We start from the raw sequence: 72089 nt of genomic DNA, 5'->3' as shown, positions 1-72089 counted from the left end.
TGAATATGAGTAGGAATGATTTGGTGAAGCCATGTTGCAGGCATTGCACATAGACAGTTCCAGGATATTGAAGGCAAAGTGGAGCTCACACTGACCGGACTGAGGACGTTGGAAGCAGCTCCAAGAACAGCCTGAATTAAAATGCTCCAAAAACCAAGCTTAGTGTCAAACACAATGATAACAGTTTCTGATGCAGGAGATGCTGTGTCAATGGCATTGTGAACTTGTTTTTCGTTTTACAACTTTCTCTTTCACAGTTCTTGGTGGACGCTTAAAGATGCGATGATGCTAAGAGCTCATGAAATGCACTTTTAGCACATTCTCTTCCTCACTCATCTCATTAGGGCCCCTTTTCACGGGATAACAATTTCCCTGCAATTGGAGGTGGTACCTTTCTCATGGTGAAGTCGGTAGCTTTCCCTGAAATCGGCCAGGAGGGCCGGGGTGGGGAGGGGGAAAGAATTGTGCACATAAAATAGAGGAAATGCTGGCTATTCTCAGCTGGTCTGCTGAGTGAGAAACAGAGTTAACGGGCTGAATTTTCAGGTCCCGCCAGGACAGGAATGGAGGCAGCGGGGATAGGTGGCGGGGGTATGAAAATACCACCACAGGGCATCGTGCCTGCTTCCTGAAGCCATTTCCAACACCGGAGAGATTCATCCAGGTGGGGGCAGGACAGCCACGAGATCCTGCCTGATCCTTGAAGGAGGCCAATTAACATTGTTAAAGTGCTTGTTGAGAGCTCGTTAAGGGGTAGGTTGTGATTTTCATGGGGAAGCACAGACTGCACGAGCTGTCTGGGGCAGACAGGCTGAATGGAGGTGGACACACAGTACAGAGCCAGTCATGACTGCCCCAGGAAATTAGATGGGCCGCACAAAAAGACAAACGACGCAGAGGGGGGACTCAGCCATTGGGAAAAAGTGCTCTCGGCACAGGGCAGGTGACAGGGAGAGTGCTGTACGCACTTGGGCAGTGCAGGGGTCTTCATCCTCCTGACATTTCGGAGGAACTGGAGGAGGGGGTAAGGCAGCTGAACATAATTGGGTGGCCACCTGAGCACAAGGAAGGCTGCAGCTGGTAAAGCGGGCACGATTCTCAGATTTTGGGCCCAATGGTGATGAAGAGCAACACCCACCACAGAAAAGGCAGAGCACTGGGCATCAGGAGGGCAGAGGATAGGGATGAGGGGCTGGAAGGATACGGCGGCCATACCCTCAGCATAGGATCTACCAATGAAGATGGAGCTACCTGGAGACAAAGAAGAACCAGTGCCGCATGATATCTGTACCCTCCTCGGGGAAGATTTCACACCTCGCAGAAGTGGTCACCATGCCCTGCCAGTAGCTCTTAAGCTCAGTGTGGTCTTGAACTACTCCAATGCTGGCTCCTTCCAAAGGTCAGCTGCAGACCTTGGTGACATTTTGCAAACTTGTGGGACAAACCAGAACTAGAGGATACAATTCAAAACTAAGGGGTCGTCCATTTAAAACAGAGATGAGGAGAAATTTTTTTCTCTCAGAGGGTTGTGAGTCTGTGAGGAATTCTCTAATCCGGAGAATGGTGGAGGTAGGGTCATTGAATACTTTTAAGGCAGAGGTAGATAGATTCTTGACAAACAAAGGAGTCAAAGAGTATCATAGGTGGAAAAGTGGAGTTCAGGCCACAATCAGATCAGCCATATTATTATATGGTGGAGCAAGTACTAAGGGGCTGAATGGCCTACCCATGCTCCGAATTCATATGTTTGAATGGTCATATGTTTGTAAACGGCTGCACACCACTGCATTTCGCAGGTCAGTGCTGGATAGTACATTCAATTTTAACCAGACATGGTCTCACAGGCTCAGGGGCATTGAGTTTCACTGGCATTTCTGGATTTGCCCAGGTGCAGGGCATCACCGATTGGCTGCAAAGAACTGACTGACCGCCCAGTGAGATTCATCAATAGGAAGGGATTCACTCCCTCAACATTCAGCTGCTCTGCGACCACAACAGCAGCTGACTCCTGGATCACTGGGTCTGTTTCTGCCGAAGGTGGGACCTGTCCAAATCGGACGGGTTGCACGGGTTGGAACGGAACCAACATCCTTGCTGGGAGGTTTGCTAGTGTTGTTGAGCGAGATGGATACAGAATGGAGGTACAGTAGGGGGTGATGCACAGCCAAATACAGAAGAGAAACAAAGTCAGTCTGGAGGCAGAGCAAATATAAGCCTGTTAAGGCAGAAGCGAATAATGCAAGTCTGGATTGCATCTATTTTAACGCAAGGAGTCTTACAAGTAAGGCAGATGAATTGAGGGCGTTGATTAACACATAGCCATACTATCATATTCCCATCACAGAGACATGGTTGAGGGAAGGGCAGGACTAGCAGCTCAATATTCCAGGGTATAGAATCTTCAGACGTGACAGTGGGGTGGGGGTGTAAAACAGCAGGTGGCAATGCCAAAGGTGACATGAGGAAAAATCTTTTCATGCAACATATAGTTAGAATTTTCAACGCACTGCCTGAAAGGGCCATGGAAATAGATTCAATAATAGATTGCAAAGGGAAATTGATGGGTACTTGAAGGGAAAAAAAATGCAGGGATATGGGAAAGAGCAGGGAAGTGGGGCAAACTGCATTACTCTATATAAGGACCACACAGTCTTGACTGGTTGAATAATCTTCTTCTGCACTGTACTGTTCTATGTTCCTATGATTTTTACAGCACATTACGTGTTCTTAGGATGTCTCAAAACATTTACAAACAATGGAGTAATTTTGAATGTAGTCACTATTGTATCGTAGGGAGGTTTGAGCACAGCAAGATCCCACAAACAACAATCCATAGAATGGTGCAGCAGAGAAGGAGGCCATTTAGCTCATGCCAGCTCTTTGAAAATGCTGTCAAAATAATCCTCTGCTCCTGTCCTTTCATCACAGCCATGCAAAGTTTTGCAATTCAAGCATTTATCCAATTCCCTTTTGAAAATTATTATAGAATTTCTTTTATCATAGAATCTGCTTCCTCCACACATTAAGGCAGTGCATTTCAGAGCACAACAATGGATCCTGCTGCCACTGTAAATAATTTCTCCTTATTGACTGTTTCAGAACGCATCATTATTTCAAACACATCTGGACAGGTACTTGAATGAGCAAGGCATAGAGGGATATGGAATTAATGCAGGCAGGTAGGATTAGTACAGATAGGCATTATGGTCGGCATGGACCGAAGGGCCTGTTTCTATGCTGTACGATTCTATGACTCTCTATGACCTCTATCAAATCTCTTAACCTTCTCTGCTCTAAGGAGAACAAGCCAAGCTTCTCCATTCTATTCACTTAATTGAAATCCCACATACCTGGCACCATTCTAGTAAATCTCTGAAACCTCTCTAAGGCCTTGACTTCTGCCCTTAAGTGTTGCGACCAGCATTGAACGCAATATTCCTGTTGGAGCTTAATCAGTGTTTTATAAAAGTTTAGCATAACTTCCTTGCTTTTGTACTTGATGCCTCTGTTTCGAAAGCCTAAATCCCCATGTACTTTCTAACAGCTTTCTAAACTTGTCCTGCCACCTTCAAAGATATGTGTACTTTCCCCCCACGTCGCTCTCTGTTCCTGCACTCCTTTTGAAATTGTACAATTGAATTCATTATTGCTTCTCCTCATTTTTCCTATCAAAATGTATCACTTTAGACTTTGTGTGTTAAATTTAATCTGCCATGTACCTGCCCATTTCACTAGTCTGTCTGCATCCTCCTGAATTCTGTTACTATCCTCCTCACAGTTTGCTACAAATTTTGAAATTATGCCCTGTATAGTTAAGTCCAGTTCTCTACTGAATTATTCGTGTGACATTTAACTTAAGCTGCAAGCAAAATACTGCGGCTGTTGTAAATCAGAAATCAAAACAGAAAATTGTGGAAATACTCAGGAGGTCAGGCAACATCTGCAGAGAGAGAAACTGAGTTAATGTTTCAGGTCGATTATCCTTCATCAGAACGGGAAGTCATGAGTTACGGATTAGTTTTGATGTAAGTACAGAGATAGGGGAAGAGGGAGGGGAGGGAAGAACAAAAGGGAAGGTATATGATAGGGTGGAAGGCAGGAGAAATTAAATGACAAAAGGGATGGTAATGAGACAAATAGAGAGCAATGGTTCTCAAAGTGTGGTCCGCGAGGCTCCTCCACGTGGTCCGCGAGCTGGTCCAAAATGCAAAACGCACAATACCACAGCCAAGGGCATACGAGAGAACAGGCCAGAACCCTCATCCCCACCATTCGTGTCACGTCTCACAACCAGGCCAGACCCCGTGTGAGTGGCATGAGTTGTCAGAAGCATGAGCAACAACAATGTAGTTTTATAAGTAAGATTTCTGTTACTGTTACAACCTACAACTGTGAGATCGAACATTCAACACTTGTGGGGCTGAAAACAGAGAGGAACTGGCTGAGTGTGGAGCCCGCCATGAGACTGAAGCTCTCCAGTTTGCAAGCAGACATCATCTCATTTGGTGTCTCATCAAAAGCAGCACCATTCTTCCCATTCATTCTGATGAGCTTTTCTGCAGTGGCAGTAAAGCGGGTGGGGTGGGACCGGCAGGTGGACACAGGGTCTCTTCCCCTGCCTGAGTGGTCTGCCGATGTAAGAGTTTGAGAACCACTGGCCTAGAGGAGGTGTGATTGACAGCAACAGAGTTCGTACCAGCACCTGCTGCTACTAACATAGAAGCAGTGGTTATGATCCAAAATTGTTGAACTCAATGTGGAGTCCAGAGTGTTGTGAAGTGTCAAATCAAAAAATGAGGTGTTCCCTGAGCTTACTTTGAGCTTCATTGGAACAGTGCAGGAGGACGAAGACAGAGAGGTCAGATAGGAGTGGGATGCAGAGTTAAAATGACAAGTGACTGGAAGCTCGGGGTCACAGTTGCAGACCGAATGGAGGGATTCAGCAAAGCGATCGCCTAATCTTTGGTCTCCCCAGTGTAGAGAAGACTGCATCGTGAGCAGCGAACACGGTATACTAAATTGAAAGAACAACAAGTAAACTGCAGTTTTACCTGCATATAGGAGGGAAGCCAGTGAATGCATGAAATGCAGGAGATGCGGTGTGTGTCTAAACTTTCTGGGGTACAATGCAAGCCAGGATGGAGTGCACCAATAAGGTGTAGCTCAAGCATGGGATATAATGCTTGCATGAAGCACAGTGCTGGCATGGGATACGATGTTTGCACAGGACACATAATGTACATGAGCTGCACTGTTTTTGCCAGGGGTGCAGCATGTATGTGGGACATCGTGCTTGTATGGTACACAATGCATGCAGGGGGCATCAGTGGGCACATGGAGAATCAGTGCATGCACAGCAGGTTAGTGTCTGCCTTGCTAACTGCTGGTGTACAAATAGGAGGTTCGTAAATTGACACCATGCACCTCCACTGTGGCTGTGAAAGCAATGACTCGAGTGTCTAACGGCACATGTCACCTCACTTCAGCACAGCCCTTAACTGATGTTAGAGGTATTTCACAACTAGGCTTGTATGTGGTTAGGTGTCAGTAAAAGCTGCACGTTTATTTCGTGGGGGGATGAATATGAGTAGGAATGATTTGGTGAAGCCATGTTGCAGGCATTGCACATAGACAGTTCCAGGATATTGAAGGCAAAGTGGAGCTCACACTGACCGGACTGAGGACGTTGGAAGCAGCTCCAAGAACAGCCTGAATTAAAATGCTCCAAAAACCAAGCTTAGTGTCAAACACAATGATAACAGTTTCTGATGCAGGAGATGCTGTGTCAATGGCATTGTGAACTTGTTTTTCGTTTTACAACTTTCTCTTTCACAGTTCTTGGTGGACGCTTAAAGATGCGATGATGCTAAGAGCTCATGAAATGCACTTTTAGCACATTCTCTTCCTCACTCATCTCATTAGGGCCCCTTTTCACGGGATAACAATTTCCCTGCAATTGGAGGTGGTACCTTTCTCATGGTGAAGTCGGTAGCTTTCCCTGAAATCGGCCAGGAGGGCCGGGGTGGGGAGGGGGAAAGAATTGTGCACATAAAATAGAGGAAATGCTGGCTATTCTCAGCTGGTCTGCTGAGTGAGAAACAGAGTTAACGGGCTGAATTTTCAGGTCCCGCCAGGACAGGAATGGAGGCAGCGGGGATAGGTGGCGGGGGTATGAAAATACCACCACAGGGCATCGTGCCTGCTTCCTGAAGCCATTTCCAACACCGGAGAGATTCATCCAGGTGGGGGCAGGACAGCCACGAGATCCTGCCTGATCCTTGAAGGAGGCCAATTAACATTGTTAAAGTGCTTGTTGAGAGCTCGTTAAGGGGTAGGTTGTGATTTTCATGGGGAAGCACAGACTGCACGAGCTGTCTGGGGCAGACAGGCTGAATGGAGGTGGACACACAGTACAGAGCCAGTCATGACTGCCCCAGGAAATTAGATGGGCCGCACAAAAAGACAAACGACGCAGAGGGGGGACTCGGCCATTGGGAAAAAGTGCTCTCGGCACAGGGCAGGTGACAGGGAGAGTGCTGTACGCACTTGGGCAGTGCAGGGGTCTTCATCCTCCTGACATTTCGGAGGAACTGGAGGAGGGGGTAAGGCAGCTGAACATAATTGGGTGGCCACCTGAGCACAAGGAAGGCTGCAGCTGGTAAAGCGGGCACGATTCTCAGATTTTGGGCCCAATGGTGATGAAGAGCAACACCCACCACAGAAAAGGCAGAGCACTGGGCATCAGGAGGGCAGAGGATAGGGATGAGGGGCTGGAAGGATACGGCGGCCATACCCTCAGCATAGGATCTACCAATGAAGATGGAGCTACCTGGAGACAAAGAAGAACCAGTGCCGCATGATATCTGTACCCTCCTCGGGGAAGATTTCACACCTCGCAGAACTGGTCACCATGCCCTGCCAGTAGCTCTTAAGCTCAGTGTGGTCTTGAACTACTCCAATGCTGGCTCCTTCCAAAGGTCAGCTGCAGACCTTGGTGACATTTTGCAAACTTGTGGGACAAACCAGAACTAGAGGATACAATTCAAAACTAAGGGGTCGTCCATTTAAAACAGAGATGAGGAGAAATTTTTTTCTCTCAGAGGGTTGTGAGTCTGTGAGGAATTCTCTAATCCGGAGAATGGTGGAGGTAGGGTCATTGAATACTTTTAAGGCAGAGGTAGATAGATTCTTGACAAACAAAGGAGTCAAAGAGTATCATGGATAGGTGGAAAAGTGGAGTTCAGGCCACAATCAGATCAGCCATATTATTATATGGTGGAGCAAGTACTAAGGGGCTGAATGGCCTACCCATGCTCCGAATTCATATGTTTGAATGGTCATATGTTTGTAAACGGCTGCACACCACTGCATTTCGCAGGTCAGTGCTGGATAGTACATTCAATTTTAACCAGACATGGTCTCACAGGCTCAGGGGCATTGAGTTTCACTGGCATTTCTGGATTTGCCCAGGTGCAGGGCATCACCGATTGGCTGCAAAGAACTGACTGACCGCCCAGTGAGATTCATCAATAGGAAGGGATTCTCTCCCTCAACATTCAGCTGCTCTGCGACCACAACAGCAGCTGACTCCTGGATCACTGGGTCTGTTTCTGCCGAAGGTGGGACCTGTCCAAATCGGACGGGTTGCACGGGTTGGAACGGAACCAACATCCTTGCTGGGAGGTTTGCTAGTGTTGTTGAGCGAGATGGATACAGAATGGAGGTACAGTAGGGGGTGATGCACAGCCAAATACAGAAGAGAAACAAAGTCAGTCTGGAGGCAGAGCAAATATAAGCCTGTTAAGGCAGAAGCGAATAATGCAAGTCTGGATTGCATCTATTTTAACGCAAGGAGTCTTACAAGTAAGGCAGATGAATTGAGGGCGTTGATTAACACATAGCCATAATATCATATTCCCATCACAGAGACATGGTTGAGGGAAGGGCAGGACTGGCAGCTCAATATTCCAGGGTATAGAATCTTCAGACGTGACAGTGGGGTGGGGGTGTAAAACAGCAGGTGGCAATGCCAAAGGTGACATGAGGAAAAATCTTTTCATGCAACATATAGTTAGAATTTTCAACGCACTGCCTGAAAGGGCCATGGAAATAGATTCAATAATAGATTGCAAAGGGAAATTGATGGGTACTTGAAGGGGAAAAAAATGCAGGGATATGGGAAAGAGCAGGGAAGTGGGGCAAACTGCATTACTCTATATAAGGACCACACAGTCTTGACTGGTTGAATAATCTTCTTCTGCACTGTACTGTTCTATGTTCCTATGATTTTTACAGCACATTACGTGTTCTTAGGATGTCTCAAAACATTTACAAACAATGGAGTAATTTTGAATGTAGTCACTATTGTATCGTAGGGAGGTTTGAGCACAGCAAGATCCCACAAACAACAATCCATAGCATGGTGCAGCAGAGAAGGAGGCCATTTAGCTCATGCCAGCTCTTTGAAAATGCTGTCAAAATAATCCTCTGCTCCTGTCCTTTCATCACAGCCATGCAAAGTTTTGCAATTCAAGCATTTATCCAATTCCCTTTTGAAAATTATTATAGAATTTCTTTTATCATAGAATCTGCTTCCTCCACACATTAAGGCAGTGCATTTCAGAGCACAACAATGGATCCTGCTGCCACTGTAAATAATTTCTCCTTATTGACTGTTTCAGAACGCATCATTATTTCAAACACATCTGGACAGGTACTTGAATGAGCAAGGCATAGAGGGATATGGAATTAATGCAGGCAGGTAGGATTAGTACAGATAGGCATTATGGTCGGCATGGACCGAAGGGCCTGTTTCTATGCTGTACGATTCCATGACTCTCTATGACCTCTATCAAATCTCTTAACCTTCTCTGCTCTAAGGAGAACAAGCCAAGCTTCTCCATTCTATTCACTTAATTGAAATCCCACATACCTGGCACCATTCTAGTAAATCTCTGAAACCTCTCTAAGGCCTTGACTTCTGCCCTTAAGTGTTGCGTCCAGCATTGAACGCAATATTCCTGTTGGAGCTTAATCAGTGTTTTATAAAAGTTTAGCATAACTTCCTTGCTTTTGTACTTGATGCCTCTGTTTCGAAAGCCTAAATCCCCATGTACTTTCTAACAGCTTTCTAAACTTGTCCTGCCACCTTCAAAGATATGTGTACTTTCCCCCCCACGTCGCTCTCTGTTCCTGCACTCCTTTTGAAATTGTACAATTGAATTCATTATTGCTTCTCCTCATTTTTCCTATCAAAATGTATCACTTTAGACTTTGTGTGTTAAATTTAATCTGCCATGTACCTGCCCATTTCACTAGTCTGTCTGCATCCTCCTGAATTCTGTTACTATCCTCCTCACAGTTTGCTACAAATTTTGAAATTATGCCCTGTATAGTCAAGTCCAGTTCTCTACTGAATTATTCGTGTGACATTTAACTTAAGCTGCAAGCAAAATACTGCGGCTGTTGTAAATCAGAAATCAAAACATAAAATTGTGGAAATACTCAGGAGGTCAGGCAACATCTGTAGAGAGAGAAACTGAGTTAATGTTTCAGGTCGATTATCCTTCATCAGAACGGGAAGTCATTAGTTACGGATTAGTTTTGATGTAAGTACAGAGATAGGGGAAGAGGGAGGGGAGGGAAGAACAAAAGGGAAGGTATATGATAGGGTGGAAGGCAGGAGAAATTAAATGACAAAAGGGATGGTAATGAGACAAATAGAGAGCAATGGTTCTCAAAGTGTGGTCCGCGAGGCTCCTCCACGTGGTCCGCGAGCTGGTCCAAAATGCAAAACGCACAATACCACAGCCAAGGGCATACGAGAGAACAGGCCAGAACCCTCATCCCCACCATTCGTGTCACGTCTCACAACCAGGCCAGACCCCGTGTGAGTGGCATGAGTTGTCAGAAGCATGAGCAACAGCAATGTAGTTTTATAAGTAAGATTTCTGTTACTGTTACAACCTACAACTGTGAGATCGAACATTCAACACTTGTGAGGCTGCAAACAGAGAGGAACTGGCTGAGTGTGGAGCCCGCCATGAGACTGAAGCTCTCCAGTTTGCAAGCAGACATCATCTCATTTGGTGTCTCATCAAAAGCAGCACCATTCTTCCCATTCATTCTGATGAGCTTTTCTGCAGTGGCAGTAAAGCGGGTGGGGTGGGACCGGCAGGTGGACACAGGGTCTCTTCCCCTGCCTGAGTGGTCTGCGGATGTAAGAGTTTGAGAACCACTGGCCTAGAGGAGGTGTGATTGACAGCAACAGAGTTCGTACCAGCACCTGCTGCTACTAACATAGAAGCAGTGGTTATGATCCAAAATTGTTGAACTCAATGTGGAGTCCAGAGTGTTGTGAAGTGTCAAATCAAAAAATGAGGTGTTCCCTGAGCTTACTTTGAGCTTCATTGGAACAGTGCAGGAGGACGAAGACAGAGAGGTCAGATAGGAGTGGGATGCAGAGTTAAAATGACAAGTGACTGGAAGCTCGGGGTCACAGTTGCAGACCGAATGGAGGGATTCAGCAAAGCGATCGCCTAATCTTTGGTCTCCCCAGTGTAGAGAAGACTGCATCGTGAGCAGCGAACACGGTATACTAAATTGAAAGAACAACAAGTAAACTGCAGTTTTACCTGCATATAGGAGGGAAGCCAGTGAATGAATGAAATGCAGGAGATGCGGTGTGTGTCTAAACTTTCTGGGGTACAATGCAAGCCGGGATGTAGTGCACCAATAAGGTGTAGCGCAAGCATGGGATATAATGCTTGCATGAAGCACAGTGCTGGCATGGGATACGATGTTTGCACAGGACACATAATGTACATGAGCTGCACTGTTTTTGCCAGGGGTGCAGCATGTATGTGGGACATCGTGCTTGTATGGTACACAATGCATGCAGGGGGCATCAGTGGGCACATGGAGAATCAGTGCATGCACAGCAGGTTAGTGTCTGCCTTGCTAACTGCTGGTGTACAAATAGGAGGTTCGTAAATTCACACCATGCACCTCCACTGTGGCTGTGAAAGCAATGACTCGAGTGTCTAACGGCACATGTCACCTCACTTCAGCACAGCCCTTAACTGATGTTAGAGGTATTTCACAACTAGGCTTGTATGTGGTTAGGTGTCAGTAAAAGCTGCACGTTTATTTCGTGGGGGGATGAATATGAGTAGGAATGATTTGGTGAAGCCATGTTGCAGGCATTGCACATAGACAGTTCCAGGATATTGAAGGCAAAGTGGAGCTCACGCTGACCGGACTGAGGACGTTGGAAGCAGCTCCAAGAACAGCCTGAATTAAAATGCTCCAAAAACCAAGCTTAGTGTCAAACACAATGATAACAGTTTCTGATGCAGGAGATGCTGTGTCAATGGCATTGTGAACTTGTTTTTCGTTTTACAACTTTCTCTTTCACAGTTCTTGGTGGACGCTTAAAGATGCGATGATGCTAAGAGCTCATGAAATGCACTTTTAGCACATTCTCTTCCTCACTCATCTCATTAGGGCCCCTTTTCACGGGATAACAATTTCCCTGTGATTGGAGGCGGTACTTTCCTCATGGTGAAGTCGGTAGCTTTCCCTGAAATCGGCCAGGAGGGCCGGGGTGGGGAGGGGGAAAGAATTGTGCACATAAAATAGAGGAAATGCTGGATATTCTCAGCTGGTCTGCTGAGTGAGAAACAGAGTTAACGGGCTGAATTTTCAGGTCCCGCCAGGACAGGAATGGAGGCAGCGGGGATAGGTGGCGGGGGTATGAAAATACCACCACAGGTCATCGTGCCTGCTTCCTGAAGCCATTTCCGACACCGGAGAGATTCATCCAGGTGGGGGCAGGACAGCCACGAGATCCTGCCTGATCCTTGAAGGAGGCCAATAAACATTGTTAAAGTGCTTGTTGAGAGCTCGTTAAGGGGTAGGTTGTGATTTTCATGGGGAAGCACAGACTGCACGAGCTGTCTGGGGCAGACAGGCTGAATGGAGGTGGACACACAGTACAGAGCCAGTCATGACTGCCCCAGGAAATTAGATGGGCCGCACAAAAAGACAAACGACGCAGAGGGGGGACTCGGCCATTGGGAAAAAGTGCTCTCGGCACAGGGCAGGTGACAGGGAGAGTGCTGTACGCACTTGGGCAGTGCAGGGGTCTTCACCCTCCTGACATTTCGGAGGAACTGGAGGAGGGGGTAAGGCAGCTGAACATAATTGGGCGGCCACCTGAGCACAAGGATGGCTGCAGCAGGTAAAGCGGGCACGATTCTCAGATTTTGGGCCCTGTGGTGATGAAGAGCAACACCCACCACAGAAAAGGCAGAGCACTGGGCATCAGGAGGGCAGCAGAGAGGGATGAGGGGCTGGAAGGATACGGTGGCCATACCCTCAGCATAGGATCTACCAATGAAGATGGAGCTACCTGGAGACAAAGGAGAACCAGTGCCGCATGAGATCTGTCCCCTCCTCGGGGAAGATTTCACACCTCGCAGAACTGGTCACCATGCCCTGCCAGTAGCTCTTAAGCTCAGTGTGGTCTTGAACTACTCCAATACTGGCTCCTTCCAAAGGTCAGCTGCAGACCTTGGTGACATTTTGCAAACTTGTGGTACAAACCAGAACTAGGGGATACAATTCAAAACTAAGGGGTCGTCCATGTAAAACAGAGATGAGGAGAAATTTTTTTCTCTCAGAGGGTTGAGTCTGTGAGGAATTCTCTACTCCGGAGAATGGTGGAGGTAGGGTCATTGAATACTTTTAAGGCAGAGGTAGATAGATTCTTGACAAGCAAAGGAGTCAAAGAGTATCATAGGTGGAAAAGTGGAGTTCGGGCCACAATCAGATCAGCCATATTATTATATGGTGGAGCAAGTACTAAGGGGCTGAATGGCCTACCCATGCTCCGAATTCATATGTTTGAATGGTCATATGTTTGAAACGGCTGCACACCACTGCATCTCGCAGGTCACTGCTGGACAGTACATTCAATTTTAACCAGACATGGTCTCACAGGCTCAGGGGCATTGAGTTTCACTGGCATTTCTGGATTTGCCCAGGTGCAGGGCATCACCGATTGGCTGCAAAGAACTGACTGACCGCCCAGTGAGATTCATCAATAGGAAGGGATTCACTCCCTCAACATTCAGCTGCTCTGCAACCACAACAGGAGCTGACTCCTGGATCACTGGGTCTGTTTCTGCCGAAGGTGGGACCTGTCCAAATCGGACAGGTTGCACGGGTTGGAACGGAACCAACATCCTTGCTGGGAGGTTTGCTAGTGTTGTTGAGCGAGCAGGATACAGAGTGGAGGTACAGTAGGGGGTGATGCACAGCCAAATACAGAAGAGAAACAAAGTCAGTCTGGAGTCAGAGCAAATATAAGCCTGTTAAGGCAGAAGCGAATAATGCAATTCTGGATTGCATCTATTTTAACGCAAGGAGTCTTACAAGTAAGGCAGATGAATTGAGGGCGTTGATTAACACATAGCCATAATATCATATTCCCATCACAGAGACATGGTTGAGGGAAGGGCAGGACTGGCAGCTCAATATTCCAGGGTATAGAATCTTCAGACGTGACAGTGGGGTGGGGGTGTAAAACAGCAGGTGGCATTGCACTATTCATCAAGGAGTCAATTACAGCAGTAAGGAGAGATGATATCTTAGAAGGTTCCTCAAATGAGGCCATATGGGTAGAACTTAAAAACAAAAAGGGGCCAATCACTTTACTGGGAGTGTACTACAGCCCTCCAAACAGTCAGGGAGAGATAGAGGAGCAGATATGTTGGCAAATCTCAGAGAGGTGTAAAAATAATAGGGTAATAATAGGGGATTTCAACTTCCCCAATATTAACTGTGATAGTCTTAGTACAAAAGGCTTAAACGGGGCAGAATTCATAAAGTGCATCCAGGAGAGCTTTTTGAGGCAGCACGTAGAAAGTCCTACAAGAGAAGGGGCAGCACTGGACCTAATCTTAGTGATTAAAGCCAGATAAGTGGTAGAAGTGTCAGTGAGGGAGCATTTCGGGGATAGTGACCATAACTTTCTAACATTTAAGGTAGTTATGGAAAAGGACAAAGATGGACTGGAAATAAATTGGTGGAAGGCTGCTTTCAATATGATAATGCAGGATCTGGCCAAAGTGGACTGGGAGCAGCTACTTGTAGGAAAGTCTACATTAGATCAGTGGGAGTCATTCAAAAAGGAAATAGTGAGTGTTCAGGGCCAACATGTTCCCATAAAGGTGAAGGGTAGGACCAACATGTCCAGGGAACCCTGGATGTCAAGGGATACAGAGGATTGGATAAGGGAAAAAAAGGAGGCTTATGGCAGATTCAGAAGGCTGAAAACAGTAGAGGCCCTACAGGAGTATAGAAAGTGTAGGAGTTACTTAAAAAAGTAATTAGGAGAGCGAAGAGAGGGCATGAAAAAACACTGGTGGGCAAGATGAAGGAAAATCCCAAGGCATTTTATAAGTATATTAAGGGCAAGAGGATAACCAGGGAAAGAGCAGGGCCCATTATGGACCAAATCTGTGTGTGCAGCTGGAGGACGTAGGTGAGGTATTAAATGATTTTCATCTGTGTTCACTATGGAGAAGGACAATGTAGGTGTAGAGATCAGGGAGGGGGATTATGATATACTTGAACAAATTAGCATTGAAAGGGAGGCGGTGTTAGCGGTTTTAGTGGGCTTAAAAGTGGATAAATCCCCAGGCCCAGATGAGATGTATCCCAGGCTCCTATGTGAGGCAAGTGAGGAGATTGCAGGGGCTCTGACACAAATTTTCAAATCCTCTCTGGCCACAGGAGAGGTGCCAGAGAACTGGAGGACAGCAAATGAGGTACCATTATTCAAGAAGGGTAGTAGGGATAAACCAGGTAATTACAGGCCAGTGAGTCTAACAGTGGTAGGGAAACTATTAGAAAAGATTCTGAGGGACAGGATTCATCTCCACTTGGAGAGGCAGGGATTAATCAAGGATAGTCAGCATGGCTTTGTCAGGGGGAGATCATGTCCAACAAATCTGAATTTTTCAAGGAAATGACTAGGTGTGTAGATGAGGGTAAAGCAGTTGAAGTAGTCTGCATGGACTTCAGTCAGGCTGTTGATAAGGTCGCGCATGGGACATTAGTCAAGAATGTAAGAGCCCATGGGATCCAGGGCAATTTGGCAAATTGGATCCAAAATTGACTTAGTGGCAGGAGGCAGACAGTGATAGTCGACGGTTGTTTTTGTGATTGGAAGCCTGTGACCAGTGGTGTACCGCAGGGATCGGTGCTGGGACCCTGACTGTTTGTAGTGTACATTAATGATTTATACATGAATATAGGAGGTATGATCAGTAAGTTCTCAGATGACACAAAAATTGGTGGTATTGTAAATAGTGAGGAGGCAAGCCCTAGATTACAGGATGATATAGCTGGGCTGGTAAGATTGGCAGAGCAGTGACAAATGGAATTTAATGCTGAGAAATGTGAGGTGATGCATTTTGGGAGGCAAGGCAAGGGAACATGCAATGGATGGTAGGACCCTCGGAAGTACAGAGGGTCAGAAGGAACTTGGTGTACTTGTCCATAGATCACTGAAGGCAGCAGCACAGGTAGATAAGGAAGGCATATGGGATACTTGCCTTTATTAGCCAAGGCATAGAATATAAGAGCAGGGAGGTTATGATGGAGCTGTAAAAAATGCTAGTTAGGCCACAGCTGGAGTACTATGTACAGTTCTGGTCACTACACTATAGGAAGGATGTGATTGCACTGGAGAGGGTGCAGAGGAGATTCACCAGGGTGTTGCCTTGGGCTGGAGCATTTCAGCTATGAAGAGAGACTGGATAGACTAGGGTTGTTTTCCTTAGAGCAGAGAAGGCTGAGGGGGGGACCTGATTGAGGTATACAAAATTATGAGGGGCATAGGTAGGGCAGATAGGAATAAACTTTTTCCCTTAGCGGAGGTGTCAATAACCAGGGAGCATAGATTTAAGGTGAGGGGCAGGAGGTTTAGAGGGGATTTGAGGAAACAAATTTCACTGCCTGAAGGGGTGGTAGAGGCAGGTACCCTCACAACATTTAAGAAGAATTTAGAGGAGCACATGAAATGCCATAGCATACAAAGCTATGGGCCAAGTGCTGAAAAGTGGAATTAGAATAGATAGGTGCTTGATGGCCGACACTGACACGATGGGCCAAAGGGCCTGTTTCTGTGCTATATAACTCTATGACTCCATGTCTGTACTCACTTTCCTGACAGCTGCCATGACTCCTTCATCCTCCCCCAGTTCAGGCTGCCGCAGCTCTTCATTCCATGCACACAGCTCACACAAGGAATGGTGGGTATCTGGAATGAGCTGCCTGAAGAGGTGGTGGAGGCAGGAACAGTAGCGACATTTAAGAGGCATCTGGACAGGTACTTGAATGAGCAAGGCATAGAGGGATATGGAATTAATGCAGGCAAAGGTGGGTTTAGCATAGATAGGCCTTATGGTCAGCATGGACGCGGTGGGCCGAAGGGCCTGTTTCTATGCTGTAAAAAAAAACTCTGTGGATGGACTGTATGGGGAAAGGGATATATCATGAAGAGATGGCTACTTACCCCTCTACGAGCGCTAGGAACAGAGGCACAGAGTAAATGCAACTGGAGCCACATGCTCACTGGGACCACCATTGACCAGGCCGTCAGGCTTCTGAAAATGCAGTTCCAATGCCTGGACCAGTCAGTTGGTGCCCTGCAATATACCCCTGCAAGGGTCACACTCATTGTGGTAGTCTGTTGCATACTCCATAACATGGCCCTCCAGAGCGATGTGGATCTTGAGGATGGTGAGGCCCTGGAAGGAGACAGCTCATCGGATAAAGAGGACAGGACATAGAAGAGGAGGAGGAAGAGGAGGTGCAGGGGGAAAATGCAGAACACCGAGGACCCCCCGGCTGCGCAGGAAGTTGGCCAGGCCCGCCACAGGCCTCATTAGGATACCCTCAAAATCAGGGATCATATGATTCAGACTCGTTTCAACTGAGCCCCTCTAACCCAGGATGAAAGGCCTGGTATGGAACTCACTCTAAGCTGCCTGTGCTAACACTTCCATTGAAGTCGCAGCGCCTGTAACATGTAAAACCCTTATCGCCAATGAAGTATATACATCTGACTGGAGGCTTCATCATCACTGTGCTGAATCTTTGCTCTCCCTCACCACATCATGCCGCTTTTCTTGTCCCACCATTAATAAAAGGAGGCTCACACATCTGGCTTCATGTGTCATTATTTACATAAATAAAAATAAAATACTGCGGATGCTGGAAATATGAAATAAAAACAGAAATACTCAACAGGTCTGGCAGCATCTGTGGAGAGAGAAACAGAGTTAACGTTTCAGGTTTGTGACCTTCCTAATGATGACTGCACCTGGCAGTCATTTTCATTGTGGGGGTATCTCTGGAGGCTGCTGCATGTGAACCACTGCAGGGGCAGCCTCCGTAACTGGGCTGCACAGATGCTCCCTCTGTCAGAGTGGCCAAGGAGGACAAAGATGGTGATGGCACCCCGTGAGGGGTGGCATCCTCACCCTCCTCGGTGACAGCCTCAGCACTCGGCTGGTGCTCTGGATGGCTGGATCCCTGACAGACATCCCTGTGCCATCAGTGCCACTGACAGGTCCATGCCAGATGTTGTGCAATGCATCCCGTGTATGTCAGTGCGCAGTTCCTGCAGGCAATCCAAGTGCTGCCACATGTGGCTCGCCATGAGATTAGCCACTCTCTCAATGGAGCAGCTCATGTGTTCAAAGCCCTGAGCCATTGTGGCACACATGAGCTGGATGGACTCCTCAATTCTCTGCCCATGATCCCGCACTACCTCTGGGAACTCCAACATGTGGGAGCACATCTACTGCTACTGCTGGTTCAAGTTGCAGTGAATCTTGAGGCCCTGCATCTGTGCCGAGCTGAGCAGGGCTGTGTCGGTCCTCCACCCTCTGAGATGAACTGCCCACAGCTTCCTCTGCCTCGGGCACCTCCTCCTGTACACTTGTGCTGTGTTCCTCACCCAGTACCACCCTATCTAACCGCATACGAGAGACCACCGAGATGACTGTATCTGTACTGGGGGACGGTGCACTTGTAAGATGTGACAGTGCTTTTTCAGAATCCTACTGCTGCTCTTAACCTGGGGATGGTGAGGGAGAAAGTCTCCTTGCCTTGATGTCTGGACCTGTAGGAGATACAAGAAGAGATCATGAGAGCTAGTCTTGGACAGCTGAAGCCTCTGTCGTGCTGAGTTCTTAATGCAACTTAGTGTTTGATCAAGCTGTCAGACGGGGTGGAGTGCAAGGCTCCCTCTTAATGAGCGCAATGCCCTCTCTAACCACCATCTCCACCATCAATGCCCATCTCGTCATGGCCAACTTCCTCATGGTCCCCGATCCTGCTTATTTCCAAGGCTCCCTCCTCCATAGCTGTGATCACTTGAAGGTAGGTCACCCCTCCATCAGTCCTGGCCCTTTCCCAGGCATTATGAGCCCGTTTCTCCTGCAGCAATAAACTAGAGGGGTCTTAAGGCATTGCTGGGCTCCCAGGCCAATGGTATCTGCTCCAATTCATTAGAAGCTGCATCTTTCAATGCTGGCAGGGCCTCACAACACTATGGTTCTGAACCAGTCTGAGGGGTCAGCAAGTGGCCTGGGCACAGACCCCTCCCATGTTCAGGAGCAGCATGCACCCTGAGGCTCCTCAGCTGGTGTGTCTGCTGGAGGGTGAATACCCAGAGGCCTGTCCTGAGCACAGGGGGTAGCACTCCCTTCGCCAGAGTGATTCACGTCATTGATCCTTTACCGACACTAGATCCAACTTCTGTGCACCACACCCCTTCTGCTGACTGTACCAGCTATGTCCATCAAGGCCTGCTTAGCCTGGGTGGACGGCCTCCTTCTGCACTACCCACCGCCCCCCCCCACCACCCACTCACCCTCACGGCCTCCAGCAGGACCTCGAGGTCCACATCATCAAATGGAGGGGCTGCCCTTCCTGGGGGTCCTAGGCCTCTGGCTCTCCTGAGACATGTCACTTTCCTCAGAATATAGTTTCTTCCAAGCTGAAGTTAGAGCTCTCAAACGGCAGACAGAGCAATGGCTGCCACGGTCTGTTTATATCAGGTTGGCACTCGAGTAGTCCTGCCCCTCGCCTGCCACCCCCCTCCCACCACCTACACAGCTGCTAATTGGCTGCCACCATCTCCGTGCCTATTAAAGCGGCACCTCCGTGAAACTCAGGGCCAATGACTGTTGCCCCCCCACCCACCACAACCCAGGCCGAGGTTAGGACCGACTTCCACTTCCTCATCCCGCAGAGGAAATCCAGCACAATGTTTCAGTTTATCAGTTAGAGAGGTAACAGGTTTTAAGCAAACATCGAGACAGGGAAAGTGAGTGCGGGGGGAGGGGCGGTGGTGGTAGAACAAAAGGGAAGGTCTCTGATTGGGTAGACGTCAGAAGTGACTATCAGGACAGACTGGACTTGTTTTCACTGGAGTTTAGACGAGTGAGGGGAGACACGATTGAAGTATATAACACCCTGGATGGTCTGGAAAAGATGGATGTGGAAAGGATGTTTCCTCTTGTGGGTGAGCCCAGAACTCGGGGGTCCTGTTTGAAAATTAGGGATTCGCCCTTTTAGGACAGAGATGAGGAGAAATATTTTCTCTCAGAGTGCTGTGCGACTTTGGAACGCTCTGCCTCAGAAGCTGGTGGAGGTGGAGTCATTGAATATTTTCAAGGTGGCGGTAGATAGATTCTTGTTAGGCAAGAGAATCAATGTTATCGGGGGTAGATGTGAGTGTGGAATTCAAAACACAAACAGGTCAGCCATGATCTATTGAATGGCAGAGGAGGCTAGAGGGTCTGAATGGCCTACTTCTGCTCCTAATTCATATGTTCGTATGAGATTAAATGACAAAAGGGATGCAGTGCAAAGCAAAATGAGAGTTACTCGATTGCAGCCTTCCGGACTCAACATTACGTTTAGCAATTTGAGATCATAACCTCTGTCTCCATTTTTCTCCGACGGCAGCTAGTGGTGATGATTCTACTGGCCCTTTATGCATCCCCTGTAGACCCATCATTTATTTCTTTCCGATCTCCTATCACATACATTCCCTTTTGTTCTTCCTGCCCTCTCACTGTCGCTGAACTTGCTAAAACCTGTTCTATATCTGACTTTTCCAGTATTGACTGAAGGTCATCGACCTGAAGCATTAACTTTGTTTGTCTCTCCACAGGTGCCACCAGACCTGATGAAAAATTCCATCATTTTCTGTCTTTATTTCCGATTTCCAGCATCTGCAGTGTTTTGCTTTTGTTTGAAAGAAACTTGCTTCCTTTTAATGAGGCCATGGTTCATTGTGTTTCCTGTAGCCAAAGAAGTGGGCTTCCTTTTGTGCCTGAAATATTTATTGGCTGGAAATAACTTTCAAACAGCAAGAGTGAAAATATTTATTATAACTTGAAAAAAAAAGCAGTCAATCCCATCATTTGTATTTATAGAGTGCCTTTCATAACCTCATGACGACAAAGCATTTTACAGCCAATGAAGTACATTTTTGAAGTGTTGTCATTATAATGAAGGAAATGCAGCAGCTAACTTGTGCAGAGCAAGGTCCCATAAACAGCAATGGGATAATGGCCAGATAATCTGTTTTCACAATGTTGGCTGAGACACACATTTCTTTACACCTAGCTATATCTCTGCCATGTTCTTCTCCATAAAGCGAGGGACCTATTAATTCCCAGAAGATGCTGTCCCCTTCTCAATGCTGAAGCCATCAGCATCTCTGATTCCAGCAGGACTTTTCCTCCCAATCACTCTGTGTCCTATTTCAATGCTACTGTTGTCTCTGTTGAAATGGAAGGAAGTCTTTGCCCACCACCTTTTCTTTTGCGTGAATTTGAATGCTGCTGAACTCCCCAACTAAAAAAAAAGTGAAACTCAACAAGTACTTTGCCAGAACATAACCAACTATTTTCACTTAAGCACAAAGGCAAATAACAAAGCAGTGAATCAGAAATGATCAACTTGTGATAAAAGCAAAATACTGCGGATGCTGGAAATCTGAAATAAAAACAAGAAATGCTGGAATCACTCAGCAGGTCTGGCAGCATCTGTGGAAAGAGAAGCAGAGTTAACGTTTCAGGTTTGTGACCTTCCTAATGATGACTGCACCTGGCAGTCATTTTCATTGTGGGGGTATCTCTGGAGGCTGCTGCATGTGAACCACTGCAGGGGCAGCCTCCGTAACTGGGCTGCACAGATGCTCCCTCTGTCAGAGTGGCCAAGGAGGACAAAGATGGTGATGGCACCCCGTGAGGGGTGGCATCCTCATCCTCCTCGGTGACAGCCTCAGCCCTCGGCTGGTGCTCTGGATGGCTGGATCCCTGACAGACATCCCTGTGCCATCAGTGCCACTGACAGGTCCATGCCAGATGTTGTGCAATGCATCCCGTGTATGTCAGTGCGCAGTTCCTGCAGGCAATCCAAGTGCTGCCACATGTGGCTCTCCATGAGATTAGCCACTCTCTCAATGGAGCAGCTCATGTGTTCAAAGCCCTGAGCCATTGTGGCACACATGAGCTGGATGGACTCCTCAGTTCTCTGCCCATGATCCCGCACTACCTCTGGGAACTCCAACATGTGGGAGCACATCTACTGCTACTGCTGGTTCAAGCTGCAGTGAATCTTGAGGCCTTGCATCTGTGCCCAGCTGAGCAGGGCTGTGTCGGTCCTCCACCCTCTGAGATGAACTGCCCACAGCTTCCTCTGCCTCGGGCACCTCCTCCTGTACACTTGTGCTGTGTTCCTCACCCAGTACCACCCTATCTAACCGCATACGAGAGACCACCGAGATGACTGTATCTGTACTGGGGGACGGTGCACTTGTAAGATGTGACAGTGCTTTTTCAGAATCCTACTGCTGCTCTTAACCTGGGGATGGTGAGGGAGAAAGTCTCCTTGCCTTGATGTCTGGACCTTTAGGAGATACAAGAAGAGATCATGAGAGCTAGTCTTGGACAGCTGAAGCCTCTGTCGTGCTGAGTTCTTAATGCAACTTAGTGTTTGATCAAGCTGTCAGACGGGGTGGAGTGCAAGGCTCCCTCTTAATGAGCGCAATGCCCTCTCTAACCACCATCTCCACCATCAATGCCCATCTCGTCATGGCCAACTTCCTCATGGTCCCCGATCCTGCTTATTTCCAAGGCTCCCTCCTCCATAGCTGTGATCACTTGAAGGTAGGTCACCCCTCCATCAGTCCTGGCCCTTTCCCAGGCATTATGAGCCCGTTTCTCCTGCAGCAATAAACTAGAGGGGTCTTAAGGCATTGCTGGGCTCCCAGGCCAATGGTATCTGCTCCAATTCATTAGAAGCTGCATCTTTCAATGCTGGCAGGGCCTCACAACACTATGGTTCTGAACCAGTCTGAGGGGTCAGCAAGTGGCCTGGGCACAGACCCCTCCCATGTTCAGGAGCAGCATGCACCCTGAGGCTCCTCAGCTGGTGTGTCTGCTGGAGGGTGAATACCCAGAGGCCTGTCCTGAGCACAGGGGGTAGCACTCCCTTCGCCAGAGCGATTCACGTCATTGATCCTTTACCGACACTAGATCCAACTTCTGTGCACCACACTCCTTCTACTGACTGTACCAGCTATGTCCATCAAGGCCTGCTTAGCCTGGGTGGACGGCCTCCTTCTGCACTACCCACCGCCCCCGCCACCACCCACTCACCCTCACGGCCTCCAGCAGGACCTCGAGGTCCGCATCATCAAATGGAGGGGCTGTCCTTCCTGGGGGTCCTAGGCCTCTGGCTCTCCTGAGACATGTCACTTTCCTCAGAATATAGTTTCTTCCAAGCTGAAGTTAGAGCTCTCAAACGGCAGACAGAGCAATGGCTGCCACGGTCTGTTTATATCAGGTTGGCACTCGAGTAGTCCTGCCCCTCGCCTGCCACCCCCCTCCCACCACCTACACAGCTGCTAATTGGCTGCCACCATCTCCGTGCCTATTAAAGCGGCACCTCCGTGAAACTCAGGGCCAATGACTGTTGCCCCCCCACCCACCACAACCCAGGCCGAGGTTAGGACCGACTTCCACTTCCTCATCCCGCAGAGGAAATCCAGCACAATGTTTCAGTTTATCAGTTAGAGAGGTAACAGGTTTTAAGCAAACATCGAGACAGGGAAAGTGAGTGCGGGGGGAGGGGCGGTGGTGGTAGAACAAAAGGGAAGGTCTCTGATTGGGTAGACGTCAGAAGTGACTATCAGGACAGACTGGACTTGTTTTCACTGGAGTTTAGACGAGTGAGGGGAGACACGATTGAAGTATATAACACACTGGATGGTCTGGAAAAGATGAATGTGGAAAGGATGTTTCCTCTTGTGGGTGAGCCCAGAACTAGGGGGCCCTGTTTGAAAATTAGGGATTCGCCCTTTTAGGACAGAGATGAGGAGAAATATTTTCTCTCAGAGTGCTGTGCGACTTTGGAACGCTCTGCCTCAGAAGCTGGTGGAGGTGGAGTCATTGAATATTTTCAAGGTGGCGGTAGATAGATTCTTGTTAGGCAAGAGAATCAATGTTATCGGGGGTAGATGTGAGTGTGGAATTCAAAACACAAACAGGTCAGCCATGATCTATTGAATGGCAGAGGAGGCTAGAGGGTCTGAATGGCCTACTTCTGCTCCTAATTCATCTGTTCGTATGAGATGAAATGACAAAAGGGATGCAGTGCAAAGCAAAATGAGAGTTACTCGATTGCAGCCTTCCGGACTCAACATTACGTTTAGCAATTTGAGATCATAACCTCTGTCTCCATTTTTCTGCGACGGCAGCTAGTGGTGATGATTCTACTGGCCCTTTATGCATCCCCTGTAGACCCATCATTTATTTCTTTCCGATCTCCTATCACATACATTCCCTTTTGTTCTTCCTGCCCTCTCACTGTCGCTGAACTTGCTAAAACCTGTTCTATATCTGACTTTTCCAGTATTGACTGAAGGTCATCGACCTGAAGCATTAACTTTGTTTGTCTCTCCACAGGTGCCACCAGACCTGATGAAAAATTCCATCATTTTCTGTCTTTATTTCCGATTTCCAGCATCTGCAGTGTTTTGCTTTTGTTTGAAAGAAACTTGCTTCCTTTTAATGAGGCCATGATTCATTGTGTTTCCTGTAGCCAAAGAAGTGGGCTTCCTTTTGTGCCTGAAATATTTATTGGCTGGAAATAACTTTCAAACAGCAAGAGTGAAAATATTTATTATAACTTGAAAAAAAAAGCAGTCAATCCCATCATTTGTATTTATAGAGTGCCTTTCATAACCTCATGACGACAAAGCATTTTACAGCCAATGAAGTACATTTTTGAAGTGTTGTCATTATAATGAAGGAAATGCAGCAGCTAACTTGTGCAGAGCAAGGTCCCATAAACAGCAATGGGATAATGGCCAGATAATCTGTTTTCACAATGTTGGCTGAGACACACATTTCTTTACACCTAGCTATATCTCTGCCATGTTCTTCTCCATAAAGCGAGGGACCTATTAATTCCCAGAAGATGCTGTCCCCTTCTCAATGCTGAAGCCATCAGCATCTCTGATTCCAGCAGGACTTTTCCTCCCAATCACTCTGTGTCCTATTTCAATGCTACTGTTGTCTCTGTTGAAATGGAAGGAAGTCTTTGCCCACCACCTTTTCTTTTGCGTGAATTTGAATGCTGCTGAACTCCCCAACTAAAAAAAAAGTGAAACTCAACAAGTACTTTGCCAGAACATAACCAACTATTTTCACTTAAGCACAAAGGCAAATAACAAAGCAGTGAATCAGAAATGATCAACTTGTGATAAAAGCAAAATACTGCGGATGCTGAAAATCTGAAATAAAAACAAGAAATGCTGGAATCACTCAGCAGGTCTGGCAGCATCTGTGGAAAGAGAAGCAGAGTTAACGTTTCGGGTCAGTGACTCTTCTTCGGAACTGACAAATATTAGAAAAGTCACAGATTATAAGCAAGTGAGGTGGGGGTGGGGCAAGAGATAACAAAGGAGGTGTAGATTGGACCAGGCCACATAGCTGACCAAAAGGTCACGGAGCAAAGGCAAACAATATGTTAATGGTGTGTTGAAAGACAAAGCATTAGTACAGATTAGGTGTAAATACACTGAATATTGAACAGCAGCAAGTACAAACCTGAAATAAAACAGCGGGTAAGCAAACTGAACAAACTAAGATGAAATGAGATAAATGCAAAAAAAAGATCAACTTGTGAGTCTTTGATGGTCATACATAGTGTTGCAGCCAGATCTAGCACGAGATAAAGATCTTGATTTCTCAAGTATCAAAGGATGAAAAGAGTGGCAATTAATCTCACAATCTAAAAGCAATAGTGTGAAGCCATGGACTGTGGATGTGTTGCAGATCTGCAAAAAGCTTAACCTCAAGTAATTGCACAGTGAGTATCGATCAAATGTGTTGTCTAGATTTGTATTAGTTTCCATCAAGTAAGGGACTATTCCATTATGCACATCTCTCATTCCTCCTAATCAATAAGAGACCATTTTTCTATGCACATCTGTATTTTCCCATAACCAGTAAGAGACCATACTCCTACGCACATCTGTAATTTCCTGTAATCAGTAAGAGATCCTTCCCCCAAACACATCTATAATTTCCCCAATTAGCAAGAGACCCATCCCCTACACACAAGTGTAATTCCCCCATATCAGTTAGTGATCAATCCCCTGCGCACATCTGTAATTCCCCCAAACAATAAGAAATCCTTCCCTCATGATATCTATAATTGCCCTAATCAGTAAGAAACCCTTCCTCTATGCACATCTCCCCGAACAAGTAAGGGATCATGCCCGACGCACATCTCATTCTCGATAATCCTTTATTTAAATTTATTTTGTTGATATTAACTTTCATCTTCAAGTATTTTTGGGTGTAGATCAGGCTGTTTTAAGGTAGAAATTAGTAAGGTGTTTCATCTTAAAGAAACAACTTTAAAATGAGAATGTGACAATAACAAGGGGAATTTGCAGAGTTGAAATGTGAGATGTTTACTTTGACACCAATGAATGTGTCAGATGCAAAAAGCTGGAGCAGTTTAGCAAAACTTAGCTGAGTTAATGACAGAAGTCATAAGACCAGAGCACTTACACTGTCTTACAGGCTTTAATAGTGTCCATGTGGATTGGTAAGTTTAGCATCTGCAGTTAATGAGGAAGCAAAAACACCTTTAGTTCTTGGCACGAAAATCATGCATTTAGGAGGGAACGAGTAAAAGGGTTCTGTAGAATGGCACAGCAGCGACAGATATTATTGTCTTCGTGTCTTCACACTCGTCCATTGGATCACAGTGTGAAGTAGTGAAGGGTTTCACCTGCTGATCAGCAGTCTGACAGGATGACAATGTTGTTGCTTTCATATCTTTGCACTCTTCCCTTGCAGAATAGAGCAGAAAGGTAAAATAACTCCTAAAAACAAAGGAAGAGGATAGTAAGTAAAAACAATTTAAACTGTTGTTGCAACAATGTACTTAGTATTCAAAACAAAATGAATTAACTGGAGGCAATAATTTGTAGAGAGAATTTGCACATAGTAGGGATGATTGAAACATCATGTTACAGACATGGCGAGAGAGAACTGCAGAAATCCTTGTTCCCTTCGAACTATCCATAATCAATATTCTTTTGAGAGGAAGATGTGTGTGTGGTGAGTTTAAACCCATGAGTGTGTGGACAATTTGAATAACCAGCAGCAAGCTCTTCATGGGTTCAAATCAAGACGGAGGATTGTTTATTTATGCACTCAGTCACACTCAAGGAAAGTACAGTTGGAGAGAGTAGTGAACTTTTACAGGTTATAAGAAAAAAGAATGGTTCGTAATTTATGTGATTGTCTTGTTCTGGAAAACATGTGCTGCAGGCCTGATAAAGAAGATGTCTGCATTCCAGAAGTGTAGTTTAGGTTAGTTTAACAATGTATTCTGATGTGATTTTCAGGATCCTCTTGAAGTGGTGGACTTTCTGCAGGTCACAGAGTTGGTTGCTTGTACTCTCGTTACCAAGTTGTCAGTTTTCTGTATCGGTGGACCTGAAATAGAACAGGCTTGGAGATTTTACAGCCTCCAGTTTTTATAAGGCCCAGATGGCACTGCCTTGTCTGCTGCTGTTTCTTTTTGCAGTCAGCATTTAAAGATTAAAAAAGGAGTCAAAGATGGCTGCTATATCATGCGACTCCTCACGGTTCTTTTTCCAAATATGGTGGTGGTCTTAGGTTACTTAGCCACACCCTGGTTTATTGTTGTAAGACATTCATCCTGAGGGGTGGGTGATGGTTAAGACAATCACCTTCTTTGTCCCATTCAATTCAGGAATGTCTCTTGATGGTTTCAGGACAGGCGTAGTTGACACCTCTTGGTCTTTCGAGACAGTGAGGTAGTTTTTGAATACACAGGCCCGATCATCTGACCATCAGTGGCCATCTTTGCAGTACATTATCCATTTTTTAAAGAAAAGTCAATTTCAAAGAGTCCATATTGAATAAAGTTAGGAATATAATATGTCTTTACAGGGAATAACATATGATTACATAGAGAATGGATTGGCAACTAAATATTACTCAATGCATCACATTTAGGAAGGAAGAGAAAGGAAGGAGGGGAGGTGGAGAAGCTGTACTAGGTAAAGACAAAATAATGACAGTAGAAAAAAAAGGAGGTAACTAGCTGTAATATAGATGCAGAATCCATATGGATTGAGATAAAAGTTAAGAAAAGATCCATCATCCTAATAGCTGTGCAACATACACCACCATATAGTGGAAGGGAGTGGAGAAAGAAATATGTCAACAAATCTATGGGATGAGTAATAGGCATAGAATTATAATGATGGGAAATTTCAATTACCCAAGATAAACGAGTAGGAAGAAGTAGCAAAAGGAGAAAAGGGAATTGAGTTTCTCTAGTGTATCCTTTCTCGCTAATTACATAAGAAAGTGCAAGAAGAAAAGAATCACTACTGGGTCTTGGAATGAATAATGAAGAGATAGGAGAAGTAAGAGTGGGAGAGCATCTGAGTAATAGTGATCACAACATCTTCAGGTGCAAGATCAGGATCAAATGTGGCATAAATACAATAACTAAGGTAATCGGTGGGAAAAGAGCAAATTATGAAGAAATGAGGTTGGAGGTAAATTTGGGTAAATTCTTGAAAAGCAAAGAAACAGAAAAACTGTGGAAAATCTTTAAAAGGGTAATCAATAGAGTTCAGGAGAAATGTACTCCATTCAAACCCAAAATCAAGCAAGCTAATTATGGGGCACTGCAGATTAATAAAGTATGAAAGGGAAATTGAATCTAAAGAACATAGGAATATAGGAAGACAGGAACAGGAGTAGGCCATTCAGCCCCTTGAGCCTGTCCTGCCATTCAATGAGATCATGGCTGATCCGCAGCCTAACTCCATATACCTGCCTTTGGCCCATATCCCTTAATATCTTTGCTTAACAAAAATCTATCTATCTCAGATTTAAAATTAACAACTGTTCTAGCTTCAACTGCGTTTGTGGGAGAGAGTTCCAAACCTCTACTACCCTTTGCGTGAAGAAGTGCTTCCTAACATCTCTCCTAAATGGTCTGCTCCTAATTTTTAGACTATGCCCCCTAGTTTTAGAATCTCCAACCAATGGAAATAGTTTATCTTTATCTAGCCTGCCTTTTCCTGTTAATATTTTGAAGACTTCGATCAGATCACCCCTTAACCTCCTAAATTCTAGCGAAAACAGGCCTAATTTGTATAATATAAAATAAAAACAAGAAATGCTGGAACCACTCAGCAGGTCTGGCAGCATCTGTGAAAACAGAAGCAGAGTTAACGTTTCGGGTCAGTGACCCTTCTTCGGAACTGACAAATATTAGAAAAGTCACAGGTTATAAGCAAGTGAGGTGGGGGTGGGGCAAGAGATAACAAAGGATAATTTCACTTTGCCTTGCTGATGGTAATTTGTATAATCTCTCCTCGTAACTTAACCCCTTAGTCCAGGTATCATTCTTGTAAACCTATGTTGCACTCCCTCCAAGGTCAATATTATCCTTCCTAAGGTGTGGTGCCCAGAACTGCTCACAGTACTCCAAGTGGGGTCTAACCAGGGTTTTGTACAGCTGCAGCATAACCTCTGCGTCTTTATGCTCCAATCCTCTAGATATAAAGGCTAGCATTCCATTAGCCTTGTTGATTATTTTCTGCACTTGCTCGTGGCATTTTAAAGATCTCTGCACCTGAACCCCCAAGTCTCTTTGGTCATCCCCTGTACTTAACCTCTTCCCATTTAGAAATTACCCTGCTCTATCCTTTTTTGGTCCAAAATGGATAATCTCACACTTGCCCGCATTGAAATCCATCTGCCACAGTTTTGCCCACTCACCTAGTCCGTCAATATCTCTTTGCAATTTTATGCTATCATCTAGACTGTCTACAATGCCGCCTAACTTTGTATCATCAGCAAATTTGGATATATGACTTACTATGCCATCATCCAAGTCGTTAATGAATAATGTGAATAATTGAGGCCCCAACACAGATCCCTGCGGGACACCACTAGTCACATATAAGACGTATAAGAAGTGCACACTTACTAAAGGTGAAGGGGACAAAAGGGAGTATGAAGAGCTTGAGGGAAATTCATAAAACCATCAGCAAGGCAAAGTGAAATTACAAAATCAAATTATCAAGGAATATAAAAAGAAATAATAAAATATTCTATTGACACACAAATAAAAAAGGAAAATTAAAGTAGGAATCGGGCCATTAAAGGATAAGCAACAATCAACTCACAGGTAATGATAGAAAAATGCCAAAAGTATTGAATAACTACTTTGCCTTAGTTTTTACGAAAGAAGGTAACAAAATAAACACTACATCAGAGGATGAGCTTAAACGAAATATTAATACAGTTGGGATATAAAGGGAGAAAATAACTGACAAACTAGCAAACCAAAAGAGTATAAAACCACGGGACCAGATGGTATGCACCCATGCATACTCAAGAAAACTAGGGCAAAGATAACAGAGATACTAACTTATATACATAAAAGTTCCATAGAAGAGGGGGTCGTACTAGAGCACTGGTGGACATCTAATGTTGCTTGTATATACAAGAAGCACGTAGCACAAAACCTGGAAACTATAGACCAGTCAGCACAACAACAGTGATAGGAAAGATACTGGAATCTATACTAAAATAAGGGATAGAAGGCCATCTAAAGACAGAAAATATGATTTAAAAAAAACAGATTATGAAAGATCAGGTTATGTTTAACTAATCAAGGGTGAGAGACTTTAGTTATGTGGAGGGACTAGAAAAGCAGGGGTTGTTCTCCTTAGAGCAGAGATGATTAAAAGTAGATTTGACAGCGGTGTTCAGAATCATGAGTGGTTTTGGTAGAGTAAATAAGGAAAAACTGTTTCCAGTGGCACAGGGTTGGTAACCGGAGGACACAGATTTAAAATATTTGTTGGAAAAAGAGGCAACAAGGGGAACCTTTTTTTTTTACACAGCGAGTTATTGAAATCTGGAATGCACTGCCTGAAAGGGTGGTGGAGACAGATTCAATAGAATAATTCAAAAGCAACTTGGATCAATTCTCGAAGGGAAAACATTTACAGAGCTACGGGGAAAGAGTTAGGAGTGGAACTGATAGGATAGCTCTACCAAAGTGCCAGCAGAGACATGATGGGCCAAATGGCCCCCTTCTGTCCTATAAATTTGTATGATTCCATAAGCTGATAGAATTCTTTGAAGAGGTAATGGAAAGTTTATACAAGAGTAATGCATTGGGTGTCATAAACTTGGATTTTCAAAAGGCCTTTGAGAATGCACTACTTAGTTGGCTCATGACAAAGGTTAGGACATGTGGAGTCAGGGTACACTTACCTAAATGAAAAAGTGTCGAAAACAGAGAAAATTGATACTAGAGGTAAAGCCAACTTGTTTAGATTTGAGGAAGGTAGAAAGTAGTGGAAACACTGTTATTCATACTTTAAATTAATAATTTGGATTTAGGAATAAGTAATTCAATATCAACATTTGAGAACAACAAGCTGAAGGGGCAGTGGTATAGCTGACGCTGAAGAAGACTGCAACAAAATACAAGAAGACATTAGAAAACTTGTAGACTGGACAGTTAGGTGATAAATGACTTTTAACATAGATAAATGTGAGATAATGTACCTTTGTAGGAAAAATGGAAACATCACCTACACCTTAGAGAATGAGAAACTGTATGAGGTAGAAGAAAATAAATTTTGGGATACAGGTGTACAGTTTATTAAAAGCAGCATCACAGGTCAGCAATGAAATTAAAAATTTTAACAAAGCACTGGAATTTATTTCTAGAAGTACAGAATTCAAAAGCAGTGAATTATATTAAAGCTGTATAGGACCTTGGTCAGGCTGCACTTAGGGAATGCGTGCAATTATTGTCTCCATGGTATAAAACTTACTTAGAAACACTTAAGTGCAAAAAAGATTTACAAGGATGGTACTAGAACTGATAGATTACAGCTATTAGGAAGATTGAACAGATTGGGTTTTCTCCTATAGAAAAGAGAAAACTCAAAGGAGATCCAATAGAGGTCTTCAAAATTATGAATGGATTGGGATGGGTAGATGTGGAGATAATGCTTCTACTTGTGGGAGAATCCCAAACTAGGGATCATAAATACTAACTAATAAATCCAATAGGGAAAGAAGAAGAAATGTCTTTACTCAGAAAGGGGAACATGCTGTCACTACAGGAAGTGTTTCAGGCAAATAGCTTAGATGCTTTCAAAAGGAAACTAGACGAATGCATGAGAGAAAAGGGAAAAAAAAGATATTGAAAGACTGAGATGAGCTAGATTCAATGGGAGGGGACTTGTGTAAAGTACAAATACTAGCACAGACCAAAGGGGCAAAATGGCCTGTTTCTGTGCTGTATAGTCTATGTAACTCTGTGTATATTTTATGTAATTAACTCGAACAGTTGGGGCCTTTGACCTCATGGTGGATAGGATTAGAGATTCATTTGCTAACATTGTGCTGCAGAGTGGTCAAAAGGCTAGGAGAAACTTGATTCAGATTATTGATAGAAACATTTGATTAACTTCCTGTGTAGTCACACAGGAAGTATAGTGAACCCACAGCAACCTCCAAAAGAATGAAATAACGTTCCAGCATGAGCATGTTGTATTTTCTTCTTTTCAAAATTAATTTTCAGGATGTGGATGTCACTGACAAGGCTGGTATTTATTACCTATTGTTAACTGCCCTTGAGAAGGGCCACCTTCTTGAACCGCAACAGTCTGCATGGTGAAGGCACTTTCACAGTGTCAGAGTATGCCAGCAGTAATATTGGATGTGGTGTAGTGTTCCACCCAGTCCTGTGGGATTCCTGTTTGGCCAGCAGGTTAAAATTGTCCTGATGGGTATAGTTGTTGGAGGTCAATCATCTGAGCTCCAGGACATCACTGCTGGAGTTGCTCAGGGTAGTGTCCTCAGCCCAACCATCTTAAGCTGCTTCATCAATGACCTTCCTTCAATCACAAGGTCAGAAGTGGGGATGTTCGCTGATGACTGCACAATGTTCGGCACCGTTCGTGACTCCTCAGATACCAAAGCAGTCCGTGTAGAAATGCATCAAGACCTCGACAATATCCAGGCTGGGCTGATAATTGGCAAGTAACATTTGCGCCACACAAGTGCAAGGCAATGACCATCTACAATAAGAGAATCTAACCATTTCCTCTCGGCATTCAACTGCATTATGACCACTGAATCCCCCACTGTGAACATCCTGGGGCTTACTATTGACCAGAAACTGAATTGGAGTAGCCAGAGAAATACCGTGGCTACAAGAGCAGGTTAGAGGCTTGGAATCCTGCAGCGAGTAACTCACCTCCTGACTCCCCAAAGTCTGTCCACCATCTACAAGTCACAAGTCAAGAGGGTGATGGAATACTCTCCACTTGCCTGGATGTGTGCAGCTCCAGCAACACTCAAGAGGCTCGACACCATCCAGGACAAAGCAGTCCGCTTGATTGGCACCCCGTTCACAAACATTCACTCCCTCCACCACCGACACACAGTGGCAGCAGTGTGCACCAGATACAAGATGCACTGCAGCAATACACCAACGCTTCTTAGCATCTTCAAACTTGTGACCTCTACCAACTAGAAGGAGAAGGGCAGCAAATACATGGGAACACCACCACCTGCAATTTCCCCTCCAAGCTACACACCACCCTGACGTGGAACTATATTGCCGTTCCCTCACTGTCGCTGGGTCAAGATCCTGAAACTCCCTTCTTAAGGGCAATTAAGGACAGGCAATAAATGCTGGCCTAGCCAGCAATGCCCAAATGCCATGAACAAATAAATAAAAAGTTACCATATAGCTCACCTATTTCAGTGGCTGCCTTTCTTGTCACTTTCATTGATTTGGTTACACTTTTCAAAATGAAAATGGTTTCCATTGTTCTGTCCTGATTTGGATCTAGGTCATTTCTTTGCCCTTTTTTTGACATTTTCGTGAAGGTATTTAAAAATCGAATGCCCTTCTCTCCATTAAAAACGTCTAGCTATCTGAATGTTCCCGACTTACGTTATATAAAAAAAAAATCGCTTGTGATATTGCTCAATACTTTGTTCTGCTGCAGATTGAGATTGTTTGAAACCCAAATTTATTGCATCAAGCTACAATCAGCTATATTTCCACCTTGAGAAACTAAGATGATTTTCTCACCATTTTCATTTTATTTTATCATAAAACCAATGAGAAAATACCCATCATTCTCGGAGATTTTGGCTTACTTGCTGAAGCCGACTCAGTCAAGACCTGCTTAAAATAAAACCTATTTTTTTCATGTATGGCTTCCTGTCCACTGAACCACTGAAGTAAAGGCCATGGACACTAATGCGGCTGTAGAGAACAGGAAACTGCAAGGCAGATAAGCAGCGCAATGAATTTGTACAGCCCAGTTCCCTGCAACGACCACTTCTCGACTTTAATTGCTCTATGATTAGTGCTTGGGCCTTCAGCCATCTAGGCCCTAAGTTCTGGAACTGCCTCCATAAGCATCTACTCTCCACCTTTCTATCCTCTACACAAATTGGCTGCCACCTTTCTTACATTATAATAGTGACTATGCTTCAAAAGTACTTCATTGACTGCAAAGCATTTTAGAACCGCCTGAAGGCATAAATGTGCGGTTTAAATGTATTTTACCCTTTCTTTCAAAACAATCCTTTCTTTGACCAAGCTTTTGGTTACCTGCCCCAATATCACTTTATGTGGCTCGGTGTCGAATTTTGTTTGATAGAGCTCCTGTGAAGTGCCTTGTGGCATTTTATTGTGTTGAAGACACTGTAATAATGCACATTGCTGTTGTTTGGAAGGCTGATTTATATACACCTGGACCTGTTAGTACTAAAGGATTTGTTCTGAAAGACTTCAAAAGTCAGAGACTGTTTCATTCAAAAACAAGGAATAAACTGCAATTCATATATTAAAATTTGTGAATATTGTCTAACATGTTTCAAAATGTTTATTTAAATTCACCAGTAATGTGACAATTGTTATGGATTGATATTGAAAACAAAGCTCAATCCCAGAATTAGTTACAGCTCAGAGCTGAGCGAATTCTTCCCTCAACATTTTAATTTTCCACTATAGAAAACTGCCTCATTTTTCTCTGGCAATTCTTTAACTAACTTTTTCCAAAATGTTTTGTTCCCAGTTTTGCAGTGGCGCAGTGGTTAGCACCGCAGCCTCACAGCTCCAGCGACCCAGGTTCAATTCTGGGTACTGCCTGTGTGGAGTTTGCAAGTTCTCCCTGTGTCTGTGTGGGTTTTCTCCCACATGCCAAAGACTTGCAGGTTGATAGGTAGATTGGCCATTATAAATTGCCCCTAGTATAGGTAGGTGGTAGGGGAATATAGGGACAGGTGGGGATGTGGTAGGAATATGGAATTAGTGTAGGATTAGTGTAAATGGGTGGTTGATGGTCGGCACAGACTCGGTGGGCCGAAGGGCCTGTTTCAGTGCCGTATCTCTAAACTAAACTAAACTAAACTTTTATCCCCACTTGGAAAGTGGATTAGAGTACAAAAGAAGTTTGAGTATATTTCCAGGATTTTGTACATAGAATCTGGAATCTGCATTTGACCGAACTGGTCCATGCCAGTGTTTATACTCCACATGAACCACCTTCTGTTCTAATTACTAATATAAAAGGGAATTTAAAAGTCTTCTATAGGCATTTAATAGTAAAAGGTGAAAAGAGGCCAATTAGGGATTTACATATGGAGGCAGAGGGCACGGCTATGGTACGAAATGAGTATATAAGTTTACTAAGGAAGATAATGCTGCCCAAGTTATGGTGAAAGAGGAAGTAGTTGAGACACTGTATGGGATAAAAATTGACAAAGAGAAAGTATTAGATAGACTGGCTGCAGTTAAAGTTGATAAGTCACTAGGACCGGATGAGGTGCGTCCAAAGATACTGAGGGAAGTAAGGGTGGAAATTGCAGAGGCACGGGCCATAATCTTCCAATCCTAATTAGATACAGGTGTTGCGCCAGGGGACTGGAGAATTGCAAATGTTGCACCCTTGTTCAAAAACGGGTGTAAGGACAAGACCAGCAACTATAGGTCAGTTTATCCTCGGCGCTGGGAAAAATAGTCACTTGGACAAATGCGGATTATTTAAGGAAAGCCAGCATGGATTTAAGTGCAATTCATGTTTAACTAACTTGTTTAAGTTTTTTGTTGAGGTAACAGGGAGGGTCAATGAGGATAATACAGTTGATGTAGTGTCCATGGACTTCCAAAAGGCATTTGATAAAATAACATATAACAGGCTTGTCAGCAACATTACCACTCATGGAATAAATGGGGCGGTAGCAGCATGGATACAAATTGGCTAAGTGACAGAGAACAGAGATTAGTTGTGAATGGTTGTTTTTCTGTCTGGAGGAAATTATATAGTGGGGTTCCCCAGGGTTGGTATTGGGACCCCCACTTTTCTTGCTGTATTTTAATGACCTTGGGCTGAAATTTACTGTCCACTCGCTGCCACAGTTCATGGCGGGGGAGTGGGTGTATGGGGGGGTGGTAAATCTCTGCGGGGAGAGGCCCACCTCGACTAGTGATGTCGAGAAGGGCCCGCCGCATACTACCGATGGCGGGGGGACCTTGGTACATCCCGCACTGCCACCTCGTGGCAGGCCCTTCATCTGCATATTAAAATGAACCTTAATGACATTTAAATTAACTTACCTGCAGCCGGTGGCTGTCCCATGCCGACTTTAGGGCTGCCGTCCGTCATTCGCATGCCTTCGGAATGCCGTATGGAGCTCCAAGGCGAGACCCTGGTGGGGAGGGGGAAGGAATAGAATTTTCAGGGCGGGCGGGATGGGGGAGCGGGGAAATCACATTTTATCGGATGTGGGAATGATGGGAAGGGGTTGAAGGTTGGGGGGGAAAGTTTGGGTATGGAAAAAGGCAAGTGTTGGTCATTTCGGGCATTGAAATGACCATTGTGGGAGTTGGGGAAGGGCCTCCAAATCTTTATTATTTGTGAATAAAAAATTCAGAATAGTGTACCTTTAAAAATTAAAGTATTTCTAAGGGCTTAAAGCCCTTTAAAAATGGCACCAGCGTGTGCGCAGTGGCACCGGAAACCGTTGCCGGGACGCAGTGGCTGCCCCCTCTAAGTCACAAACGGTGACGCATTCATAAACTTCAGTCCCTAGACTTGGGTATCCAAGGGCCCAATTTTTAAACTTGCAGATGACATGGAACTTGGAAGTATTATGAATTGAGAGGAAGATAATGATAAACTTCAAGAGGACATAGACAGGCTGGTGGAATGAAAGGTCAAGTGGCAGATGAAATTTAATGCAGACAAGTGTGAAGTGATTCATTTTGGTAGGAGGAATAAGGAGAGGCAATATAAATTAAAGGGTACAATTCGAAAGGGGGTGTAGGAGCAGAGGGACCTGGAGCTATATGTGCACAAATCATTGAAGGTCGCAGGGTAGGTTGAGAAAGTACTTAATAAAGCATCTGGGATCCTGGGCTTTTTAAATAGGGGACTCGAGTACAAAAACAAGGCAATTATGATAAACTTGTCTAAAATACTTAATAGTTCTCAACCGGATTTTGTGTCCAGTTCTGGGCACCACACTTTTGGAATGATGTCAAGGCATTAGAGAGGCTGCAGAAAAGATTCATGAGAATGATTCCAGGGATAAGGAACTTCAGTTGCTTGGATAGATTGAAGAAGCTGGGTCTGTTTTTCTTGGAGAAGGTTAAGAGGAGATTTGATAGAGGTGTTAAAAATAATGAGGGGTCTGGACATGGTAGGGGTGACTAAAACTAGAGGGTACAGATTTAAGGTGAGAGAGAGGAGATTTAAAGGGGATCAAAGGGGTAGATTTTTCACACAAAGAATAGTGGGTATCTGGAATGAGCTGCCAGAGGAGGTGGTGAAGGCAGGAACAGTAGCAACATTTAAGAGGCATCTGGACAGGTACTTGAATGAGCAAGGCATAGAGTGATATGGAATTAATGCAGACAGGTGGGATTAGTATAGATAGGCATTATGGTCGGCATGGACGTGATGGGCCAAAGGGCTGCCCATTTTACTTTCATTTTTAGTTATTTTTTCTTTTTTTCTTTTTTACATTTTTTACAATTTTTTTTTGCATTTATTTCATTTCATCTTAGTTTGTTCAGTTTGCTTACCCACTGTTTTTTTTCAGGTTTGCACTTGCTGCTGTTCAATATTCAGTCCGTTAACACCTAATCTGTACTAATGCTTTGTCTTTCAACACACCATTAACATATTGTTTGCCTTTGTTCCATGACCTTTTGGTCAGCTATGTGGCCTTGTCTAATCTACACCTACTCCTTTGTTATCTCTTGCCCCACCCCCACCTCACTTGCTTATAACCTGTGACTTTTCTAATATTTGTCAGTTCCGAAGAAGGGTCACTGACCCGAAACGTTAACTCTGCTTCTCTTTTCACAGATGCTGCCAGACCTGCTGAGTGGTTCCAGCATTTCTTGTTTTTATTTCAGATTTCCTGCATCCGCAGTATTTTGCTTTTATTTTAGGGCCTGTTTCTATGCTGTACGACTCTATGACTCTATAAGGAGAAATTGTTCCGATTGGCCAAAGGATCCAGAACCAGAGGACACTGATTTAAGGTAATTGGCAAAAGAAGCACTTTGTTTATGCAGTGTGTGATTAGGATCTGGAATGCACTGCCTGTGGTCGAAGAAGATTCAATTGAGGCCTTTAAAAGAGAACTGGATAATTATCTGAAGAGAAAAAAAAATTTCAAGGCTACGGGGAAAAGGCAAGGGTGTGAGACTAGGTAAGTTGCTGTCGCAGAGAGCTGGCAGGGACACGACGGGCCGAATGGTCTCCTTCTGTGCTGTAAACATTTTATGGTTCTACCTCTTCACTCTTTATCCTCTCTATCCCTCTATTCCACTCTTGCATGTGAGCATCAAACGTCCCCTCAAATACATCAATGCAATCTACTTCAACCACTCCGTGTGACAGCAGATTTCACGATCTCATCACTCTCTGTGTCACGAAATTCCTCCTAAGTTCTTTATTTGATCTGTTGGTTATCTTATATTTATGCCCACTTGTTCTGGATTCAATGGAAAGCACTCTACTGAACCTCTTCATAATTTTAAAGAGGAGGCCTGCTAATGGAATGTTTTCTGTCAGTTTTAAGTTGTATTTATAGAACATAGAACAGCACAGTACAGGCCCTTCGGCCCACGATGTTGTGCCAAACCTTTAACCTACTCTAAGATCAAACTAACTACCTACCCTTCATTCTACTATCATCCATGTACCTATCCAAGAGTCACTTAAATGGCCCTAATGTATCTGCTTCTACTACCACCGCTGGCAGCGCAATCCACGCACCCACCACTCTCTGTGTAAAGAACCTACCTCTGACATCTCCCCGAAACCTTCCTCCACTCACCTTAAAATTATGCCCTCTGGTGATAGCCCTTTCCACCCTGGGAAAAAGTCTCTGATTATCCACTCTATCTATGCCTCTCATCATCTTGTACCCCTCTATCAAGTCACCTCTCATCCTTCTTCGCTCCAGTGAGCCCAGTCAATGCTATTAAACAGCAGAAAACCATCCCCTGTAGAATGCTGTACTATGACATTACTCAATGGTTTGCAAAGTAAATGATCAGATATTACACTTTCATTGTTTAGGCTGGGGTCGGGCTAAGGTTCTGACTGGGATGCTGGTTAAAGTAATGCCCAGGATGCTGATTAAAGTTCTGATGAGGATTCTGGCTGGGATGCTGTTTGGGAGTTTTGACTGGGATGATGGGTTGCGGGTCCTGACTGGGATGAAAGTTGAGGGTTCTGACTAGGATACTGGTTCGAGATTCTGGTTGGGATGTGAGACATTGCTTAGATTTCCTGTGTAGTTCAGCTTCAAACTCCAGTTGAAGTTTTCCAGCTGGTGCCTGTGAACTAGCAACATTTGGAGGCTCCAGCTGCAAAATAATTGCTGGAAATTTTAATGACTGTTATTTCAAGGTTGGTTTTCAGAAGATGCAAGATTAAGATACAGGAGATAAGATGCCTCAACAAAGTAATCCTCAGCCAGCCAGTAAATTAAGTATTCAAACAACTCAGAAAATAAAAAAAAGGATATAGTAGCTTTCATGACCAAAGCAGTCACAGCTAATTAAGTACTTTTGACGTGTAGTCATTGTTGTAATGTAGGAAGCACAGCAGCAAATTTAACACACAGCAAGCTCCAACAAATATCAAGCAGTTGAATGACTAATTAAACTGCTTTTGGTGACATAGGTTGAGGGATAAATATTGGCTGGGAGAACTCCAATCTCTTTTTTTCTAGATCGTGCTGTGGGATCTTTAAACAATCACCTGAGAGTAAACGGGTCAGTGGTCTCACACAAAAGACAGGTATGGTGAGATGCTGGTAAAGTCCCATTGAATACAATACCCTTGCTGAGGGTTTTACAGCGGATCTGTGTGAGGTACAAGAACAGTGAGGTGACTGGGGTTTTCACACTTAGTGGATGGGCTGCATGAAGCGGCTGTACTCAGGAAGCAGACTGTGGCTCTTGCTGTGGTTATTGGTGCAGCAAATAGGACTCCTCCAAGCAAAGGCTGCAGCATTCAGACACTACACATCAACACTGGGCTCTAAACTCCTATAGCAAATTGTTTTAAATAGTTAACAGAGCATGGTAATGTAATGTTTCAGTTATTAGACCAATGCGAGGTGTCACGTTTGGCACTCAGTGAGTAGCACTCTTGCTTCTGAATCAGAAGGCATTGTGTTAAGAACTGCTGAAAATAGAGCCATGTTGTCGAAGCTTTTCATCTTGCACTCATCAGGACAATCCACAAGAATAACCAATGTAAGGGAAAGCAACAACTTATACTGCATGAGAAGAGAGTGCTGATTGGTTGGCAAGTGAACTCTGATTGGTAGAGGCATTGCCACAGAGAATGCACCAGTAAATGGCTGAGACTTATTTTGTTCAGCTGAAACAGGTGCACTGTGTGCACAAGTTCTTTCTGTCTGCAAAGCACAGGGCCCTGTGTAGTAATATATGTAGCTTCCAGTACGCACAAATGCGCCACAGTGCGAGCCCTACTGACAATCTTAAATTGGTTGCCAGCATAATTCTTAGCACACTGCGGATTATTTAGCAAATGTTGTTTCACGCTACTACTATGCAGTAGCAATACGTGTAGTGTTCGCCACGAACAGGATGCTGCAGTCAAGCCAAAAAGACGTCCTGCCTGACACACAAATGGGTAATGTGATATATGAATTTCAATGCCAGTGCAATGCTAGGTATATAGGCCATACGTCACAAAGACTGGAGGATTGTATCAAACAACATGTCCCTTCCACTGTTCGCAATGGGAAAGGGGCAGGCCATAGCCAACCAGCCCATGCTTGCAAAACGCAAAACACAGTGTCCAACATTAGATGTGATTCCGCGATTGGGCAACATTGGCTACATGTGCAGCCGTGTCATCTATCAGATGAGATGTTTAAGCTGTCTGCCTTCTCAGGTGACAATATTTCAAAAAAGAGCAGGGCAATTCTCCCCAGTGGCATCACTAAAACAGAATATCTGGTCATCACTCTGCTAGTTTGTGGAGCCTTGCTGTGTGTAAATTGGCTGCTGTGTTTCCTATATTACAACAGCTTCTAAAGTACTTAAATTCGCGGTAAAGTGCATTGGAGTGTCCTGAGGTCATGAAAGTAGCTAACAAATGCATATTTTTCTTTCTTCAACCCAGAAAACATGATTCAAATTACACTAGCAGTTTGAGAATTTGAATTTATCTTAGATTGCTGGGAGTCAAAAGCTGATCTCAGCAGTAGTGGATTAGATCAATTGGATTGTCATAAAAACTAATTCCCTTTAGCAAGTCTGGCCTATGTCACACCAGTCCCACACTAACATGAGTTGACTCATTGTATCAAACCATAAAACACCAACATCGAGGACTGATAAGGATTCCAAGAATGAATATAAAAGATCCTTCCTCAGAACTAAGAAATATTGCAGATGGTACGGCATTTAAAAAAGGAACAGTACAAGGGAAAGGGGAGAAAGTGCACAACAACCAAGAAATAAAACAATCTGTAAAGTGGGGAATGTAACTGGTTTACCAATATCCTCAAGAGAAGGAAACCAGCCATCCTCACATGGTCTGGTCTGTATGTGACATCAATCCCAATGTGGTTAACTCTTAAATGCTCTCAGGAGTGGCCTAGGGATGGGCAATAAATGTCAGCCTTGCTAGCAATGCCCAAATTCTGACAAGAAACCTTTAAAAAAAGGTCGCCCATCAGAATTAATTCCCTCTGAAAATCTTCAGAAGTGTTTGAGGATAATTGTAAATTTGGGAGATGGTGTAAGATGGACGATATTGAGTTGACCGCCCAATATACACCCACCTGATTTTCCCTTCTATTGACTTTAATGAAAAGGAAAATCATGTGGGTGTATAACAGAAGGCAAATTCAATACGGTCCGTTTTACACCATCACAGAAAAGTTAAAATGATCCCTATGTGTTGTAATGGATTTAGCTAAAATATTAACAAATTTTGCACAGCACACTGTCACTCTACTATTGGATATGATGTAAACTGACCCGTTTCTGATCTTCTTTCGTTTTACTATAATATGAGTCACTGAGCTACATTACAGAAATAAACCTCGTTTTTCAATTCACCAACACTTTCGTTTCCAGCAGTTATTTATATCCCTCCCCAGCAGGTGTAATGATATCAAACAATTGGCATTCTGCTAACTTTTTCTCAAAGTTTTTTTGCAGCATAACTTGCTGGAAATAACATCTGATAACAGTGTGGTGAGAGCAATGGGGCGCCTGGGACTGAGTGAACGATGGGAACAACCTCACATAAAATATGCCAAAAAGCAGAAAAGTATCATTGTTTGAAAACAAAAAGCACAATCCTAATGTGGACATAAGAAGGCAATAGCAGAAACTAATTACAACAGTCCAGTTCGATTGTTATATAATTAAAATTTAAAGGTAAAGGTATAAACAGAGGGAGGACAGAGAAGGAGAATGAAGTAGAGTTAAATCAGGTACAGAAATAGAAAAAATGACAGGCAAAGAAAGATTAGAAGGGAAGAAGGAAAAAGAGACTGAAAAATGAGAAAATTTACAATTTTAGAATCTCCAACAATTCACTACTTGAAGGAATGAGACACCACAGCTTAAATTGTTCACTTTCTGAGCCAGAGAGTTTGACTGGCAGACAACAACAACAACTTGTATTTAAATAGCACCTTCAACATGGTAAAACTCCCTCAATGCCCTTCACGGGAGGGATTATCAAACAAAGTTTGACACCATGTAAGAAGCTCAGTGAAAGAAAATAGGTGTTAAGAAGCTTCTTAAAGGAAACAAAGAAGGAAGAGAGGTAGAGATATTTAGGGAGGGAATTCCAGAGCTTAGGGCCTTGGCAGCTGAAGGCATGGCGAGGAATGGTGGAGCAATTAAAATCGGGCTCAAGAGGCCAGAATGGAGGAGAGCAGATATCTCGGAGGTTTGTAGGGCTGGAGGAAATGACAGAAATAGGGAGCGGTAAGGCCCAAATGGAAATGAAAACTAGGATGTAAATTTTAAAATCGAGGGGTTGCTTAACTGGGAGACAATGTAGGTTTGCAAGTATAAGAGTGATGGATGAATGGAATTTGATGCGGGTTATGAAATGGACAGCAGAGTTTTGGATGACTTCAAGTTTATGGAGAATGAAAAACATTATCAAGTTGCTAAAAACATAATAAGGCTATTAATTGTTCGACTTAACTTTCTGCAGTGTGTTTAATGAGCATCTAGTGTACAAATCCAGGAAGTTCTTAAAAATATAAGGGGGGCTAAGAGTGAGATGTTTTTGTCTGAGCATCAAACCTCTTTTTAAATGCTTTCATGCTATCTGCTTCAACCAGTCCATGTGGTAGTGAGTTCGCAATCTCATCATTCTGTGTAAAGAAATTACTTTCAAAATTCTTTATTTAATCTGTTAGTGACGAGCCTAAATTTACGTCCCCTTGATTCTGGAGTTACTGAGAATTGAGAACAGTTCCTTCATATCTACCCTATTGACCCCTTCGTAATTGTAAAAAAGGGAGCCCACTGGCACAATGTCTTCTGGCAATTTTTAATTCCATTCACACAGTCATTGCTATTAAACAGCAGAAAACCAGGCTCTTTGTTATATTGTATCATGACATCACTAAATAGTTTTGAAAATGATTAGATATTACACATTAAGCATTTACACTGGGACGTGGCGTGTAATTTTGGGCTGTGATGCTGGCAAAGGAATTTGCTGGCCAATCAACACATCATTAATGGTCTGAATCGTTTACATACTTTTACTTTCTCAGCAACTTCCAGTTCATTATTGTTTGACTATTGCACGTTTCGCTAAAAACCCCCTTGTTTTCTCTGAAAGTTAAATTGTTTTGTTAAAAGAAACACTAAAATAAAAGCAAAATACTGTGGATGCTGGAAATCTGAACTAAAAGCAGAAAGTGCTGGAAATACTCAGCAGGTTTCGCAGTATCTGTGGAGAGATGCTGCCAAACCTGCTGAGCATTTCCAGCGCTTTCTGTTTTTATTTATGTTAAAAGAAACAACCACTCGCATTTCCAAACTACCATCACATCTATTTTGTCCCTAGAGATCAATACCTTTCATATTCCAACATGTTACTAAAAGCATAAGATAGACAACCCATTCCATACCTAGAAATGGGATCTCAAGCTAAAAGAAAGAACTTGCATTTCTATGTTGCCTTTCATGACCACAGGCCATCTCAAAATGTTTCATGCTCCGGGGTCTTGAACACTATGTGGTAGACTTTCCACTTTGGGCGCAATCGGGAAATTGCACCCAATATGCACTTGAAACCGTGCTGATTAGTTTACAGTTCAAGTTTTGATTAAAATTCATCTGCATAATCATAAACAATATTTGTACCATAAACCAGTGCGATTGAGCATTGTAATGGAATTTCATTATTTATTTTTATTCCTTTCTGCTAAAAAAGCATTAATTGATGTATTTAAAAATGGTAACCTGGTGCAGTTTGATTAATTGAGCTGAGAATGGGCTAATTACTAAAATAAATATGCATTTTAATAAGGTTATCCACTTATGAGCAACTTGATTTAAAATTACTGAAAATAACTTGAAATAGCTACACTAAACTCTAAATTTTAATTTGACCTGTTAGTGGCTATCAAAATAAGAGGGAAGCCATTTAGGACAGAGATGAGGAGAAATGTCTTTACTCAGAGGGTTGTGAATCTTTGGAATTCTCTGCCCCAGAGGGCTGTGGAAGCTCAGTCATTGAGTATGTTTAAAGCAGAGATTTTCAGATTTCTAAATACCAATGACATGAAGGGACATGGGGATAATGTGGGGAAAAAAAGGCATTGAAGTGGATGATCAGCCATGATGGTATCGCATACCAGAGCAGGCGGGGCAAATTGAATCTTGAAATAGGATAAAAGAGCGCACGGGCTTAACTGGTTTTGAGCATAACTCAAGTTTAAAGTTCCAACAATTCAGTGCAAGTATTGACAGAGTGCAGCACTATCAGAGATGCCCTCTTGCAGATGAGTCTAGTCTACCCTCACAGGTGGATGTAAATTACCTTATTACACTATTTCCAACTGCATTAGTGGTTGAAATCTTTGCAGACTTACCCTTTCCTTCTATGCAGGAACTGAGGTGAGAGTTCACTTTACTACAACAAGTAGGAGCCGGAAATCAGTCATTCGTCTATTCAAAATTCATTTGCTTTTCTTTTTGTTCCAAGGACATGTTCTGAATGTCTTTGCTACGGCGCTCGGCTGGAACAGACAATTGCACCACCACAAGCGTGAAGATGCCGCAAGAGGCTTCCAGGATGTGTCTGAAACCGTGGCTGTGGAAAGAAGGAACGGGAAGTTTGCAGGATCAAATGTGTAGAAACTGATGGTTTAGACAGGGAATTGACCCGGTGTGTAAATCAGGCTGCACCGGGAATCCCATCTCGAGAAGCAATGCCACTTCATTCAATTGTGTCACACCCACCTGCGCAATTTCTGTTTAAAAACCTGCTAATTTTTTTTTTCTGATTTCTGACATGCACTGACTTTGATCTGGTCACTTCCGCTGCCAGCACGGAATCGCATGAGAAACTGTTGCTCCGTCTCATTCGGGGTCGCTTAACTGTGATAACGGGGAGGTGGGTACCCGGAGCTCACTATGTGTAGGGAAATACATCACGGTCAATTCACCAATATTTTCCTTTTCATCAGTTATTTTATTTCCCCCTCCGGTAAGTTTACGTTTCTTTCACATTTACTATCATCTAATTCTATTTGAGCTCCTAGACTGTCTGTCTGACTGCTTGTGTTAAATCGGAGCTGGGGTTTAATCGCTCACTGATCTACAGTGAATAAAACTAAACTCATTCCTTGAGATCTCATTCAGTCGGGCTCCTGTGAACAGGTGGAATCCCCGTCACGATCTGCCCTCCAGTTACTGTTCTTCACTGAGTTAAGTGTAGCTGGGATTTATGAATGACTGAACTGATCTCTCAAGTCTTTTCGTAGTAATGTATCAGATGTTCTCGCGTGTGCGTGTTTTCTTAAATGTCAACTGGGAATAGTTAGGAGAGTTGGTTTTAAGTAGGGAGATTGTGGGTTACCCAAGATTTTAGCGCATTATCTAGGCTGATATTTCAGTACTGAGTGCTCGACAGTGTGGAGGCTTCCTTTACCTTTTCAAGTAAAAAAAAAAATCCCTGTCCCGGCCAACATCTAGACCAGGCTAGGTGGTCGTTTAGCTTATTTCATCTGTCAGCTGCGGCTCAGCTGGTAGCACACTTGCCTCGGAGGTTGTAGATTCAAGTCTCCAGGACCTGAGCACAAACTCTCGGCTGACATTTTTGAATGGGATGTTAAACCAAGGCCCCATCTGTCCTCTCGAGTGGACGTGAAAGATCCCATGGCAGTATTTGAAGGGGATGGGAGTTCTTCCCGGTGTCCTGGCCAATCTTTATCCCTCAATCAACATAACTAAACCAGATTATCCGGTCATGATCGCATTGCTGTCTGTGGGAGCTTGTGTACAAATTGCTGTGTTTCCGTCATTACAAAAGTGACTACACTTCAAAAATTGCTTCATTGGCTGTGAAACACTTTGGGACATCTTGAAGTTGTGAAAGGTTCTATGTTTATGGACAAATTGGTTATTCTTGAAGTGTGGTCATTGTGTAGACAACATATTTTGGGGCATACCAAGGAATGAAAGGCACATACGTGTAAATTCTCACTGCCTTACTCTTTGAAAATGCAGGTGTTCTGTGATTTCAAACTCATGGGATTTGGGACGTCCTGGGTTAAATCTCCCCTTAGCTTAAGAAAGATGATTTGGATGTCCATGTGCACAGATCACTAAGTTTTAGCACATAGGTACAAGAAGTTGCAGAACCTTGATTTCTATTCTCCTGGCTTTAGATGGTTGAGCGGTGAATTAATTAAGGTGTTTAAAATAGGAGAGGGTTTGGTTAGGGTAGATAGTGAGAAACTATTCCCTTTGGGGGAATTCAGAACAGGGGGCACAAGCTTAAAAATAGAGATGTGCTATTCGGGAATGAAATTGGGAAGCACGTTTTCACAGAGGTTAATGAAAATCTGAAACATGCAGCATTGGATCTCTAGTAGAGGACTAAAGGGGGTTTGGGATAGATATAACAAAACATGCAAATAAGTGTCAGAGAATAATGAGCCAGAATTGCGGGAAAGGTAATGGTGTGCAAATGATGGACATCATTATTAATGTGCTAATCAGCCAAAACATTCCTTACCACATATCCCAGCGTAAATGTTTAAAATGTTATAAGTAATCATTCATTTTCAAAACCAAATTAGTGATGCCATGATACAATGTAACAAAAGTACTGGTTTCTGCTGTTCAGAAGCAAAGACCGTGTAAAATGAAATATAAAACTGCCAGAAAGCATTGTATTAGTGGACCACCTTCTTAAAAATTATGGGGAGATTCAATAGGATGGACAATGGAGAAAGTGTTTCATTTGTGGTGACCTGAGCAACAAGGGGACATAAATATAAGGCAACCACTAACATGAAATAAAGAATTTAGGAGTAATTTCTTTACGCACAATGATGAGATTGTGGAACTTGCTGTCACATGGACCGGTTGAAGAGGGCAGCATCGATGCATTTAAAAGGAGGTTTGATGTTCACACAACAGTATCCCGCCCTTAGTCTCCCCTTTATTTTTAAGAGCTTACTGGATTTCCACATTAAATGCCCATTAAACTCATCAAAGAGAAGTAATGATTGACCACCTCTAGGCACTTACCCATTGTCTCTTGAGACAAGGAGGCCAAAAGGAAGGAAGGAAGGAAAGGAAGACATAATATATCGGGATGTGTGGAGGAAGTAAAGGCACCTAATGTAAATTCTCACTGCTTTGTTCTTCCATAAAATTGCAGGTATTTTGTGATTTCAAACTAATGGGATTTGGGATGTCCTGACATTGTACAAAGAGCTATTTAAATGCAACGTTTATCTCCTCGGAGTTAAAGCATCTCTTACATTAAGAAAAGAGCTTTGGGTGTCCCAATACACAAATCAATAAAGTACAATGCAATGGTACAAAAAAAGGTCGTCATAAAGGTTACATAAACTTGATTTGTATTTCCTTGCGTTTAGACAGCTAAAGGGTGATCGATTTGGAATGTTTAACATGGTAAATGGATTAGATAGGGCAGATAGAAAATATTTGCTCTGGTTTAGAAATCCAGAACAAGGGCACACGCTCTTAAAATTAGAGTGAAGCTATTCAGAAGTAAAATTCAGGAAGATCAAAGCAAAATACTGCAGATGCTGGAAATCTGAAATAAAAACAAGAAATGCTGGAACCACTCAGCAGGTCTGGCAGCATCTGTGGAAAGAGAAGCAGAGTTAACGTTTCGGGTCAGTGACCCTTCTTCGAAACTCTGCTTCTCTTTCCACAGATGCTGCCAGACCTGCTGAGTGGTTCCAGCATTTCTTGTTTTTACCTCAATCCATTTACCAGCTCCTGAACCATATTCTTGGTTATCCTTTATATCATGAAAAGAAAATCTGTCCATTTCATTCTTGAAAGTTCAATTGGCCCAACATCCACAGCCTCTTAGGGGAGAGTGTTTCTGATTTCCGCTACCCTTTGTGCGAAAACATGCTTCCTGATTTTTAATATAAAACAAGAAATGCTAGAAATATAAATGGATTGAGGTACAGCCATCAATGATCTAAATCATATGGCGGAACAGGCTTGAAGGACTAAACAGCCTACTCTTTCTTCAATATTGTAATGTTCCTATGTACTCTATCTGCTTTAACATAACTGTTCATCCCTTTATATTAAAGGCATTAATGTATCCACTATAATATATGAATACCTTAGAAATATATTAAGGGTTTGCATGTTATACCATAAACTGTAATCTCTAGTTTATAATTGTTTCTGTAAACCATCTCCAGGATGAGTCAGGTATTTAATGAATTTATAGACCTAACGAACAGAGACTAGAAGGAATGTTCCCGCTGTATTTATAATATTTCCAGCACATACAGTGGGAAGATTCTCTCTGATCTCTGTTTCAAGTGTCACAATTACAATGATTGGAGGGCTCCATCACCAAAATTTAGTAAATCAGTACTATGAGCTGAAACTGAAAAGATGGATAAACAAAAGTAAAATTTGGCAAATGCAGGAAATCAAAAACAGCAACAGAAAATGCTGGAACCTAGGAACAGAAGGAGGCCATTTTCCTCAATACCTTTGATTCACAATCTATTAATTTTTGGATTAAATTTACAATTGATCTAGCAACTTTTTTGTGGAAGGGAGTTCCAGACATCATCTGGAGACACTCAGCAGGTCAGGCAGCATCTATGGAGAGAACACAAGCCTTTGGGTGCAGATGTGTAGTAGTTGTGTTACCGGATTACTAATCCTAGAGATCTGGATTAATAATTCAGAGGATGAAAGTTTCTAGCCTACCATGGCAGTTTGAGAATTTGAATTCCGTTTCAGATTCTGGAAGTCAAAAGCTGGTATCAGTAATAGTGATTGTAAAGCTGTTGGGTTATTAAAACTGAACTGGTTCATTAATTTCCTTTACCTGGTCTGGGCTATGCGTGACTCCAGCCTCACCAATAACATGACTTATTCTTAACTGCCCGCTGAAGCCACTCAGTTCTATCAAATCTCAAACCAGTAGCTGGTTTGAGACAACCACGGATGGCAACAAATGTTTAAATTCCAAGAATGAGTAAAAAAGATTCTGCCTCAAAACTGAAATATATTAGAGATGGCAAAGTATTTTAAAAGGATGGAACGAGGGAATGTTTAAAAAAGGCATAACTATCGCACAGGAGAAAACAAGAACCTGTGAAGAACAGGAGATGGTTAAATGTCAGAAGTGATGGAGGCAGAAGACAAAAGAACATATGATTAGAAGAATTCAGACCTTGACTTTCCGTGACAGAGCGGTTCAGAATCAAGGCGGGTCTAAACAGAGTCAATAGAGAGAAACTGTTCCCATTGACAGAAGAGTCGAGAACCAGAGGGCACCGTCCGGCGTGAATGGCAAAAGAACCAATGTCGGCATATGAACAAACTTTATTTTTACTCAGCGAGTGTTTAAAAGCTGGAATGCACTGGCTGAGCGTGCAAAGGAGGCAGATTTAATATTGACGTTCACAAGAAAATTGGATAAGAGAGAACATTTGCAGCCGATGGGGAAAGGGCGGGGAGTGGGAATAGCTGAGTCGCTGTTGCAATGAGCTGGCACGGACCTGATGGGCCGAATGGCCTCCTTCTGGGCTATAATCATTTTATGGTAAAAGTAATAGTGAGTTGGCAGTTTGCTTTACTTATTGAAGCCAATGGGAATTAGGACGGGGAAGCTGGAAATCGGACTGCCAGCTCGCCGTTAGCACCTGTTTCACATTATTGCACAGTCAAGATCTACTACCCCAGTGTCCTGTAAATATCTTCGATTTGTCTCATTTTTCTTCCTGTCTTCATCAGTTCTGCCATTAAAACATTCTCCTGTCCCCCCACCTCAGGTTTTACAGGCCATTCTATTACTTTTCCTGTGTGGGGGTTACTGTGTTGTCCCCCTCCCATTTGATTTGTTCCTTTCTAAACGCTGAACTGTCTGTAACCAGCGCGGAGGAAGGGGCAACAGCTGAAATGGCTTTCCGACTGTCACGGGCCTTCTCTGTTTCTCTTTCTGCACTGTTGGGTTACTTGTTTAACGTATTGATGGGTTAACAGTGTCTAATGTTTGGAAGCTGATTTCTTGTTTTTCTGCTGTTGCAGCCTCTGGAAGTCGGGTTACTCTGAGCGTCCATCAGAGAGAAGTGAACGAGACCGTGCATCAGTCTGTCCTTCTCCCTGTCTCCTATTCCACACTCACACCCTACTCCACTTTAACCATAGAGTGGTGTTTATTCCCCGGATACACTCCATTTGTGAGACTGATGCGATCAAACTGCTCTCCAGACCCTGACAGATCCGCTTATAACTGTTCAGATCACCGGGTGACCACTCCTTCCTACCGGGAGCGAATCCACCTCTACCCCGAGAATGGATCCTTGTTACTGCGGGATTTACAGCTCAGTGACAGCGGCGTCTATCTGATAACTGTTTATAGAGGTGGAAACACAAGCAGTAAAGGCAATGTTACTTTAACAGTCTATCCCGGGACAGGTAGGAATTCACAGTCTGACCATTCCACCCATTTAAGGGGGAAATTAGTTTAATTATTTCGCACTATTTAAATTTCCGAAAGGCCTTCTGGTCCCGCATAGTAGAGTCATGACTAAAGTCAGAATATGTGGAGTTTGGGGACAAATAGCAGGATAGATTGTAAACTGGATACAAAACAGAAACCGAGAGTAGGGAGTTAAACCGAGTTACTCACTGGCAAAAGGTAGGAAATGATGTTGCACAGAGATCGGTGTTCGGATCATTGTTGTTCGCTATTTGCATAAGTGATTTGAACTGGGGAATTAGAAATACAATTTCAAAATTTGTGACAAATTTGGGGGTACAGTTGATAGAGGGGAGGACTATAATGAAATACAGGAAGCCAATTATAAACTTGCAGAATGGGTGTATAATTGGCAAATGAATTTCAATATAGATAACAAGTAGGAAGAACAAGGAAACCACATTGGAAAATAATTGTCTAAATTGGGTAGAAGAACAGAGTACAGATTGGGGTACAGATACACATCACAGAGTAGTGACATATTAATAAGGCCATAAGTAAAGCAAACACAGCACGAGTTCATGATGGGGGTGGGGGCGGCGATAGAATTGAAAAGCAGAGAAGTTGTGTTAAATTTGTATAGGACCTAGTTTAGACCATGTTTGGAAGACTGAACAGTTGGTCTCTATTTTATAAAAAGGCACTGGAGAAGATATAATTGAAGTCAAATGAACTGAGTATTGGAGGGCCAATATAATGGGTAACTGACTGTATTGCATCCCTGTCCATGTCCGATTTTATCCCATCATATTTATTTAATCAAATTTTCTCAATTGTCAATATTAATTGGTGTAACTGTAAATGATGTCATTCCCAAATTATAGACCATCAGCAATTGCCACTTAAACTCTCTCAGCTCCTGTGATGAGAATAATCCAAGTGTTTCATTACAGACTGTGAGAATGCTTCGACCCCAGGGGTTTCAGAGTCACCACAGAACCAAACAACAACACCCTCAGGCACTGGATGGGATGATACACATATCCGTGTCTCTGCTGCTGTGTGCCTCCTCATTCTTCTCATCTGCTTCTGCTTATTGATGACCAAGATATACAGAGGTAATTGATTGTTGTTGGTGATTAGAATTTACAACCGTGAATAGTCGTTACCAAATAGTGGAGAGGCAAAAAGGCCTGATCACGGCTCCAGTTAGTTCAATGGATGCTAATTTTAACTATGGACCTGCCAAGCTACCATTCTGGAGAATTTACTCAGCATATAGGGTGGAGATTGAGGGACATTCAGCTCCTGCACCGCCCCCATCCTCCTCCTATTCTTCACTCCAACTTCAGGTGATCATCTGATATGCAATTCTTAGAACATAGAACATAGAACAGTACAGCACAGTACAGGCCCTTCGGCCCACGATGTTGTGCCGAACCTTTAACCTACTCTAAGATCAAACTAACTACCTACCCTTCATTCTACTATCATCCATGTACCTATCCAAGAGTCACTTAAATGCCCCGAATGTATCTGCTTCTACTACCACCGCTGGCAGTGCATTCCACGCACCCACCACTCTCTGTGTAAAGAACCTACCTCTGACATCTCCCCGAAACCTTCCTCCAATCACCTTAAAATTATGCCCCCTGGTGATACCCCTTTTCACCCTGGGAAAAAGTCTCTGGCTATCCACTCTATCTATACCTCTCATCATCTTGTACCCCTCTATCAAGTCACCTCTCATCCTTCTTCGCTCCAATGAGAAAAGCCTTAGCTCCCTCAATCTTTCTTCGTAGGACATGCCCTCCAGTCCAGGCAGCATCCTGGTAAATCTCCTCTGCACCCTCTCTAAAGCTTCCACATCCTTCCTATAATGAGGCGACCAGAACTGAACACAATATTCCAAGTGTGGTCGAACCAGGGCCTTATAGAGCTGCAGCATAACCTCGCAGCTCTTAAACTCACTCCCCCTGTTAATGAAAGCCAACACACCATACGCCTTCTTAACAACCCTATCAACTTGGGTGGCAACTTTGAGCGATCTATGGACATGGAGCCCAAGATCCCTCTGTTCCTCCACACTACCAAGAATCCTGTCTTTAAGCCTGTATTCCGCATTCAAATTCGACCTTCCAAAATGAATCACTTCACACTTTTCCAGGTTGAACTCCATCTGCCACTTCTCAGCCCAGCTCTGCATCCTGTCAATTCCCGTTGCAACCTGCAACAGCCTTCCACACTATCCACAACTCCAGCAACCTTCGTGTCATCGGCAAACTTGCTAACCCAGCCTTCCACTTGCTCATCCAAGTCATTTATAAAAATCACAAAAAGCAGAGGTCCCAGAACAGATCCTTGTGGAACACCACTGGTCACCGAACTCCATGCTGAATACTTTCCATCTACTACCACCCTCTGACTTCTATGGGCCAGCCAATTTTGTATCCAGACAGCCAACTTTCCCTGTATCCCATGCCTCCATACTTTCTGAATGAGCCTACCATGGGGAACCTTATCAAACGCCTTGCTAAAATCCATATACACCACATCCAGTGCTCTTCCTTCATCAATGTGTTTTGTCACATCTTCAAAGAATTTATATTCTGCATATCATTCCCTCCATTTAATTCCCTGAGTGTCTTGAGGCAGGATAGAGGGCTCTCTTTCCAAAGTGACAGCTATAGAGAAAGGAAGAGGATTGGGATGATGTTCTGAGAGTAGATCAGTGTTTAATGATGAATGCAAGACAAAAAGACAAAACTAAAGGCTCTGTATCTGGATGCACGTAGCATTCATAACAAAGTGGACAGACAGTGTACATTGAAGTAAATAAGTCTGATCTGATAGCCATTATGGATTGGGTCCTGAATATTGAGGGGTATATGACATTTCAAGAAGAATAGGAAGCTAGGTAAATGTGGATGGGTAGCACTGTTAATCAAGAATGGCATTGGTGCAATAGTTAGAGATGGCCTTGGTTCAGGAGATCAGGATGTAGAATCAATTTGGGTAGAGATGAGGAATAGTAGGGGAAAGAAGTCATTAGTAGGAATGGTATACAACCCCCTAACAGTAACCACAATGTAGGATGAAGTACAAAAGAAGAAATATTGGGTGCTTATGATAAAGGAATGGGAGTAATCATGGGTGATTTAATCGACATATAAATTGGAAAAATCAGATTGGCAATAATAGTCTGGATGATGAGTTCATAGAATGTTTTTGAGATAGTTTCTTAGAGCTGCACATTCTGGAACCAACCAGAGAGCAAGTTTATTAGACTTGGTATTGTGTAATGTGAGAGATTAATTAATGACCTCTAATGAGTAAAGCTGCCTCTAGGTAGCAGCGACCACAATATGATTAAATTTTACATCCAGTTTGAAAGAGAGAAGAGTGGGTCTAAGATTAGGATTTTAAACTTAAATAAGGGCAGCTATGTGGGCATGAAAACTGAGCTAGCTGAAGTGAACTGGGCTACTAGGCCAGTAATAGATCAATAGAGAATGATCAGCCATGATCATATTAAATGGTGGAGCAGGCTCGATGGACTGAATAGCCTACTCCTGAAACTATGTTCCTATGTTCTTAGAAGCAGTGGCAGACATTTAAGGAGATATTTCAGAATACTCAGAATAAGTATATTCCTACTAGAAAGAAAAATTAAGGGGAGGACCCACCATCCATGCTTAACTAAAGAAAAGTTAAGGAAAGTATCAAACTTGAGGAAAATGCAAAGAATTGTATAAAGATGAGTGGCGGGTGAGATGATTGGTCAGAAAATAAAGAATGGCAGAAAATGACTAAAAGGTTAATCAGGAGAAATAAATTAGAGTACGACAGGAAGCTAGCTCGAAATGTAAACACCTATAGCAAGAGTTTCTACAGGTATTTAAAAAGGAACCTGGAACCCTGTAAAACCCTTCGGGCTGTATGCACCAAAATATGGCTTTGCTGTGTAATGCAAATGTACATTGCATGTAAGATGGAATGGAAGAGATGTGGGGCAACTCGCGTTCAGTATTGCAGGAAACTGATTTCTTTTGCACTTTCTGGAATGTCAACTTGGAATGGTTTTGTAATGTATCTTTTACAGATTTTTATCAATACAGTATATTTTTGGGGAAAAAAAGTATTTATAAAGGAAAAGAATAAGTAAAGTGAGTGTTGGTCCTCCAGAGAGTGAGAATGGGGAGTCAACAGTGGATAATAAGGAAATGGCAGATGAAATTAACAAATATTTTGCTTCTGTCTACACTACAGAGGATACTTAAAAACATTCTGGCAATAGCTATAAATTAGGAGGTGGAAGGAAGAGAGGAACTTGGTGAAATTACAATCACCAGGGAAGTGGTACTGAGCAAACTGATGGAGCTGTGGACTGGCAAGTCCCCGGGTCCTGATGGCCTTCATCCTAGGGTCTTGAAAGAAATGGCTAATGAGGTAGTAGATGTATTGGTGTTAATTTTTCATAATTCGCTAGATTCTGGAACGGTTTGATCAGACTGGAAAGTAGCAAATATAACCCCTCTATTCAAGAAGTGGGGAAGCAGAAAACCGGTAACTATAGGCCAGTTAGCTTGACGTCTGTCATGGGAAAGGTGTTAGGATCGATCATTAAGGAGGTTATAGCACTTTAAAAAAAACTCAAGGTAATCGGGAATAGAATGTGAAAGGGAAATCATATTTGGTCAATTTATTGCAGGTCTTTTGAAGGAGTAACAAATACTGTGGATAAAGGGGAGCCCACAGACGTATTTTACTTGGACTTCCAGAAGGCATTTGACAAGGTGCCACATAAAAGGTTATTGCGTAAAATAGAGGGTAACATATCAGCATGGGTAGAAGATTTGCTGGCTGGCAGAAACCAAAGAATATGCATAAATGGGTACTTTTCTGATTGGCAGGATGTGACAAGTGGAGTCCCACAGGGATCTGTGCTGGGGCCTCAACTTTTTACAATTTATATCAATGACTTAGATGAGGGGAGCGATGGCATGGTAGCTAAATTTGCAGATGACACAAAGATAGGTAAAGTATGTTGTGACGAGAACATAAGAAGCTTGCAGACTGATAGATAAGTTGAGTGAGTGGGCAAAAAATATGGCAGATGCAGAATAATGTGGGAAAATGTGAAGTTTTTTTCACTTTGGCAGGAAGAATAAAAAAGCTGAGTATTAATTAAACAGAGAACGACTGCAGAATTCCAAGTGCAGAGGGATCTAGGTGTTCTAGTGCATGAGTCACAAAAGCTAGTATGTAGGTACAGAAAGTAATAAAGAAGGTTAATAGAATGCTATCATTTAATATGAGAGGAATTGAAAATAAGAATAAGCTTCAGTTATGCAGGGCATTACATAGACCTCCTCTCTAATACTGTGTGCAGTTTTGGTCTCCTTATGTAAGGAAGGATATAAATGGTTTGGAGGTGGTTCAGAGGAGGTTTACTGGATTGATAACTGAAATGAGCAGTTTGCCTTATGAGGAAAGGATGGACAGACTGGGCTTGTTTTCACTGGAGTTTAGAAGAATGACAGAAGACTGGATTGAAGTTTATAAGACCCTGAATGGTCTTGACAAGGTGGATGTGGAAAAGGGTGTCTCTTGTGGGGTCCAGATCTAGGGGTCACTGTTTTTAAAATTAGGGATTGCCCTTTTAGGACAGAGATGAAGAGAATTTTTTTCTTTCAAAGTTGTGCAACTTTGAAACTCTTCCTCAGGAGGTGGCAGAGATAGATTACATAGAAACATAGAAAATAGGAGCAGGAGTAGGCCATTTGGCCCTTCGAGCCTGATCCGCCATTCATTATGATCTTTATGGTTTACTTCCATTCCTAATTCGTATGCTCCATGGAGCTTTAGCAACCTGTCCGGTTTGTGGTCTGTCTCATTTCACCAGTGATCACTGGGTAATAGACTTCAGTGTGAGCTGGCATTCAATGATAGACTGATGGGTTGCAACTCAATCTCATAGGTAGAGGGAGTGGGTTTTAAATAAATGAGAGAGAAGCCTTGAAATTACTGTTTAGGATATTAGGGGAATGAACATAGTCTAGGAGAGACCTTAATCCTTCTAATAGAATAGACATGGGCCATGATTTACATAACTACTGGACATAAACCATTTATTTGCATGACTACTAGATGTGAACTATTGGTTTACAGGACAAATAGGACACAAACCAATGATTTCAATGAATACTGGATATGACCTATTAGATTACACAAATACTCAATGCAAATCATTGATTTGAATGAATACTGGACATGAACTATTTATTTATGCCATTACTTCTGGGCGCAAACTGTTGATTTATATGATGACTAGACATTGAACTATTGATTTTAATAACTACTGACCATGAATTATTGATTTACCCTACTGGACATGATGGGTTTGCAAATTTACAAAGCGCATTACACTGCTACTGAAAAAAAATGCAGCGGAATAATTACACCACTAAAGATACTTGGTGGGCAATAGTAAGATATGCATATGGGTTATCTGACTTCTCATCAATTCGTTATGTGTTTAAATAATGCATGTACAACAAATATTGGAAAATAGTTAACAGAATTGTTACCAAATTCTTTATTGACCTCTGAAGTTCTTACAATCTGGCTGGACTTGCCTCACTTCTTTATATTCTACAGATTTGTAAATGTAAAACTGGAGCTTCTGAAAAAATTAAAACAAGTCAAAGTATTAAATGCAAAATTGGAACTTGCAGTGACCAATTAAACAGTATAAACAAGCTCATTCTGCCATCTCTTTTTATAGTAGTGACTTTATCACATTTTAAATAGCTTTATGTTTAATCCTTCACATATGATATAACAAATTCTGTTCCTGTCTGAATATTTTAATTCAGGTTGTCATCGACAACATGATTCAGTTGTTCAGCCTAATGGAGGAACGAGGCAAGACTTGGTAGAGGTAAGAAAGGAGTGGGTTAGTATGAGATTGTTGCAATATCAATTTTGCCAAATGTGGCTTTTCCTCACTGAGATCCAATTCTCCTGAGTGGCAATTTTAACCAAACCTGCTCATCGGGACACTGATGGGATTGGGTGCGACATAGGTTTTCCAGCCCAAGCAGTTTTACTCTCTGTTGGAGTCAGAGTAATATTGGTCAGAGTGTAAAACCAGTATTCTACCTGATCCATTGGATTCCCACCTGGTGACTTAAGTTAAAATTACTCTCTAATACATGTTTGACTTACTGTGAGACAGTCCAGATGAAATAAACCAATCCACGTGCCTTATTTTTCCAATTACCAGTACCGGAATAACTCCAGGAGAATTCTGGATGAGGGTCTTTGGTTATGTGGAGAGACTACAGAAGCTGGAAGTGGTGTTCTTGAGGCAGGCTGCGGTTGTTGGAGGCCAGTCATCTCAACCCCAGGACATCGTTGCAGGAGTTGCTGAGGGTAGTGTCCTAGGCTCAGCCACCTTTAGCTACTTCATCAATGACCTTCCCTCCATCATAAGGTCAGAAATGGGAATGTTTGCTGATTGGTCCTGAACATCGTACATTCGCAACTCCTCAGATACTGAAGCAGTCTGTCCAGATACAGCAAGACCTGGGCAACAGTCAAGCTTTGGCTAATAAGTGGCAAGTAACAAGTGGACTCTGGTAGAGGCATTGCCATGGAGAATGTATCAGTTTATGGTGACTGACATTAGCTGCCAAGCTTTGTTTGAGATCTAAACCGGGGCAACTTGTCTCTGGTCAAGGCATTGCCCTGAGGAATGAATCAGCGAATGGCTGTCACTTATTTTGTTCAGCTAAAACCAATGTAATGTTTGTACGTGTTCTTTCTGTCTGCAAAGAAAGGGCACTGTGTATTAATAGATGTAGCTGCCAATACACTGCGAGCTCTACTGACAATCTTGAATTGGATGTCAGTGTAACTCTTAGCACCCTGAGGATTATTTAACAAATGTTTTCCAATTACAGAATCACATCTAATGTTGGACACTATGTTTTGAGTTTTGCAAGCACAGGCTAGTTGGGTGCGGCCTGTACCTTGCTCATTGCGAACAGCAGAAAGGACATTACATTTGATACTATCTGCCAGTCTATGGGACGTACGGTCTATGTACCTAGCATCACACTGGAATTGAAATTTATTTTATCACATTACTCATTTGTGTGATAGGCAGAACATCTTTTTGGCTTGACGGCAGCATCGTGTTTGTAGCGAACACCACATGTGTTGCTCCTGCAGAGTAGCTGCGTGAAACAGCTAGCTTCACCTGTTGCTCAAATTTTGTATCCCAAAGACTGGCAACACCTCTACCAATCAGAGTCTACTTGCCAACCAATCAGCAATCTCTTCTCATACAGTATAAGTGTATTGTTTCCCTTACATTGGTATTCTTGTGAGTCGTCCTGATGAGTTCAAGATGAAAAGCTTCAACAAAATGTCTCTTTTCAGCAATACTCAAGATAAATATTGGTCAGGCCACTGGGTAGAACTCCCCTGCTCTTTTTCAAAATAGTGCAATGGAATATTTTGCATGCATCAGGGAGGACAGACAGGGTTTAATGTCTTATCCAAAAGACCACCTTCTGCAAACTGACAATATATAAAGCTGCTGTGGTAGCATTGGAACCTGAGTCCCCAGGGCATTAGCCTGGACCACTGGACTACTAGGCCAGTGACATTACCACTATGCCACCACCTCCACACCATGGAAATAGTGAAGGCAATTTGAACAAGTCATAGCTTGAGCGCACTACTCCAATATGTGAGAGGCAGTTGGGATCCAACTTAGTACAGATAAATTTGGAGTATGTTATTACATTTTGCTGTCACTTTGCCATCTCTCGCTCTTCTTTCTTGCTTGTTTTCCACAGTTGCATCCCAAAGTGGCAATGGTTTTGGTGAATCATCGTTCTGCCACCTTATCCGATCCACAATGAGCTCCTTCCAGGATACTACATTGATCGCAAAGGTTTTTAGGTTCCTTTGCAATGTATCTTTTATAATGATTGACCTGGCTTCCAAGAGAATGTTTGTCCTCTTTTTAACTGGGAGTAGATGATGATGGGGAGCCATGTTATCAGACATCCTGAAGAGATAGCAGACAATAATATTCCAGCTGAGCCCTAACCAGCATTGGCTCAAACCTTGACAAGACAACAGCAGGCAGGGCCTCATGAAACCTCTCTACTTCTCTATTTCCCTCCATTAAGATGCTCCTTAAAACCAACTCTTTGACTAAGCTTTTAGTCACCTATTTTTTTTTTTTTACTCGTTCATGAGATATGTGTGTCGCTGCCTAGGCCAGCATTTATTGCCCATCCCGAATTGTTCATGGAAGGTGTGAGCTGCCTTCTTGAATTCCTTGAGGTGTATGTACATCCACAGTGCTGTTAGGAAGAGAGTTCCAGGATTTTGACCCAGCGACAGTGAAGGAACAGTGATAAAGTTCCAAGTCAGGATGGTGTGTGGCTTGGAATGGAACTTGCAAGTGGAGTGTTCCCTTACATCTGCTGCCTTTGTCCTCCTAGGTGATAGAGGTCATGGGTTTGGAAGGTGCTTTTGAAGGAGCCTTGGTGAGTTGCTGCAGTGTACCATCTACAAGATGCATACTGCTTCCACAGTGCATCGGTGGTGGAGGGAATGAATATTTAAGGTGGTGTATGGGGTGACAATCAAGTGGCTGCTTTGTCCTGGATGGTTTCAAGCTTCCTGAGTGTTGTTGGAGCTGCATTTATCCAGGAAAGTGGAGAGTATTCCATTACACTCCTTACTTGTGCCTTGTAGATGGTGGACAGGCTTTGGGGAGACAGGAGGTGAGTTGCTCACTGCAGAAGTCACAGCCTCTGACCTGTTCTTGTAACCATAGTATTTATGTGGCTGGTCCAGTTCAGTTTCTGGTCAATGGTAACTTCCAGGATGTTGTTAGTGGGGGATTCAGCAATAGTGATGTCATTGAATATCAAAGGGAGATGGTTATATTCTCTCTTGTTTGAGATGGTCATTGCCTAGAACTTGTATGGCACGAATGTTACTTGCCACTTATCAGCTCAAGCCTGGATATTGTCCAGGTCTTGCTTCATCTGGACATGGGCAGTTTCAGTATCTGAGAGTTGTGAATGGTGCTGCAGTGATGACCTGGGACTAAGACGATTGATCTCCAACAACCACAACCATCTTCCTTTGTGCTAGATACAACGCCAACCAGCAGGAAATCTCCCTAATTCCCATTGACTTCAATTTTGCCAGGCCTCCTTGTTGCCATATTCGATAAAATGCTGCCTTGATATCAAATGCAGTCACTCTCACCTCAAGTCTGGAGTTCAGCTCTTTTGTCCGTGTTTGAACCAAGGCTGTAATGAGGTCAGGAGCTGAGTGGCCCTGGCAGAACCCAAACTGTCACTGAGCAGGTTATTGCTCAGCAAGTGCCGCTTGACAGCACTGTTGATGATACCTTCCAGCACTTTACTGATAATTGGGAGTAGACGGAGCGATAATTGGCCTAATATCTTTTTTATGTGGCTTGGTGTCAAATTTTGTTTGATTGTTCATGAGAATGTTGGGATGTTTTACTATGTTGAACGTGGTATATAAGTGCAAGTTGTTTTTGTTTCTTTGTTTGAAATCTTGTCCATCTAACTGAGGAGTGATCAGGGCAGTGGTATGAGTTTAGGTGTGCTCCAGCAAAGAGTCGGGGCAGGTGGAATGGACCAAATGTAAACCTCTTTGGTTCTTGATAATGCAAAGATAAAACATTTCAAATTTAATTTGGCTTCGTGACTATCCAGATTGGATTCTGTATTTCAACATGCTTGGGACACTCCCAGGAATTCTACTTCCCCAGCCTATGATTTTCTGATCATTTGATGAATGGCTGGAAAATCACAGGCTTGTGGGGAGGGGGGGGGGGGGGTGCAAAATGCCCTTTTTAGTGGGACCGGGAATGCTCAAAGAGAGCATCTGGACCTCCAGCTTTCCTTCCAATTATGGAAAACTGAAAGGTATTGTGATTGAAATGTTTAAAATGTTGAAAGGATTTGATAGGATAGATACAGAGAAACCTTTCTCAGGTGTGGGGTAATCAAAAACAAGAGCACATGGTCTTAAAATTAGGGGAGAAGGAGACATAGTGGTAATGTCACTGGGCTAGTAATTCAGCACCTGGATTAATGCTCTGGGAACATGGGTTTGAATTCCATGATGGCAGATGGTAACATTTGATTTCAATTAATAAATCTGGAATTAAAAAGCTAGTCTAATGGCCATGAAACTTTTTTTTTTGTTGTAAAAAACCCATCTGGTTCACTAATGTCCTTTTAAGGACAGCAGATTTCCTTCCCTACCTGGTCTGGCCTACATGTGACCCCAGACCCACAGCAATGCAGTTGACTCTCAAAATACCTCTGAAATGGCCATTTAGTTCAAGTGCACTTCAGGATGGGCAATAAATGCTGGCCGAGCCAGCGACGCCCATATCCCACAAACTAATAAAAAATTGGAGCTGGACAATTCAGGGGAGAAATTGGGAAGCAGTTATTCGCACAAAGTTTAGTAGATATCTGGAATTCTCTCCCCCAAAAGACTGTGGATGCTGGGCGTCAATTGGGTTTTTCGAGACTGGGTAAAGGTATCAAGGGATTTAGAGCAAAGGTGGGTAAATGGTGTTGAAGTGCAGATTAGCCATGATCAGAATGATTGATTGCTGGAGCAGGCGTGAGGGGCTGAATGGCCTCCTGCTGTTCCAAATGCTCCTCGCAGGCATTGGCAGCCGAAAGCTGAGCCATTTTGCACTCGCTTGTTTGACAGGTTTCCACATCAGGTTTCCTGAACGATGAAACGGTAACTGAAGCAGTAACCTCCTTCCTCCTGTAGATGCCGACTGACCCTGTTGTGCATTTTCAACAGTTGTTGAACTTTTTATTATCCACATTCTGTAAGCTGTGCTTGTCTCTTCTGTGCAGGTTCGGGCATCGACAACGAATGATGAGCTCACGTACTGCCTTATACAGTGGTCTGAGCCCAGAAACACATCAGCAGCCGAACCTGACACAAGAGAGCGACCTCCAGAGGCCATATATGCTTTGGCAAAAAAACCGGACAGGCGGTGAAGTGCCTGAGCTCAAGATTGACAGGGAAATGGATCGACTTCCTGGTTTGGCAGGAACAGTGGGTCACGATATGGGAGAAAGTTTGACTATTGGGCCTATTACAACAGCCAGCATAAGTAGCCATGAAGCCTGTGCTACTTTACAGGGCCTCGAGCAAATCCAGTGAAAGGATTCCTACCTTCCATGGGACCACAGAAAATCCACTAGCTGCAGAGGTTTACTGTGTTCTATAGCACCGAGCACAATCGGGGTCTCTGAGGCTCCTCGGGATGTAGCCGCAGTGTCGGGGACCCCTTTGGCCACGAGTTCCTGCCAGCCTTCAGAGAGTTGGGGGTGGATCTCTGCCAGACGATGTAAAGCGGGCAATAGCAAGACGGCAGCCCATGTTACATCTCTCCCCATAGTCTTCAATTGAAATAGCAATCGAGGGGAATGTAACACGGGCTGTCGACTCACTATCGTTCGTGTTACACTATCCGCAGAATGGTTCACAATTGAGTTGACAGAGGGAGCAGAGGTTCTCTCATTTCCTGAGCTCTCAGTAGCTGCACTAACGGCGATGAAAGCTGTTTCCAGTCTCACAATGGGTTAAGTCAATAGAGTTTACTGCAGCCACGGCAGGCCAGTCTTTCATTCATGGTTATATTTGCTGTGAGGAATTGTGACAAATTTCAGTCGTAGTCAGTATCGATGTGGGTAATTGTAATTTTAGGCCACAGTGTGAAACGGGTGATATTGTATCTGCTGACATTTATACCCCTCAACACGATTTTGCCTTCCATTGGCTACAGGAGAGGCAATCCAACATCATCGGAATTTAACCCTCCCGCTGGATCCTGGAGCAGGAGTTGGACCTCTGAGCAAATGGGATAGAGCAAATGACCCTTTTTTTTCTTCCTATGTTCTTGTGCAGATATAAAGTAAGCACCAGCATTAATTATATTGTAGCTATATTTGGACCAGCCCTTACTCTATATCCTGTTTTGTCTTAATTGATCCACAGTTGCATATAACATAACTGTGTATATTAATATAAGGCCACAGCTGGAGTACTGTGTGCAATTCTGGTCGCCACATTATAGGAAGGATGTGATTGCATTGGAGGGGGTGCAGAGGTGATTCACCAGGATGTTGCCTGGGATGGAACATTTAAACTATGAAGAGAGGTTGGATAGGCTTGGGTTGTTTTTGCTGGAGCAGAGAAGACTGAGGGGTGACCTAATCGAGGTGCACAAGATTATGAGGGGCATGGACAGGGTGGATAGGGAGCAACTGTTCCCCTTAGTTGAAGGGTCAGTTACAAGGGGACACAAGGTCAAGGTGAGGGGCAGGAGGTTTCAGGGGGATTTGAGGAAGAACTGTTTTAGCCAGAGGGTGGTGATGGTCTGGAATGCACTGCCTGGGAGGGTGGTAGAGGCAGGTTGCCTCTTAGCCTTTAAAAAGTACCCGGATGAGCACTTGGCACGTCATAACATTCAAGGCTATGGGCCAAGTGCTGGCAAATGGGATTAGGTAAACAGGTCAGGTGTCTTTAATGCATCGATGCAGACTCGATGGGCCGAAGGGCCTCTTCTGCACCAATTTATTCTGTGATTCTGTGATTTTTGTGAATATATAAAATCCAATCAGGAATTCATGAGAAACTTCTTTCCTCAGGTACTGGTGAGAATGTGGAACTCACTACCACATAGAGTGGCTGAGACAAATAACATGAATGAATATGAGATAAACACATGAGGGAGAAGGGAATACAAGGCTTTGGTGATAGAATAAGATGGAGTAGAGATGGGGGAGGCACGTGTGGAACATAAACAACGACATAGATGGGTGATTTGGAATGGCCTGTTTCTGTGCTGTAACAGTGTCAAAAGGTAATTCTATGTAAAACAAAAATAGCAGGGCCAGCTCCATGACGATGTTTACACTTTGCTCCCTTTCTACACCTCTGCACCGCAGCCCACACCATCTATGTGAGGCTCAGAGAAGCTTGCAAGATGCCTGCACAACACTGAACCTGCAGATTATTTTTTTTCAAAAATGAAAGTTAATTTATGCTTGAGTGGAGTGTATGATTTGCCATGTTTAAAAAATAATCTGAGAGTAACAGATATCTGTTTTGGCAATTAATTCCATTTATTTGCATTATATAGAGTAGGAACATCAAGTCCATCCAAGAGATTCTCTGAACATGTTTAGTCTATTTGACATCCCAGGACCTTCTGTACATGCAATCCATCTTATACCCTGGAACAACCCCCACTGTACATCCAGATTAATCAATAGATTGGGACTCACTTTATTGTTTTAGCTGTAGTCTCAAAGGACCAGAGCCATCTCTCCCCATTAGAAAGAGACAATTAGTAATCTACAGCTTGAGAGTCCCCACCCATTGAGTGTGGGGCAAGGCAAGGAAGCAGGCCTCCATGAAAATTGGAAATTGAACCCAGGCTGGTGGTATCACTTTGCACCATGCTGTATCTATCTAACCAATAAGCTAACTGACCACCCAACCTCTCCGAAACCTCCTTTATAATAAAAGCAAAATACTGCCAATGCTGGAAATCTGAAATAAAGTCAAAGTGCTGGAAATACTCAGCAGATCTGGCAGCGTCTGTGGAGACAGGAACAGAGTTAATGTTTAAGTTGATGACCTTTCATCAGAACTCATCGACCTGGAACTTTATCTCTGTTTCTCTCTCCACAGTTGCTGCTAGACCTGCTGAGCATTTCCAGCATTTACTGTTTCTATTTTAGATTGGGACTCCTTGTACATCCTACCTCCCTAATCCCCATTACATTCACTCAATCTTGCAACTTAGGATACCCCCTGTACATCCAGTCCATCCTATACACCGGGACCCCCTGTACATCCAGTCCATCCTACACACCGGGACCCCCTGTACATCCAGTCCATCCTATACACCGGGACCCCCTGTACATCCAGTCCATCCTATACACCGGGACCCCCTGTACATCCAGTCCATCCTATACACCGGGACCCCCTGTACATCCAGTCCATCCTATACACCGGGACCCCCTGTACATCCAGTCCATCCTATACACCGGGACCCCCTGTACATCCAGTCCATCCTACACAACGGGACCCCCTGCACATCCAGTCCATCCTACACGCTGTTCCCTCCTTTACATCCAGTCTATCCTACACTAGAGCATGGATACCCGGACCCGACGACATGTCGGGTTGGGTGGCTCTTCTGAGTCCAGCATTCGGGCTCGGGTCGGGTCGGACACAAGGCGGGAAACAGTCCGCACTAGTCTGCAGTGAGTGATTCCATCGAAGGTACAACACAACCTCTTTAATATAATCAACTTTATTCTGGTGGTCGGGTCGGGTCGGGCGCGGGAAAAAAATTAAAGGACTTGGGTCGGGTCGGGCTCGGGCCGGATGTGGTTCTGTTGGGCTCGGGTCGGGTTTCATTTGCAGACCTTATCCTACACCCTGGGACCCCGAATACATCCAGTCCATCCTAGACCCAACGTCCCCCTGTACATCCAGTCTATTCTACACCCCGGGACCCCCTGTATCCAGTCCATCCTGCACCCTGTGTGTCCCTGAACATCCAGTTAATTTTATGCTGTAAAAATAATGGCATGTGAACAAAGCACCTCATTACTCATGTGCAAATCATCCAGCGTCTTATGGTGAAGAACACCCTGTGAATTGTGAATCACTTCACATTGCTGGATAATTTGCACTGTTCCACTATTCACCTTGTGAAAATGGCATCTTCACTCCAACTCCCCATGAATTTTATGAAATTGCTGCATTTACACATTAATGAATCATTTATCTTGCCAGTGATAATGGAAATACCCTGTTAATGGCTGTCAATCAACCTCTCTGATGGAGAAAATGAATAGTTAAAAGAGTGGAGTCTCATTCCTTGTTGGAGATTTTAAGCATTTTCCCCACAGTTTCCTTTTTGTCTCTGTTTCTCTCTCTCAATCTAATCTTTCCTCTGATATAAAATAAAAACAGAATATGCTGAAAACACTCAGCAGGTCTGGAAGCAAATGTGATTGGAGAAACAGAGTTAACATTTCAGGTCTGAGACCTTTCATCAGAACTGAGACATTAATTCTGTTTCTCTGCAGATGCTGCTAGACCTGCTGAGTATTTTCTGCATTTTCTGTTTTTATTTCAGATTTCCAGCATCTGCAGTATTTTGCTTTCTTTTCCTCTTTATTTGTCCTTCTTTACCTGATTTGGCATTGAACTTTTCCTCCTCCTCATTCCTTCCTGTTTCTTTCTCAATCCTTTAATCTCATTGGTCATGGAGACAACTGTTAGTCCTGTCTTTTACCAAGGTCCCAGATGCCCCATTGCCCTCATCACTCATTATCAGCTCATACTCTCAACAACCTTGAGTGCAAAGTTTTATGACAGAATTAAGAGAGAACTGAACCCCAGTTCTTTTTTCCTTTACCGACTGTAATCGGTATGTTTTTGACAAGGAAGATGTGGGTGTTTCTTAACCCGAGTGTATGGTTAATGTGAAAGGCCAACACACGCTTTTCCTGGGTTCAAATAAAAAGGATTATTTTTATTCACCTGTTTAACCTGAAGGTCTAATGCTACATCATTTACTCACTACTCACACACACACACACACACACACACAGGCCTGAATTTTACGAGTGCGCCGCAGTTCGTGATAGCACACTCTGATGGCAGCCCCCGCAATATTACACGTAGGGGCTCATTAGCATCAGGGCGACACGACGCCCCCCTCCCCCCCCCCCCATATTATGTGGGGGGGAGGCAGGACGTCCAGTGCCATGATGGACATTGGCTCAGCTGTGTAAATAGGGCCCCAGCAACTGCTTCCTGAGAGCTGACAAAGAAATATTTACCTCACTGTTGAAGAGTGGGGCTGCTGTCAATGTGGCAGCAAAGCAGAAAGTCTGGGGAAACTCAGCAGGTCAGGCAGCATCTGTGCAGAGAGAAGCAGAGTTAACTTCAGGTCTGTGAACTTGGTCACGTGATACACACATGCAAATAGAGACAGAAAAGAGCGGAAGAAAAAATAAAGTGGAAGAGTTTGATACAATATCTGAAGAGATTTTGTTACGGTTCTTCAAGCTCACTGCAGAGTCCTTGATTGTAGGCAGATCTTGCTTTTCATTGAGGCCCAGTATTCTTCTTAAACCTCGTTTGCTGTAGGAGACTTTTCTCTCTTGGGGTTCATGTGTCTTCAGTGGATTCACAGGCTTGTGAGAAAGAGATGGGAGCAGACAGGAGAGATCTTCAGTCCAGGAGCAAACAGTCTTTCTCAGTTCAAACTCTCTGTGACTAGTTCAAAAGACCCAGGAACAGCCAGTTAGTCATTTGACCAGCTGGATTGTATCACCTTAGCAGTCTCTGGACTGCTCCTCTGCCACAATACCTGGTGATCAAGATCCATTGTGGGTTGAATGTGTCAGGGAATGGTCCTTTGTCCTTCTAAGCACTGTCTGTTACAGTGCAAATGTCTTTTCCAGCTATGACTGATCTGTTTAACAAGTCATTTCATTGCTCCAGTAACCGTTTAAAATCAATTTCATGACAAAATTAATGTGCCTCATTCTTGGCAGGTGGGGGCCTCGCATGACACTCCTAAAACTTTTGGTTATCTAGCAATGGTGCTGAAACTGATGGCCCTCTGGGCCTGTCTGTTAGGGTCCATCCTGAAGTGGACATACTCACTGGCCCTCTGGTACAGGGCAGTGGTGACCTCCCTGATGCAGCGGTGCACTGCTGACTGTGTGACCCCACAAAGGTCTCCTGTGGGCCCCTGAAATGCTGCGTAGACATCAAGGTTAAAAGCCGCTGTCACTATGAGGACTGCAGGGATAGGATGTCCACTGACGCCCATGGGCTGCAGGTCATTGTTGAGCAGGGCACAGAGACGTGTCACCACCCTCTACATGCGCAGTTGCCTCTAACACTGGCATTCTGACATTCGCTGACATGTCATGTGGGGCCTGTAGATGCGCGGCGATCTGTAGTGGTGAGCTCCCCTTGGGAGCTGCTGCTCATGACCGGGGGCCTCTACGTGGTTGCACCTGCCTGTTGGTTTTGCCTGTGGCACATGTGGATCCTCAGGAGAAGCGGATCAGACAATCTAGGAGAGCCATACCCATTTCCATGTGATAAATAAAGTTATATCCTTCACTTATATGAAGGTTCCTAACAGGGCAGGGATTGTTGTTGACGGGTACTTCAGGTGCTTTCAAATATCAACTATGTGGTGTGGCGTGGAATTGTCCATCTTAGCTCACACTGAGTGGCACAGCATGACCACATTAAGGTTCTACCAGCTGCATCGATTACCCTTACCAGCCAGATAACCTTTACACTCCTACCATGTCTGGCACCCTCCCCACACACAGGGTGATTGGAGTGCCATTGCTCCTTCACACACACAAACAAACAATGGAACAGAGTGGACACCATTTACCTCCCTTCATGCCTGCAGAGCTTTGCTTCCAGTAGTCACACCCACTCCCACCTCCCTTCAAGTATGCAGACTGGAGAACCCAATAATGCCAACTCCCCTCCCACCTCCCTTCAACTCTGCAGAGTTGAGACCCATGTAATCCCATCCCCCCTCCAACCTCCTCTCCAGTATGCAGAGTTGAGACCCCGGTATATCCAGACTTGTGCGCGCTGTGAGCGAGTACTCCTGCTTCTGATGTCCCGTCGGCTTTTCATATTCGTAAACGTGACAGCTGCCTGTTCAATGAAAAATACGGAACTGTGGAGCGAGAGATAGCATAATCAGGCAAGGTAAGTAGCCCTTTACATATTGTCATGCAGACCCCTGCCTGGCAAGAATGAGGCATATTAATTTTGTCATATGAACATTGAATTTAAACTGTTGCTGGAGTGAAGAAATGACTTGTTTGAAGATCACAACACACTGGGCTGGAAGTCTAAGAAAGCGCATTCCAAAGACTGCTCAGGTATGCAACCAACAAACTTCACAGGAGAGACTGTTCCAAATAAGGATCTAGTCACATGACTAACCTGCTGGTCAACCTGGGTTTTTTTTGAATTGTGCCACAGAGAAAGGCACAGAAGGCAGTGTGCAACTGAAGCTGGAACAAGGAAGCCTCTCTCTCTCTCTCTTGCTTTCTCCCAAGCCACTGGACCCACGGAAGACAAGTAAACCTCAAGAGAGAAAAGACTCTGACCTCGAAACAAGTTGAAGTGTGCAACTCAATGAGTTGCAAGACCTACCGGCAACCAAAGACTCTACATTGAATTTAAAGGACTGTAACTACTAGATATTGCCTCAAACTTTTCCCCTTTATTCCTTCAAGGATCACTATATGTGATAAGGCTAGGAAGTCTGAACTCCGAAGACTAGTGGCCAACCATTTTTCCCTTGAATCTGGAGAAGCAGAAGCAGGGTTAGTAGTAGACCCTGACAGGGTATTGCTAGCAAAGCTACAATTAGAACAGAGGAAACTTGATTTAGAGGAGAAAGAAAGAGACAGAAAGGAGAAAGGAGGAGAGAGAGAAAGAAAGAGCCTTCCAGCTGGAACGTGGAGACAAAGTGAGGGAGGAGAGAGAAAGATAAAGAACCTTCCAGAAAGAATGTGAAGAGAGAGAACTAAGGTGGCTTGAGCTAACTAAGGGGCAACAAAGTAACCCCAGTGAAAGCATAGCCAATATAGAGTCATAGAGTCGTACAGCGTAGAAACAGGCCCTTCGGCCCACCGCGTCCATGCCGACCATAATGCCTATCTATACTAATCCCACCTGCCTGTATTACTTCCATATCCCTCGATGCCTTGCTCATTCAAGTACCTGTCCCGATGCCTCTTAAATGTCGCTACTGTTCCTGCCTCCACCACCTCCTCAGGCAGCTCATTCCAGATTACCCACTATTCTCTGCGTGAAAAATATACCCCTTTGATCCCCTTTAAATCTCCTCCCTCTCCCCTTAAATCTATGCCCTCTAATTTTAGTCACCCCTACCATGGGAAGCAGAGTCTGGTTATCTACCCTATCTATCTTTGCCTCTCATAATTTTACATACCTCTATCATGTCCCCTCTCAGCCTCCTTCGCTCCAGGGAAAACAGACCCAGCCTATCCAATCTCTCTGTATAACTCAAGCCCTCCAAACCAGGCAACATCCTTGTGAATCTTTTCTGCACCCTCTCTAGCTTAATCACATCTTTCCTGTAGTGCGGCGACCAGAACTGCACACAGTACTCCAAATGCGGCCTAACCAATGTTAGGTACAACTGTAATATGATGTCCCAACTCTTGTACTCAATGCCTCAGCCGATGCAGGCAAGCATGCCATACGCCTTCTTCACCACCCTGTCTACCTGTGTTGCCACTTTCAGGGAACTACGTACTTGCACCCCAAGGTCTCTCTGCTCAACAAAACTCCCCAGGGCCCTGCCATTCACTGTATATGTCCTGCCCTGGTTTAACTTCCCAAAATGCATCACTTCACACCTGTCTGCATTAGATTCCATTTGTCACTCTCTTGCCCACTTTCCCTGTTGATCTATATCCTGTCA

The 72089-nt window shown here is 43.7% G+C and overlaps 1 protein-coding gene and 1 long non-coding RNA gene across 4 annotated transcripts; one reads left to right on the top strand and one right to left on the bottom strand.

The window, feature by feature from the left end:
* Positions 1-24265: 24265 nt before the first annotated feature.
* On the bottom strand, positions 24266-45967 carry LOC137346190 (uncharacterized). 2 transcript variants are annotated; one of them, XR_010968676.1, is made up of 3 exons: positions 45366-45754; positions 26184-26500; positions 24266-24754 (listed from the first exon to the last, which is right to left on the bottom strand). It is a non-coding gene; the product is annotated as an uncharacterized lncRNA (long non-coding RNA). The 2 variants fall into 2 exon arrangements; XR_010968675.1 differs by having other exon boundaries at positions 24266-26500; positions 45366-45967.
* Positions 45403-68127, top strand: LOC137346189 (uncharacterized). Of its 2 annotated transcripts, none has more exons than XM_068009583.1 (5): positions 45403-45982; positions 51049-51438; positions 52396-52560; positions 58321-58385; positions 58731-59928. In XM_068009583.1, the coding sequence occupies exons 1-5, from the start codon at positions 45910-45912 to the stop codon at positions 58875-58877; spliced, it is 840 nt and encodes a 279-aa protein (XP_067865684.1). In that variant the 5' UTR covers positions 45403-45909; the 3' UTR covers positions 58878-59928. The 2 variants fall into 2 exon arrangements, with proteins under 2 accessions (XP_067865684.1, XP_067865683.1); XM_068009582.1 differs by lacking the exon at positions 58731-59928 and adding an exon at positions 63400-68127 and having other exon boundaries at positions 45423-45982.
* The last annotated feature ends 3962 nt before the right edge of the window (positions 68128-72089 follow it).

Source organism: Heterodontus francisci, chromosome 29, assembly GCF_036365525.1.
Source record: "Heterodontus francisci isolate sHetFra1 chromosome 29, sHetFra1.hap1, whole genome shotgun sequence".
In the NCBI taxonomy this organism is placed as follows: Eukaryota; Metazoa; Chordata; class Chondrichthyes; order Heterodontiformes; family Heterodontidae; genus Heterodontus; species Heterodontus francisci.
The sequence above is the reverse complement of the archived record's forward strand: the minus strand, read 5'-3'. Positions and strand labels throughout refer to the sequence as shown.

Coding starts and splice junctions, on each gene's coding strand:
- LOC137346189 (XM_068009582.1), top strand. CDS start 45,910: ATGTGTAGGGAAATACATCACGGTCAATTCACCAATATTTTCCTTTTC. Junction 52,561..58,320: donor GATGACCAAGATATACAGAG/GTAATTGATTGT, acceptor ATTTTAATTCAG/GTTGTCATCGACAACATGAT. Junction 58,386..63,399: donor CGAGGCAAGACTTGGTAGAG/GTAAGAAAGGAG, acceptor TCTTCTGTGCAG/GTTCGGGCATCGACAACGAA.